This window comes from Sciurus carolinensis, unplaced genomic scaffold, assembly GCF_902686445.1.
Source record: "Sciurus carolinensis unplaced genomic scaffold, mSciCar1.2, whole genome shotgun sequence".
Lineage (NCBI taxonomy): Eukaryota > Metazoa > Chordata > Mammalia > Rodentia > Sciuridae > Sciurus > Sciurus carolinensis.
In genome coordinates, this window is record NW_025920246.1 from 160,610 (window position 1) to 232,698 (window position 72,089).

The following is a 72,089-nucleotide window of genomic DNA, read 5'->3' on the forward strand; positions in this document are numbered from 1 at the left end:
CCTAACCCTCACTCTAACCCTAGAACTAAAACCCTCCCATGCCCCATTATGTATCATCATCCACTTATCAGTGAGATCATTCTTCCTTTGGTTTTTTGAGATTGGTTTATCTCACTTAGCATGATATTCTCCAATTTCGTCCATTTGCTTGCAAATGCCATAATTTTATCATTCTTTATGGCTGAGTAATTTTCCATTGTATATATAAGCCACAGTTTCTTTATCCATTCATCAACTGAAGGGCATCTAGGTTGGTTACACAATCTGGCTATAGTGAATTGAGCAGTAATGAACATTGATGTGGCTGTATCTCTGTAGTATGCTGATTTTAAGTCCTTTGGGTATAGGCCAAGGAGTGGGATAGCTGGGTCAAATGGTAGTTCCATTGCCAGTTTTCGAAGGAATCTCCACAATGCCTTCCAGAGTGGCTGCACTAATTTGCAACCCCACCAGCAATGTATGAGTGTACCTTTTTCCCCACATCCTCGCCAACACCTGTTGTTGCTTGTATTCTTGATGATCACCATTCTGATTGGGGTGAGATGGAACCTTAGGGTGGTTTTGATTTGCATTTCTCTTATTACTAGAGATGTTGAACATTTTTTCATATGTTTGTTGATTGTAGGTCTTCTTCTGTGAAGTGTCTGTTCATTTCCTTAGACGATTTGTCGATTTCGTTATTTGTAGTCTTGGTGTTGAGTTTTTTTAGTTCTTTATAGATTCTGGAGATTAGTGCTCTATCTGAAGTATGATTGGAAAAGATTTTCTCCCACTCTGTAGGCTCTTTCATCACATTGCTGATAGTTTCCTTTACTGAGAGAAAGCTTTTTAGTTTGAATCTATCCCAGTTGTTGATTTTGCTTTTATTTCTTGTGCTATGTGAGTCCTGTTGAGTAAGTCTGGTCCTAGGCCAACATGTTGAGGATCTGGACCTACTTTTTCTTCTATAAGATGCAAGGTCTCTGGTCTGATTCTGAGGTCCTTAATCCATTTTGAGTTTAGTTTTGTGCACAGTGAGAAATATGGGTTTAGTTTCATTTTGTTGTATATGGATTTCCAATTTTCCCAGCACCATTTGTTGAAGAGGCTATCGTTTCTCCATTGCATATTTTTGGCACCTTTGTCTAGTATGAGGAAATTATATTTATTTGGGTTTGTGTCCATGTCCTCTATTCTGTACCATTGATCTACCTGTCTATTTTGGTACAAATTCCATGCCATTTTTGTTACTATTGCTTTGTAGTACAGTTGAAGTTCAGGTATTGCAATACCCCCTGCTTCATTTTTCCTGTGAAGGATTGCTTTAGCAATTCTGGGTTTCTTATTCTTCCAGATGAATTTCATGATTGCTTGTTCTACTTCAATTACAGTCCTTTTCAACTTGCACATTAGAGCACAGCAATAGAAATACATAAGGGGCTTGTCTAGAAAACCTGGAGGTAGAGTGCTCAGAGGTTGGGAGAAGAGTGGGAACGAGGAGAATAGAAAATACCCCGAGTTTCATGAAAATTCAGTCGTGCATTTTCTAAGAAAACGAAATTGTGTTGCTGCCTAACACTGCGTGCATAGGGAAAGCTCAATTCAAGGAAATCGAAAAAGTTTGTTATAACAGAAGCACTGTTCATGGTGGAACAACCACATCTGCGGAGCACAGTGGGAATGAGGAGAGGAGATGATAGGCAAAGTTTCATGAAATCCATTCGTGAAACTTTCTCAGAGAAGCAACTTCAATTTCAGCCCTTTTCTCCCTGTACGTTAGAGTACTGTGCCAGCAACACGTATGGGGCCTGTCTAGAAAACCTAAAGGTAGAGTGCTCAAGTATTGGGAGTAGAGTGGGAATGAGGAGACAAGAAAATACCCCGAGTTTCATGAAAATTGAGTGGTGCATTTGCTCAGAAAACGCAACTCAATTGCTGCCTAACACTGCATGCATAGGGAAAGCTCAATTGAGGAAAACAGAAACAGTTTGTTATAACAGAAGCACTGTGCATGGTAGAACCAACACATCTGCGGGACAACGTGGGAATGAGGAGGGGAGATGATAGGCTAAGTTTCATTGAAATCCATTCGTGAAACTTTCTCAGAAAAGCAACTTAATTTTCAGCCCTTTTAACCCTGCATGTTAGAGAACAGTAACAGCAATATATAAGGGATTTGTCTAGAAAACCAAAAGGTAGAGTGCTCAGATGTTGCGAGCATAGTGGGAATGAGGAGAAAAGAAAATACACCGAGTTTCATGAAAATTGAGTCGTGCATTTGCTGAGAAAACGCATTCAGTTGCTCCCCATCACTGCTTGCATAGGGAAAGATCAATTCAGGGAAATCAAAACAGTTTGATATAACAGAAGCACCATGCATATTGGAACCACCACATCTGCGGAGCAAGTGGGAAGGAGGAGGGGAGATGATAGGCAAGGATTCTTTGAAATCCATTCGTGAAACTTTCTCAGAAAAGCAACTTCCATTTCAGCTCTTTTCAACCTACACGTTAGAGTACTGCTTAGGAATTCATAAGGGGGTTGACTAGAAAACCTGGAGATAGGGTGCTCAGATGTAGGGATCAGAGTGGATACTAGGAAAAGAGAAAATTCCCTGAGTTTCATGAAAATACAGTCGTGCATTTGCTCAGAAGACGCAATTCAGTTGCAACCTAATACTTGGTGCTTAGGGAAACCTCAATTCATGGAAATCAAAATAGTTTTTATAACAGAAGTACCATGCATAGTGAAACCACCACATCTGCGGAGGAGAGCCGGAATGAGGAGGTGAGATGATAGGCTACGATTCATTGAAATCCATTTGTAAATCTTTCTCAGAAAAACAACTTCAATTTCAGCCCTTTTCAACCTGAATGTTACAGTACTGCAACAGAAATACATAAGGGGCTTGTATAGAAAACCTAAAGGTAGTGTGCTCAGATGTGAGAACAGAGTGGGAACAAGGAGAAGAGAAAATACCCCCAGTTTCATGAAAATTGAATAGTGCTTTTGCTCAGAAAACGCAATTCATTTGGTGCCTAACACTGCGTGCACAGGGAAAGCTCAATTTTGGGAAATCGAAAGAGATTGTTATAACAGATGCACCATGCAAGGTGGAACCACCACATCTGTGGAGCAAAATTGGAATGAGGAGGGGAGATGATAGGCAAAGTTTCATTGAACTCCATTGGTGAAACTTTCTCAGAAAAGCAACTTCAATTTCAGCCGTTTTCAACCTGCACGTCAGAGTACTGCAACAGCAATACATAAGGGCTCTCTCTAATAAACCTAGTGGTAGAGTGCTCAGATGTTCGGATCAGAGTGGAAACTAGGAAAAGAGAAAATACCCCGAGTTTCATGAAAATACAGTGGTGCATTTGCTCAGAAGATGCAATTCAGTTGCAGCCTAATACTTCGTGCATAGGGAAAGCTCAATTCATGGAAATCGAAATAGTTTTTAATAACAGAAGTACCGTGCATAGTGGAACCACATTATCTGCATAGGAAAGCAGGAATGTGGAGGGGAGATGAAAGGCAAAGTTTCATTGAAATCCATTCGTGAAACTTTCTCAGAAAAGCAACTTCATTTTCAGCCCTTTCTACCTGCACATTAGAGTACTGCAACAGCAATACATAAAGGGCTTGTCTAGAAAACCTGTAGGTACATTGCTTAGATGTAAGGAATAGAGTGGGAATGTGGAAAAGAGAAAATACCCAGAGTTTCATGAAAAGTGAGTTGTGCATTTGCTCAGAAAATGCAGTTCAGTTGCTCCCTAACACTGTGTGCATAGAGAAAGCTCAATTCAGGGAGATTGAAACAGTTTGTGGTAAAAGAAGCACCAGGCATTGTAGAAGTACCACATCTGCAGAGCAAAGTGGGAATGAAGAGGGGAGATGGTAGGAAGTTTCATTGAAATCCATTCGTGAAACTTTCTCAGAAAAGCAACTTCAATTTCAGCCCTTTTCTACCTGCACGTTAGCGTACCTCAACAGCAATACATAATGGGCTTGCTTGAAAACCTAGAGGTTGAGTGCTCTGATGTTGCAAGCAGAGTGGGAACGAGGCGAAGAGAAATACCTCGACTTTCATGAAAACTGAGTCGTGCATTTTTTCAGAAAACGCAATTCAGTTGGTGCCTAACACTGTATGTATAGGGAAAGCTCAATTCAGGGAAATCGAAACAGTTAGTTATAACAGAAGCATCGTGCAAGGTGGAACGACCTCATCTGCGGAGCATAGTGGGAATGAGGAGGGGAGATGATAGGCAAAGTTGCATTGAAATCCATTCATGAAACGTTCTCAGAAAAGCAACTTCAATTTCAGCCCTTTTCAACCCACATGTTAGAGTACTGCAACAGCAATACATAAGGGGCTTGTCTAGAAAACCTAAATGTTATGTGCTCAGATGTTGCGATCAGAGTGGGAATGAAGAAAAGAGAAAATACCCCGAGTTTCATGAATATTCAGTCGTGCATTTGCTCGGAAAACGTAATTTACTTGCTGCATAACCCTGAGTCCATAGGGAAAATTCAATTCATGGAAATCGAAACAGTTTGAAATAACAGAAGCACCATGCATGGTGGAACCACCACATCTGCCTAGCAAACTTGGAATGAGGAGGTGAGAAGATAGGCAACGTTTCACTTAAATCCATTCATGAATCTTTCTCAGAAAAGCAACTTCAATTTCAGCCCTTTAAAAAAAAGCACGTTATAGTACTGAAACAGCAATACATAAGGGGCTTTTCTAGAAAACCTCGAGGTACAGTGCTTAGAAGTAAGAAATAGAGTGGGAACGAGGAAAAGAGAAAATACCCCTAGTTTCATAAAAATTGAGTGATGCATTTGTTCAGAATACGCAATTCAGTAACTGCCTAAAACTGCGTGCAGAGGGAAAGCTCAATTCATGGAAATCAAAACAGTTTGTTATAACAGAAGCGCCATGCATGGTGGAACCACCATATCTGCGGAGCAAACTGGGAATGAGGAGGTGAGATGATAGGCAAAGTTTCATTCAAATCCATTCGTGAAACTTTCTTTGAAAAGCAACTTCAATTTCAGTCCTTCTCAACGTGCACGTTAGAGTACTGCAACAACAATACATAAGGGCTTGTCAAGAGAACCTGGAGGTAGCGTGCTCAGATGTGGGGAGAAGAGTGGGAATGAGGAAAAGAGAAAATACTCCGAGTTTCATGAAAATTCAGTGGTACACTTGCATAGAAAACGCAATTCAGTTGCTGCGTAACACTGCGTGCATAGGGAAAGCTCAATTCAGGGAAATCTAAACAATTTGTTATAACAGAAGCACCGTGCATGGTGGAACCACCACATCTGCGGGGCAAAGTGGGAATAAGGAGGGGAGATGAGAGGCAAAGTTTCATTGAAATCCATTTGTGAAACTTTCTCAGAAAATCAACTTCAATTTCAGCCCTTTTCAACCTGCATGTTAGAGTACTGCAACAGCAATACATAACAGGCTTGTCTATAAAACCTAAAGGTAGAGAGCTCAGATGCTGTGAGCAGAGTGGGAATGAGGAGAAGAGAAAATACCCCGAGTTTCATAAAAATTTATCCGTGCATTTGGTCAGAAACGCAATTCATTTGCTGCGTAGTACCACGTGCATAGGGAATGCTCAATTCATGGAAATCGAAATAGTTTGTTATAACAGAATAACCGTGCATGGTGGAAACACCACATCTGCCTAGCAAACTAGCTATGAGGAGGTGAGATGATAGGCAACGTTTTATTGAAATCCACAGGTGAAACATTCTCTGAAAAGCAACTTCCATTTCAATTCTTTTTCAACCTGCATGTTAGAGTACTGCAAAAGCAATATATAAGGGTTTTCTCTAGAAAACCTATACGTACAATGCTCAGATGTAAGGAGCTGAGCAGAAACTAGTTAAAGAGAAAGTACCCCGAGTTTCTTGAAAATATATTCTTGCATTTCCTCAGAAGACGTAATTCAGTTGCGGTCTAACACTTCGTGCATAGGGGAAGTTCAATTCATGAAATTGAAATAGTTTTTAATAACAGAAGTACGATGTATGGTGGAACCACCATTTCTGTGGAGGAAAGCGGGAATGTGGAGGTGAGATGACAGGCAAAGTTTCATTGAAATTCATTCGTGGAACTTTCTCAGAAAAGCAACTTCAATTTCAGCCCTTTTCAACTGCACATTAGAGTACTGCAACAGCAATACATAAAGGGCTTGTCTAGAAAACTTGGAGGTACAGTGCTTAGATGTAAGGAATAAAGTGGGAACAAGGAAAAGAGAAAATACTCCGAGTTTCATGAAAAGTGAGTCGTGCATTTGCTCAGAAAATGCAGTTCATTGCTCCCTAACACTGCGTGCATAGAGAAAGATCAATTCAGGGAAATCAAAACAGTTTGTTATAAAAGATGTAACACGCATTGTAGAACCACCACATCTGCAGAGGAAAGTGGGAATGAGGAAGGGAGATGATAGGCAAAGTTTCATTGAAATCCATTCATAAAACTTTCTCAGAAAAGCATCTTCAATTTCAAACCTATTCAACCTGCACGTTAGAGTAGTGCAACAGCAATACAAAAGATGCTAGACTAGAATACCTGGAAATAGAGTGCTCAGATGTTGGGAGCAGTGTGGGATTGAGGAAAAGAGAAAGTACCAAGTGTTTCATGGAAATACAGTAGTGCATTTGCCCAGAAAATGCTATTCAGTTGTTGCCTAACACTGTGCATAGGGAAAGCTCAATTCAAGGAAATCGAATCAGTTTGTTATAACAGAAGCCCCGAGCATTGTGGAACCACCACATATCCGTACCAAAGCGGGAATGAGGAGGGAACATGGTAGGAAAGTTTCATAGAAATTCATTGGTGTAACTTTCTCAGAAAAGCAACTTCAATTTCAGCCCTATTCATCTGCACATTAGACGAATGGAATAGCAATAGAAAAGTTGCTTGTCTAGAAAACCTGGAGGTAGAGTGCTCAGATGTAGGGAGCAGAGTGGGAATGAGGAAGAGAGAAAATTCTCTGACCTTCATGGAAATTGAGTCGTGCATGTGCTCAGAAAACACAATTCTGTTGCTTCGTATCACTGCGTGCATACGGAAAGGTCAATTCATGGATATCGAAACAGTTTGTTACAACAGATGCAGAGCTCTGTCATTGTGTAACCACCACTTTTGCAGAGAAATGTGGGATTGAGGAGGGAAGATGATAGGCAAAGTTTCATTGCAATCCATTCGTGAAACTTTCTCAGAAAAGCAATTTAAATTTCAGCCCTATTCAACCAGACATTAGAGTACTTCAACAGCAATACGAAACGTGCTTCTCTAGAATACCTGGAGGTAGAGAGCTCAGATGTTGTGAGGAGGGTGGGAACGAGGAAAAGAGAAAGTTCTCAGAGTTTCATGGAAATTCAGTCGTGCATTTGCTCAGAAAACTTTATTCATTTGCTGCCTGACACTGCGTGCATAGGGAAAGCTCAATTCATCAAAATCAAAACAGTTTGTTATAACAAAAGCACCATTCATGGAGGAACCATCTCATTTGTGGAGCAAAGTGGGAATGAGGAGGAGAGTTGAAAAGCAAAGTTTCATTGAAATCCATTCGTTAAACTTTCTCAGAAAATCATCTTCAATTTCACCCCTATTCATCCTGCCCGTAAGAGTACTGCAAGACCAACACAGACAGGGTTGTTTAGAAAACCTAGAGGTAGAATGCTCTGATGATGGCAGCAGAGTGTGAACGAGGAAAAGAGAAAATACCCAGAGTTGCAAGGAAATTCAGTCGTGCTTTTGCTCAGAAAAAGCAATTCAGTTGCATGCTCAAAACACTAGAAAAAATAGGGATAGTGGGAATGTTCCTTAGCATTGTAAAGGCCATCTACGCTAAGCTCATGGTGAATACCATTCTAAATGGTGAAAAACTGAAAGCATTCAGTCTAAAATCTGGAACAAGGCAGGGATGCCCTCTTTCACCACTTCTTTTCAATAACGTCCTTGAAACTCTAGCCAGAGCAATTAGACAGACCAAAGAAATTAAAGGGATACGAATTGGAAAAGAAGAACTCAAACTCTCCCTATTTGCTGATGATATGATTATATACTTAGAGGACCCAGGAATTTCCACCAGAAAACTCTTAGAACTCATAAGTGAATTTAGTAAAGTAGCGGAATATAAGATCAATGCTCATAAATCTAATGCACTTTTATACATAAGTAATGAATCTTCAGAAAGAGAAGTTAGGAAAACTACCCCATTCACAATAGCCTCGAAAAAGTAAAATACTTGGGAATCAATCTCACAAAAGAGATGAAAGAACTCTGCAATGTGAACTACAAAACACTAAAGAAAGAAATTAAAGAACACCTTAGAATATGGAAAGATCTCCCATATTCCTGGATAGGCAGAATTAATATTGTCAAAATGGCCATACTACCAAAAGTGCTATACAGATTCAATGGAATTCCAATTAAAATCCCAATGACGTACCTTACAGAAATAGAACAAGCAATCATGAAATTCATCTGGAAGAATAAGAAACCCAGAATAGCTAAAGCAATCCTTCGCAGAAAAAATGAAGCAGGGGTATTGCAATACAAGAACTTCAACTATACTACAAAGCAATAGTAACAAAAACGGCATGGTATTGGTACTAAAATAGACAGGTAGATCAATGGTACAGAATAGAGGACACGGACATAAACCCAAATAAATATAATTTTCTCATACTAGACAAATGTGCCAAAAATATGCAATGGAGAAAAGATAGCCTCTTCAACAAATGGTGCTGGGAGAATTGGAAATCCATATACAACAAAATGAAACTAAACCCATATCTCTCACCGTGCACAAAACTAAACTCAAAATGGATTAAGGACCTCAGAATCAGACCAGAGACCCTGCATCTCATAGAAGAAAAAGTAGGTCCAGATCTTCAACATGTCAGATTAGGACCAGACTTCCTCAACAGGACTCCCATAGCACAAGAAATAAAAGCAAGAATCAATAACTGGGATAGATTCAAACTAAAAAGCTTTCTCTCAGCAAAGGAACCTATCAGCAATGCAAAGAAAGAGCCTACAGAGTGGGAGAAAATCTTTGCCAATCATACTTCAGATAGAGCACTAATCTCCAGAATCTATAAAGAACTCAAAAAACTCAACACCAAGACTACAAATAACGAAATCGACAAATCATCTAAGGAAATGAACAGACACTTCACAGAAGAAGATATGCAAGCAATCAACAAACATTTGGAAAAATGTTCAACATCTCTAGTAATAAAAGGAATGCAAATCAAAAGCACGCTAAGATTCCATCTCACACCAATTAGAATGGTGATTATCAAGAATACAAGCAACAACAGGTGTTGGCGAGGATGTGGGGGAAAAGGTACACTCATACATTGCTGGTGGGATTGCAAATTAGTGCAGCCACTCTGGAAAGCAGTGTGGAGATTCCTTAGAAAACTTGCAATGGAACCACCATTTGACCCAGCTATCCCACTCCTTGACCTATACCCGAAGGACTTAAAATCAGCACACTACAGAGATGCAGTCACATCAATGTTCATTGCTGCTCAATTCACCATAGCCAGATTGTGGAACCAACCTAGATGCCCTTCAGTTGATGAATGGATAAAGAAACTGTGGCATATATATATATATATATATATATATATATATATATATATATACACACTGGAATATTACTCAGCCATGAAGAATTATAAAATTATGGATTTGCAGGAAAATGGATGAAATTGGATAATATCATGGTAAGTGAGATAAGCCAATCTCAAAAAGCAAGGGAAGAATATTGCTGATAAGTGGATGATGATACATAATGGGGCATGGGAGGGGTTAGATTTAGGGTTAGAGTTAGGGTTAGGGAGGGGGCAAGAATAGGGAAGGAAGAACTCTATAGAAGAAAATGATGAATGGGAGGGGTGGGGGGAAGGGAAAAAATAACAGAAGAAATCCACCAACATTACCCTATGTAAATTTATGATTACACAAATGGTATGCCTTTACTCTATGTACAAACAGAGAGACAACATGTATTCCATTTGTTTACAATAAAAAAAATTTGGCATGAGGATGGTGAGAGACAGTAAAAAGAGAGTTGATTAAAAAAAAAAAAGAAAAGAAAAGCAATTCAGTTGCTGCCTAACACTGCATGCATAGGGAAAGCTCAATTCATAGAAATCGAATCAGTTTGTTATAACAGAAGCACCGTGCATGGTGGAACCACCACATCTGTGGAGCAAAGTGGGAATGAGGAGAGGAGATTATAGGCAAAGTTTCATTTCAATCCATTGGTGAAGCTTTCTCAGAAAAGAAAGATCAATTACAGCCCGATTCATCCTGCACATTAGAGTACTGCAACAGAAATAAAAAACGTGCTTGTCTAGAAATCCTGGTAGTAGAGTGCTCAGATGTTGGGATCAGATTGGGAATAAGGAAAAGAGTTAATTTTCAGAGTTTCATGGAAATTCAGTCATGCATTTGCTCAGAAAACGCTATTCAGTTGCTGCCTTACACTGCGAGCATAGGGAAAACTCAATTCATGGAAATCAAAACAGTTTGTTATAGCAGAAGTACCTTGCATGGTGGAACCACCACATTTGCAGAGAAAAGTGGTAATGAGGAGAGCAGATGATAGGCAAACTTTCATTGAAATCCGCTCTTGAAACTTTCCCAGAAAAGAAACTTCAATTTCAGCCCTATTCAACCTGCACGTTGGAGTACTGCAACAGAAATACAAAAGGTGCTTGTCTAGAAAACCTGGAGGTACAGTGCTCAGATGTAGGGAGAAGAGTGGGAATGAGGAAAAGAGGAAATTCCCAGAGTTTCATGGAAATACAGTCGTGCAATTGCTCAGAAAATGCAATTCAGTTGCTGCCTAAACCTGCGAGAATAGGGAAATCTCAATTCATGGAAATCGAAACAGTTTGTTATAAAGAAGCACCGTGCATGGTGGAACCACCACATCTGTGGCACAATGTGGGAATGAGGAGGAGAGATGATCGAAAACGCTTCAGTGAAATCCATTCGTGACTTTTTCAGTAAAGCAACTTCAATTACAGCCCTATTCAACCTGCAAGTTAGAGTACTGCAACAGCAATAAAAAAGGTGCTTTTCTAGAAAACTTGAAAGTAGAGTTCTCAGATGTTGGAGCAGAATTGGAACGAGGAAAAGAGTTAAGTCTCAGAGTTTCATGGAAATTCAGTAGTGCATTAGCTCAGAAAATGCTATTCAGTTGCTGCCTTACCCTGGGAGAATAGGGAAAGCTCAATTCATGGTTATCGAAACAGTTTGTTATAACACAAGCACAGTGCATGGTGGAACCACCACAACTGCGGAGCAAAATGGGAATGAGGATGGGAGATGATAGACAAAGTTTCATTGAAATCCATTCGTGAAACTTTCTCAGAAAAGCAACTTCAATTTCATCCCTATTCAACCTGCACTTTAGAGTACTGCAACAGCAATACAAAAGGTGCTTGTCTACAAAACCTGGATGTAGAGTATTCCGATGTTGGGAGCAGAGTGGGAATGAGGAAAAGAGAAAATTCTCAGAGTTTCATGAAAATTTAGTTGTGCATTTGCTCAGAAAATGCTATTCAGTTGCTGCCTAACACTGCATGCATAGGGAAAGATCAATTCATGGAAATCGAAACAGTTTGTTATAACAGACGCACAGTGTATGGGGAACCACCACATCTGTGGAGTAAAGTGGAATGAGGAGCAGAGATAATAGCAAAGTTTCGTTGAAATTCATTCGTGAAACTTTCCCAGAAAAGCAACTTCAATTTCAGCCCTATTCAACCTACACGTTAGAGTACTGCAACAGCAATACAAAATGTGCTTTTTGTGTGGGCGTCCGGAATTCTATCCAGTGCTTGACAAAGATCCTCTGGAGGATGATTGCAAAGGCTCATCCTAAAAGGAATTGCCGGATGTTTTGCTCCGAAGCATGGTGTTTTCTCTGATAATACATTACTCATTTCAGTCTGAACGGATTGCTTAAGGGGATGAGGGGAATACAACAAAAATTCCAGAAAATATTACCTTCAATCTGAAAAACAATGGGTCTTTACCACTAACAAATTAGAAATAATTTTGCAACCATGCAATGAGTCCCTGAAAGCTTTTGCAGAAAATAGTTGTAGATCTGCCCTTGTCTCCAACAGGCTGGTTAAATTTTAACGATGGTTTTGTTCATGTGTGGTGGTGAGGTAAGAGAATAAGTTTTCACAACATTCCTTCCTTCCTACAAAGAATATGTCACCCCTATAATAAACATTGGTATACAATTACAATTGGGACCACTGCCCTACTGTAACCCTTAACTCAGCATTTAGATATTAACCAGATGGACCTAGTAGAGATGGTCACATGAGATTACTTGTCTATTGTTTTAACTGCAAGAATAATAAGAATAGTCTTAGGTCACATAGAGTTTAGATATTAAGGAAGTAAATATTTTATTAGCTCATCGACGTAGTTAGATATTCTTAAAACAATTGTGATTAGGTAAGGATAACCTGTTAGGTTACTGTTTTCTCATAATTTTTCTGTTCATTGTTAAAAACAATTTCTGCCTATGCTTTGGAAACTACTTTAATATTAACCCCAAGACTGCCATTATAGCTTGAAGAAAAATGTATATAAACCCAGCCTTCCCCAGAATAAAGTGGGATTGATGGCACCAGAACTAGAGTCTGTGTCTTTCATTCTCCATCCATCGCCGATGCTGTCTCCTCGCGCCCCGTTTACCGGTGTGGGACCCATAGACTCCTAGTAGGGCTGGACTCCAGCAACTTGTATAGAAAAAATGCAGAGTGCTCAGATGTTGGGAGCAGAATGGGAATGAGGAAGAAGTTAATTTTCAGAGTTTCATGGAAATTCAGTCTTGCATTTGCTCAGAAAACACTCTTCACTTGCTGCCTTACACTGCGAGCATAGGGAAAACTCAATTCATGGAAATTGAAACAGTTTGTTATAACAAAAGCACCATGCATGGTGAAACCACCATATCAGCAGAGAAAAGTGGAAATGAGGAGGGGAGATGATAGGCAAAGTTTCATTGAAATCCACTCGTGAAACTTTCCCAGAAAAACATCTTCAATTTCAACCCTTTTCAACCTTCACATTAGAGTACTACAACAGCAATACAAAAGGTGCTTGTCTAGAAAACCTGGAGGTAGAGGGCTCAGATATTGGGAGCTAGTGGGAATGAGGAAAAGAGTTAATTCTCAGAGTTTCTTGGAAATTCAGTCGTGCATTTGCTCTGAAAACGCTATTCAGTTGCTACCTAACACTGCACACATAGGGAAAGCTCAATTCATGGAAATCAAAACAGTTTGTTATAACAGAAGACCCATGCATGGTGGAACCACCACATCTGCAGAACAAAGTGGGAATGAGGAGCGGAGATGATAGGCGAGGTTTCATTGAAATTCATTCGTGAATCTTTCTCAGAAAAGCAATTCAATTTCGGTCCTATTCAACCTGCACCTTAGAGTACTGCAACAGCAATACAAAAGGTGCTTTTCTAGAAAACCTGGAGGTAGAGTGCTCAGAATTTGGGAGCAGAGTGGGAATGAGGAAAAGAGTTAATTATCAGAGTTTCATGGAAATTCTGTCATGCATTTGCTCAGAAAACGCTATTCACTTGCTACCTTACACTGGGAGAATAGGAAAAACTCAATTCATGGAAATCGAAACAGTTTGTTATAACAGAAGCACCATGCATGGCGGAACCACCACATCATCAGAGAAAAGTGGGATTGAGGATGGAAGATGATAGGCAAAGTTTCATTGAATTCCACTCGTGAAACTTTCCCAGGAAAACATCTTCAATTTCAACCCTATTCAACCTGCACCTTAGAGTACTGCAACAGCAATACAAAAGGTGCTTGTCTAGAAAACCTGGAGGTAGACTGCTCAGATGTTGGGAGCAGAGTGGCAACATGGAAAAGAGTTAACTCTCCGAGTTTCGTGGAAATAGAGTAGCGAATTTGCTCAGAAAAATCAATTCAGTTGCTTCCTAACACTGCGTGCATAGGGAAAGCTCATTTCATGGAAATCGAAACAGTTTGTTATAAACGAAGCTCCGTGCATGGTGGAACCACCACATCTGCGGAGCAAAGTGGGAATGAGGAAGGGAGATGATAGGCATAGTTTCATTGAACTCCATTAGTGAAACTTTCTCAGAAAATCTACTTGATATTCAGCCCTATACATCCTGCACGTTAGAGTACGGCAACAGCAATACATGCGAAGCTTGTCTAGAAAAACTGGAGTTAGAAAGTTCAAATGTTGGGGAAGAGACAACTAGAAAAAGAGAAAATACCCAGAAATCATTGAAATTCAATCGTGCCTTTGCTCAGAGGACGCATTCAGTTGCTGCCTAACACTTCATGCACAGGGAAAGCTCAATTCATGGAAATCGAAACAGTTTGTTATAACAGAAGCACCGTGCATGGTGGAACCACCACATCTGTGGAGAAAAGTGAGAAGCAGGACGGGAGATGGGAGGCAAAGTTTCAATGAAATCCATTCATGAAACTTTCTCAGAAAAGCAATTTCAATTTCAGCCCTATTCAACCTGCACGTTAGAGTACTGCAACAACAATACATAAGGAACTTGTCTAGAAAACCTGAAGATAGAATGCTCAGATGTTGGGAGCAGAGTGAGATCGAGGAAAAGAGAAAATACCCAGAATTTCATGGAAATTCAGTCGTGCATTTGCTCAGAAAATGTAATTAAGTTCCTGTCTAACACTGTGTGCCTAAGGAAAGCTCATCTCAAGGAAATCAAAATAGTTTGTTATAATAGAAGGACCCTGCATGGTGGAGCCACCACATCTGCAGAACAAAAGGGAATGAGGAGGGTAGATTATATGCAAAGTTTAATTGAAATACATTCTTGAAACTCTCAGAAAAGCAACTTCAATTTCAGCCTTATTCCTCCTGCATGTTAGAGTACTGGAAGAGCAGTACATAAAAGGCTTCTCAAGAAAACCTGAGCATATAAGTGCTCATGTGTTGGGGGAATAGTGGGAATGAGGAAAAGAAAAACACCCAGAGTTTCATGATATCCAATCTAGAACTTGCTCAGAAAAGGCAATTATGTTGCTGCCTACCACTGCGTGCAGAGGGAAAGCTCAATTCATGGAAATCAAAACAGTTCGTTTTAACAGAAGCACCATGGATTGTGGAAACATCAGACTGAAGAGCAAAAGAGAATGAGGAGGGTAGATGATAGGCAAAGTTTAATTGACATCCATTCGTGAAACTCTCTCAGAAAAGCAACTTCAATTTCAGGCCTATTCAACCTGCACATTAGATACTACAACAGCAATACATAAGTGGCTTGTCTAGAAAACGTAGAAGGAGAATACACAGATGTTGGGAGCAGAGTGGGAAGGAGTTAAAGAGAAAATATCCAGAATTTCATGGAAATTCGGTCATGTATTTGCACAAAAAATGCAATTCCGCTGCTGCCTAACACTGCGTGCATAGGTAACCTCAATTCATGGAAAATGAAACAGTTTGTTATAACAAAAGCACTGTGCATGGTGGAACCAACACATCTGTGGAGCAAAGTGGGAATGAGGAGGGGAGATGATAGGCAAAATTTCATTGAAATCCATTTGTGAAACTTTCTCAGAAAGCAAATTCTATTTCAGCCATTTTCATCCTGCTTGTAAGAGTATTGCAACAGCAATACATAAAGGGCTTGTCAAGAAAACCTGGTGGTAGAGTGCTCAGATGTTGGGGGCAGAGTTGTATTGCGAAAAGAAGAAAATTCCCTGTTTCACGGAAATCCAATCGTGCATTTGCTCAGAAAATGCAATTAAGTTGCTGCCTACCACTGCATGCATAAGGAAAGCTCAATTCATGGAAATCGAAAATTTTGTTACAACAGAAGCACCTTGCATGTTGGAACCACCACGACTGTGGGGCAAGTTAGATTGAGGAAGGGAGATTATAGGCAAAGTTTCATTGAAATCCATTTGTGAAACTTTCTCAGAAAAGCAACTTCAATTTCACCCCTATTCAACCTAGACGTTAGAGTACTGCAACAGCAATATATAAGGGGCTTGCCCAGAAAATGTGGAGGTACAGTGTTCAGTTCTTGGGGGCAGAGTGGTATTGAGTAAAAGAGAAAATTCCCACAGTTTCATGGAAATCCAGTCGTGCATTTGCTCAGAAAACACAATTAAGTTGCTGCCTAACATTGCATTCATAGGGAAAGCTCACTTCATGGAAATTGAAACAGTTGGTTATAACGGAAGCAACGTGCATGGTGGAACCACCACATCGCAGAGCAATGTGAAATTGAGGAAGGGAGGTGGTAGGCAACGTTTCATTGAAATCCATTCGTGAAACTTTCTCAGAAAAGCAACTTCAATTTCAGGCCTAATGAACCTGCACATTAGAGTACTGAAACAAAAATACATACTAGACTTGTCTAGATAACCTGGAAGTAGAGTGTGCAGATGTTGGGGGCAGAGTGGGAATGAAGCAAAGAGAAAATGCCCAAAGTTTCTTGGAAATTCAGTCGTGCATTTTCTCAGAAACGCAATTCATTTGCTGCATAAAACTGCGTGCATATGGAAAGCTCAATTCATGGAAATCAAAACAGTGTGTTAAACAGAAGCACCATGCATGGTGAAACCACCACATCTGCGGAGGAAAGTGAAAATGAGGAGGGGAGATGAAAGGCAAATTTTCATTGAAATCCATTTGTGAAACTTTCTCAGAAATGCAAGTTCATTTTCAGGCCGATTCAATCTACACCTTAGAGTATTGCAACAGTAATACATAACGTGCTCGCCTCGAAAACCAGTAGGTAGAGTGCTCAGATGTTGGGAGCATATTGAGAATGACGAAAAGAGAAAATTCCCAGAATTTCAAGGAAATTCAGTCGGGTATTTGCTCAGAAAACGCAATTCAGTTGCTGCCTAATACTGTGTGCATATGGAAAGTTGAATTCATGGAAATCGAAACAGTTTGTTATAACAGAATCACTGTGCATGGTGGAACCAAAACGTCTATGTAGCAAAGTGGGTATGAGGAGGGGAGATGATAGGCAAAGTTTCATTGAAATCCATTCGTGAAACTTTCTCAGAAAAGCAAGTTAAATTTCAGCCCTATTCAACCTGCAATTTGAGTACTGCAAGAGCAATACATAAGGGCCCTGTCTAGAAAACATGGAGGTACAGCGCTCAATTCTTGGGGGCAGAGTGGTACTGAGAAAAAGAGAAAATTCCCACAGTTTCATGGAAATCCAGTCGTGCATTTGCTCAGAAAACGCAATTAAGTTGCTGCCTAACACTGCGTTCGTAGGAAAGCTCCATTCATGAAAATTGAAACAGTTTGTTATAACAGAAGCACCGTAGATGGTTGAACCAACATGTCTGCATAGCAAAGTGGGAATGAGGAGGGGAGATGATAGGCAAGGTTTCATTGAAATCCATTCATGAAACCTTCTAAAAAGAGCAACTTCAATTTCAACCCTATTTAACCTGCACGTTATAGTACTGCGACAGAAATACATGAGGGGCTTGTCTAGAAAACCTGGAGGTAGAGTGCTCAGATACTGGGGGCAGAGTGGGAATGAGGAAAGTGAAAATACCCAGAATTTCATGGAAATTCAGTCGTGCATTTGCTCAGAAAATGCAATTCTATTTCTGCCTAACACTGTGTGCGTAGGGAAAGCTGAATTCATGGAAACAGAAACAGTTTTTTATAACAAAAGCCCCATACATGGTGAAACCACCACATCTGCGGAGCAAAGTAAGAATGAGGAGGGGAGATGATCTGCCAATTTTCAGTGAAATCCATTCGTGAAACCTTTTCAGAAAAGCAACTTCAATTTCAGTCCTATTCAACCTGCCCGTTAGAGTACTGCAACAGCATTACATAAGGGGTTTCTCCAGAAAAACTTGAGGTAGAGTGCTAAGATGTTGAGGGCAGAGTGGTATGAGTAAGAGAAAATTCCCAGAGTTTCATGGAAATCCAGTCGTGCATTTGCTCAGAAAACGCAATTCAGTTGCTGTCTAATACTACGTGCATAGGGAAAGATCATTTCATGGAAATTGAAACAGTTTGTTATAACAGAAGACCCGTGAATGGTGGAAACACCACATGTGCGGTGCATAGTGGGAATGAGGAGGTGAGATGATAGGCAAAGTTTCATTGAAATCCATTCGTGAAACTTTCTCAGAGAAGCAAATTGATTTTCAGCCCTATTTAACCTGCATGTCAGAGTACTGCAATAACAATACATGAGGATCTTGTCTAGAAATCCTGGAGGTAGAGTGCTGAGATGTTGGGAGCAGTGTGGGAACGAGGGAAAGAGAAAATACCCAGAACTTTATGGAATTTCCATCGTGCATTTGCTCATAAAACGCAATTCAGTTGCTGCCTAACACTGGGTGCATAAGGAAAGCTCCATACATGGAAATCGAAGCAGTTTGTTATAACAGAAGCACCATGCACGGTGGAACCACCACATCTGGGGAGCAAAGTGGAAATGAGGAGGGGAGATGATAGACAAAGTTTCATTGAAATCCATTAGTGAAACTTTCTCAGAAAATCAACTTAAATTTCAGCCCTTTTCAACCTGCACATTAGAGTTCTGCAACACAAATACATAAGGAGCTTGTCTAGAAAACCTGGAGGTAGAGTGCTAAGATGTTGGGGGCAGGGTGGGAACAAAGAAAAGAGAAAATATTCAGAGTTTTATTGAAATCCAATTGTTCTTTTGCACAAAAAAAGTAATTCCATTGCTGCCTAACACTGCGTGCATAAGTAACCTCAATTCATGGAAAATGAAACAGTTTGTTATAACAGAAGCACTGTGCATGGTGGAACCAACACATCTGCAGAGCAAAGTGGGAATGAGATGATAGGCAAAGTTTCATTGAAATCCATTTGTGAAACTTTCTCAAAAAGCAAATTCTATTTCAGCCATTTTCATCCTGCTTGTAAGAGTATTGCAACAGCTATCCATAAAGGGCTTGTCAAGAAAACCTGGAGGTAGAGTGGTCAGATATTCGGGGCAGAGTGTGAATGAGGGAAATAGAAAATACACAGAGTTTCATGGAAATCCACTCGTTCATTTCCTCAGAAATAGCTCTTCATGAAACTTTCTCAGAATGTGAACTTCAATTTCAGCCCTATTCAACCTGCATGTTAGAGTACTTCAACAGCAATACATAAGGGAATTGCCTAGAAAACCTGGAGGTAGAGTGCTCAGATCTTGTGGGCGGAGTGTGAATAAGGGAAAGAGAAAATACCCAGAGTTTCATGGAAATCCACTCATACATTTGCTCAGAAAATGCTCTTCATGAAACTTTCTCAGAAAGGCAACTTCAATTTCAGCTGTATTCAACCTGCATGTTAGAATACTTCATCAGAAATACATAAAGGAATTGCCTAGGAAACCTGGAGATAGAGTGCTCAGATGTTGGGAACAGTGGGAATGAGGAAAAGAGAAAATACCCAGAGTTTCATGAAAATCCAGTCGTGAATTTTCTCAGAAAATCTCTTCAGTTGCATCCTAAATCTGCATGCATAGGGAAAGCTCAATTCATGGAAACCGAAACAGTTTGTTACAACAGAAGCATCATGCGTGGTGAATCCACCACCTCTGTGGAGAAAAATGGGTATGAGGATGGCATATGATAGGCAAAGTTTCATTGAAATCCATTCGTGAAACTTTCTCAGAAAAGCATCTTCAGATGAGAGGCGGGGCGTGTGTGGGACAAAGTGACGCGAACCCGGAGCAATGGGCACTTTTTCGGCCCACGGTGTCTGTTTCATTCTTAAGGAACTGAGAACTTAATCTTCCAAAATGTCAAAAAGACCATCTGTTACCTCACCTCCCACCCCAGCTCCTGCAACACAAATTGTCAGCCCACCAGTGTTTGTGGGATACAATCCATACAGTCATCTCGCCTACAACAACTACCGGCTGGGAGTGAACTCGGGCATCTGCAGCCGGGTCAAGGTGTCCTCTGGTACTAGGATTCCAAAACCCCCTGTGCCACCAGATAAACCACTGATGCCCTACATGAGGTGTAGCAGAAAGTTCTGGGAACTAGTAGAGTCTTCCAACCCTGACCTCAAATTGTGGGAGTTGGCAAGATTATTGGTGGCATGTTGCGAGATCTCACTGATGAAGAAAAACAAGAATATTTGAATGAATATGAAGCAGAAAAGATAGAATACAATGTATCTATGAAGGCCTATCATAATTCCCCCGCATACTTTGCTTACATCAATGCAAAAATCGTGCAGAAGCTGCATTAGAGGAAGAAAGTCGACAGAGACACTCTCGCATGGAAAAAGGAGAACCTTACATGAGCATTCAGCCTGCTGAAGATCCTCATGATTATGATGATGGCTTTTCAATGAAGCATACAGCCACCACCCATTTCCAGAGAAACCATCACCTCATCAGTGAAATCCTTAGTGAGAGTGTGGTGCCAGATGTCCGGTCAATTGTCACAACAGCTAGAATGCAGGTCCTCAAGCGACAGGTCCAGTCCTTAATGGTTCACCAGCGAAAACTAGAAGGTGAACTTCTTCAAATAGAGGAACAGCACCAGGAAAAGAAGAGGAAATTCCTGGAAAGCACAGATTCATTTAACAATGAACTTAAAAGTTTGTGCAGTCTGAAGGTAGAAGTGGGCATGGAAAAGATTGCAGCTGAAATTGCACAGGCTGAGGAGCAGGCCCGCAAAAGGCAGGGGGAAAGGGAGAAGGAGGCAGCAGAGCAAGCTGAGCACAGTCAGAGTGGCATCCCTCCTGAGGAAGGACAAGTGGCAAACAAAACTGAGGAAAAGAAAGATGATGAGAGCATTCCAATGGAGACAGGAGGCACACCTTGAAGAAACGATGGAGAGCCAACAAATTGGTGAAGAAGGGACGTCCACTCCAGAAGGCAAGGAGAGTGGGCAGGAGGGCATGGACAGCATGGCAGAGGAGGGGACCAGTGATAGTAACACTGGCTCAGAGAGCAACAGTTTAACAGTGGAAGAGCCACCAACAGATCCCATGTCAGAAGATGAGAAGAAAGAATAATTGTTGCCTTGTTTTATGTGTCCTAAATACTTTTTTAAATGAAAAAAAAATGTTTTTTGGTTTTAATGGTGTTATGTGGTCTCTGTATTAATTTTTTCTTATCTGTCTCACACCACCAAAGGCTTTTGGACCATGAGTGTCATGAGCCCAGAGGCACAGTCAGTCACCTTTCTTAGTATTGTACAAATGGCTCCTTTCTTTGGATCTTGCTGCTAGCCCTCAACTGCTCAAAGCCTCAGAATTTAAATTAATTGGGAAAACACTCACCTCTTTAGAGAGTTATCCTTTGATGCTGCAGAATCTCCTCTTAAAATGCCTTCCTCCAGCTCACTTGGGTGCTTACCAAAGTGATAGCTTTAAACCTTTCCAGTCCCCATCAACAGCTTCCTGAGAGTCTCTCTATTGTGTACTTGTGCACAGAGTATATTCTTGAGAACACAATCATGTGTAGGTGTGTATTTTTTCACTTTCCCTTTTTATTTTAAATCAATGACAGATATCAAGAGTTGTGTTAAGGGGTACAGTGTAGCCTACAACTACCTACATTTGGATCACACTGATCCAGAGTAGCTCCATGGTTAGAGTAGTTACTAGCTTATGAAGTAGTCATTAAAGCAAACATAGCACATGTATGTTATCTATACTGCTTTTTGTTCTGATAAATACTGGGTGCAGTCTGGTAAATTCATCCTTTGTACTGGGGGAAATAAAACACTTTTTTACCAAGTTTCCAATGACAAAATAGATCACAAAGTTAAGGAATGGAATGTTCTTATAATAGACTAGATAACTTCAAAATGATTAGCCAATTCCAGAAGAAAAACAACTGGGAAATAAGTTCATCCACATGAAATTGTTTTACAATGTAAAAAACATTCAAAACCTCAAGGCTCCGGAACCCGTAGACCAGAGCCTACCTACCCTTTTGATAAACTTAATAAAGTCTTGGAGACTAGAAGAAAGATAGTTTGTGACATGTATGCTTCCTAAAAACTAGAATAGATTTTCACTGAAAAGTGGTATATCTGATGGTATATGTTTCTTAAAGGTTCCAAAAGTAATAAAAAAATGAAAAAAAAACCAACTTAATTGCAGCCATATTCAACGTGCATGTTAGAGTACTGCAACAGAAATACATAGGGGTCTGGCAAAAAAAAACATGGAGGTAGAGTGCTCTGATGTTGGAGGCAGAGTGGGAATGAGGAAAAGAGAAAATACCCAGAGTTTCATGGAAATTCAGTCGTGCATTTTCTCAGAAAAAGCTCTTCAGTTGCAGCTCAACTCTGCGTGGATAGGGAAGGCATAATTCATGGAAATTGAAAGAGTTTATTATAACAGAAGCACCGTGCAATCTGCAATGAACACATGCATGGAGCAAAGTGGGCATGAGGAGGGGAGATGATAGGCAAATTTTCATTGAAATTCATTTGTGAAACTTTCTCAGAAAAGCAACTTCAATTTCAGCCCTCTTCAACCTGCACATTAGAGTACTGAAAAAGAAATAGATAAGGGGCTTGCCTAGAAAACCTGTAGGTAGAGTGCTCAGATGTTGAGGGCAGAGTGGGTTTGAGGAAAAGGGAAAATACCCAGAGTTTCATGGAAATCCAATTGTGCATTTGCTCAGAAAACACACTTCATTAAACTTTCTCAGAAAAGCAACCTCAATTTCAGCCCTATTCAACCTGAACGTTAGAGTACTGAAACAGCAATTCATAAGGGAATTGCCTAGAAACCTGGAGATAGAGTGCTCAGATGTTGGAGGCAGACTGGTAATGAGGAAAAGAAAAAATACCCAGAGTTTCATGGAAATCCAGTCGGGAATTTTCTCAGAAAAAGCTCTTCAGTTGCATCCTAAATCTGCGTGCATAGGGAAAGCCCAACACATGCAAATCAAAACAGTTTTTTACAACAGAAACACCGTGCATGGTGTATACACAACAACTGTGGAGCGAAATGGGTATGAGGAGGGGATATGATAGGCAAAATTTCAATGAAATCCATTCTAAAACTTTCTCAGAATAGTAACTACAATTTCAGCCCTATTCGACCTGCAGGTTAGAGTACTGCAACAACAATATACAATGGGTTTGCTGAGAAAAACTGGAGATAGAGTGCTCAATCGTGGAGGCAGAGTGGGAATGAGGATGTCCAGAGTTTTATGGACATCCAGTGTGCATTATCTCAGAAAACGCTCTTCAGTTGCATCCTAGATCTGCATGCATATGGAAAGCTCAATTGTTGGAAATAGAAACAGTATGTAATAACAGAAACCCTGTGCATGGTGGAACCACCAAATCTGTGTAGTAAAGTGGTATGAGGAAAGGAGATGATAGTCAAAGTTTCATTGAAATCCATTCGTAAAACTTTCTCAGAAAAGCAACTTCAGTTTCAGCTCTATTCAACCTACACGTTAGAGAACTGCAACAGAAATACATAAGGGGCTTCCCTAGAAAACATGTATGTAGAGTGCTCAGATATTGGGGTCAGAGAGGGAATGAGGAAAAGAGAAAATACACAGAGATTCATGGAAATCCTCTCCTGCATTTTCTCAGAAGACACTCTTCAGTTGCAGCATATCTCTGCGTACATAGGGATAGCCCAATACATAGAAATGGAAACATTTTTTTAATACAGAAGCACCGTGAGTGGTGCAACTACTGAATCTGTGGAGCAAAGTGGGTATGAGGAGAGGAGATTATAGGCATGTTCCATTGAAATCCAGTAGTGAAACTTTCTCAGAAACACAACTTCAATTTCAGTCCTATTCTCACTGCACGTTAGAGTACTGCAACAGCAATACATAAGGGGCTTGTCTAGAAATTATGGATGTAGCATACTCAGAAGTTGGGAATAGAATGCAAATGAGGAAAAGAAAAAGTGAATATTCCCTGAGTTTCATGGAAATCTTGCTGTGCATTTGCTGACAAAACGCTCTTCATACGCAAACTAAAACTGTGTGCTTGGGGAAAGCTCCAATCATGGAAATTGAAACAGTTTGTTATAACAGAAGCACCGTACATGGTGCAACCATACATCTGTGGAGCAATGTGGGTATCAGGAGGGGAGAAGAAGGGCAAGTTTCATTAAAATCCATTCGTTAAACTTAGTCAGAAATGAAACTTCAATTTCAGCCCTATTCAACCTGCACGTTGGAGTACTGCAACAGTAATATATAAGGGGCTTGCCTACCAAACTTGGAGGTACAGTGTGATGATATTGGGGCCAGAATGAATTTGATGAAAAGGGAAAACACCCAGAGGTTCATGGAAATCCAGTCGTGCATTTGCTCAGAAAACACTCTTGGGTTGCATCCTAACACAGCTCACACGGAAAAAGCTCAATTCATGAAAATAGAAAGAGTTTGTTAAAACACAAGCACCATGCATGGTAGAACCACCACATCTGCGGATCAAAGCGTGTATGAGGATGGGAGATGATAGCAAAGTTTCATTGAAATCCATTCATGAATCTTTTTCACAAGAACAACTTTAATTACAGTCCTATTCAACCTGCAGGTTAGAGTAGTGCAACTGAAATTCATAAGGGTCTTGCGAAAAAAACCTGAAGGTACAGTGGTCAGAGAGTGAATGAAGAAAATAGAAAATACCCTGAGTTTTATTGAAAACCACACGTGCATTTTCTCACAAAATCTCTTCACTTGCATCCTAAATCTGGGTGCATAGGTAAAGCTCAATTCATGGAAATCAAAACAGTTGTAATACCAGAAAACCCATGCAAGGGGGAACCAACACATCTGCGGAGCAAAGAGGGTATGAGGAGGGAAGATAACAGGTAATGTCACATTGAAATCCATTCCTGATACTTTTTCAGAAAAGCAATTTAAATTTCTGCCCATTCAACCTACACGTTAGAGGACTGCAATAGAAATACTTAAGGGGCGTGCCTAGAAAACCAGGACGTAGAGTGCTCAGATGTTGCGGACAGAGTGGGAATGACAAAAAGAGAAAATATCCAGAGTTTCTTGGAAGTTCAGTAGTGAATTTTCGTAGAATACGCTCTGAGTTTGCATCCTAACTCTGCGTGCATAGGGAAAGCTCATTCATGGAAATCGAAACAGTTTGTTATAACAGAAGAACTGTGCATGGTGCAACCACCACGTCTGCGGAGCAAAGTTGGTATGATGAGGAGAGATGATAGGCAAATTTTCATTGAAATCAATTCGCAAAACTTTCTTTGAAAAGCAACTTCAAATTCAGTCTTATTAAACCTGCATGTTAGAGAACTGCAACAGCAATTCACAAGGGGCTTGACTAGAAAACCTGGAGGTAGAGTGCTCACACGTTGGAGGCAGAGTGGGAATGAGGAAAACAGAAAACACCCAGTGTTTAATGGAAATCCAGTCGTGCATTTTCTCAGGAAACGCTATTCATTTGCATCCTAATTCTGCGTGCATAGGGAAAGCACAGTTCATGGAAATCAAAACAGTTTGTAATACCAGAAAATCCGTGCATGGGGGAACTACCACATCTGCGGAGCAAAGAGGGTATGAAGAGGGGAGATAATAGGCAAAGTATCATTGAAATCCATTCGTGAAACTTTCTCAGAAAAGCAACTTCAATTTCATCCCTAATCAACCTGCACGTTAGAGTAATGCAACAGCAATACACAGGGGCATGCGTAGAAAATATGGAAGTAGTGTGTTCAGAAGTTTGGAAGAAAATGGCAATGAGCAAATGGAAAAAAGAAAATTCCCGCAGTTTCTTGGAGATCCTGCCGTGCATTTGCTCTGATAACACTCTTCAGTTGCAGCCTAACTCTGTATACATAGGGAAAGGAAATCGAAACAGTTTTTTATAACAGAAGCACCATGCATGGTGGAATCACCACGTATGTGGAGCAAAGAGGGTAGGAGGAGGAGAGATGATAGGCCAAGATTCATTAAAATCCATTTGTTGAACTTTCTCAGAAAAGCACCTTCAATTTCCACCCTATTCAACCTGCACATTAGAATACTCCAACAGCACTACAGAAGGGATTGCCTAGAAAACCTGGAGGTAGAGTACTCAGATGTTGGGGGCAGTGTGGGAATGAGGAAAAGAAAAAATACCTAGAGTTTCATGGAAAACCAGTCATACTATTTCTCAGAAATCGCTTATCAGTTGCATCCTAACTCTGTATGCATAGGAAAAGCTCAGTTCATGGGAATCCAATCAGTTTGTTACAATTGAAGCACCATGGCACCATGCATTGTGGAACCACCACATCTGCGGGGTAAAGTGGGTATGAGGACGAGAGATGATAGGCAAAGTTTCATTGAAATCCATTCCTGAAACTTTCTCAGAAAAGCAACTTCAATTTCATTCCTATTCAAACTGCACGATGGAGTACTGCAACAGAAATAGATAAGGGGCTTGTCTAGAAAATCTGGAGTAAGAGTGCTCATATGTTGGGGGAAAAATGAGAAAGAGGAAAAGAGAAAACACCCAGAGTTTCATGGAAATCTAGTAGTGCATTTGCTCAGCAAACGCTCTTCAGTTGGAACCATAATACTGCGTGCATAGAGAAAGCTCAATTCATGGAAATTGAAACACTTTGTTAAAACAGAAGCATTGTGCACGGTTCAAAACCACATCAGCGGAGCAAAGTGGATATGAGGAGAGGAGATGATAGGCAAATTTTCATTGAAATCCATTTGTGAAACTTTCTGAGAAAAGCAACTTCATTTTCAGTCCTTGTCCAAGTGCACGTTAGAGTACTCCAACAGCAATACATAAGGGTCTTGCCTAGAAAACCTGGAGGTAGAGTGCTCAGATGTGGGGGCACAGTGGGAATGAGGAGAAGAGAAAATACCCAGAGTTTCATGGAAATCCAGTCGTGCATTTTCTCAGAAAACGCTTTTCATTTGCATCCTTATTCTGCGTGCTTAGGGAAAGCTCAATTGATGGAAATCGAAACAGTTTTTAATCACAGATGCAACGTGCATGGTGGAACCACCACATCTGCGAGGCAAAGTGGGTAGGAGGACGGGAGATGATAGGGAAAGTTTCATTGAAATCCATTCATGAAACTTTTTCACAAAATCAACTTCAATTGCAACCCTATTAAACCTGCACATTAGAGTACTTCAACAGCAATACAGAATGGGCTTGCCTAGAAACACTGGAGGTAGAGTGCTCAGATGTTGGGGGAAGAGTGAGAATGAGGAAAAGAGAAAACACCCAGAGTTTCATGGAAATCCACTTATACATTTTCTCATAAAACGCTCTTCAGTTGAGCCTAATTCTGCGTATATAGGGAAAGCTCAATTCATGGAAATTGAAACACTTTGTTATAACAGAAACATTGCATGGTGGACCCACCACATCTGCCAATAAATGTAGGTAAGAGGAGGGGAGATGATAGGCAAAGTTTCTTTCAAATCCATTTGTGAAATTTTCTCAGAAAAGCAAATTCAATTGCAGTCATATTCAACCTGCACTTTAGAGTATTTCAACAGAAATACATAAGGGGATTACATAAAATACCTGGAGGTACAGGGCTCATATGTTGGGGGAAGTGTGGGAATGAGGAAAAGAGAAAATACCTAGAGTCTCTAGGAAGTCCAGTCGTGAATTTTCTCAGAAACACTCTTCAGTTGCATCCTAAATCTGCGTGCATAGGGGAAATTCAATTTATGGAAATTGAAACAGTTTTTTAATAGAAAAATACCGTGCATGGTGGGACCATCAAATCTGTGGACCAAAGTGTAGGAAGAGGGGAGATGATAGGCAATGTTTCATTGAAATCCACTGGTGAAACTTTCTCAGAAAAGCAACTTCAATTTCAGCCCTATTCAACCTGCACGTTAGAGTACTGTGACAGAAATACATAAGGGTCTTGCAAAGAGAACCTGGGGGTAGAGTGCTCAGATGTAGGGGCCAGAGTGGGAATGAGGAAAAGAAAAAATAGCCAGAGTTTCATGGAAATCCAGTCGGACAATTTCTCAGAAAATCTTTTCAGTTGCATCCTAATTCTGCGTGCATAGGGAAAGCTCAAATCATGGAAATCGAAAAAGCTTGTTGTAACAGAGCACCGTGCATCATGCAACCACCACAAATGCGGAACAAAGTGGGCATGTGGAGTGGAGATTATAGGCAATGTTTCATTGAAATCCATTTATGAAACTTTCTTAGAAAAGCAACTTCAATTTCACCCCTATCCAACCTGAAACTTAGAGTACTGCAACAACAATTCATAAGGGACTAACCCGGTAAACCTGGAGGCAGAGTGCTCAGATATTAGGAGCAGAGTGGGTTTCAAGAAAAGACAAAATACCCAGAAATTCATGGAAATTCAGTCGTTCATTTGCTCAGAAAACGCTATTGGGTTGCAGCCTAACACTGTGTGCATAAGGAAAGTTCAATTCATGGAAATTGAAACATTTTGCTATAACAGAAGCACCGTGCATGGTGGAACCACCACATCTGTGGACCAAAGTGGGAATGAGGGCGGGAGATGATAGGCAAATTTCATTGGAATCCATTCGTGCAACTTTCTCAGAAAAGCAACTTCAATCAGCTCTATTAAACCTGATGTTAGAGTACTGCAATAGCAATACAAAATGCGCTTCCCTAGAAAACCTGGAGGTAGAGTGCTCAGATGTTGGGGACAGTGTGAGAATGAGGAAAAGAGAAAACACCCAGAGTTTAATGGAAATCGACTCGTACATTTTCTCAGAAAATGCTCTTCAGTTGCATCCTAACTCTGTGTGCATAGTGAAAGCTCAATTCATGGAAATCGAAACAGTTTCTTATAACAGAAGCACCATGCATGGGGGCACCACCACATCTGCGGAGCAACGTGGGTATGAGGAGGATAGATGATAGGCAAATTTTCATTGAAATTCATTCGTGAAACTTTCTCAGAAAAGCAACTTCAATTTCAACCCTGTTCAACCTACACGCTAGAGCACTGCAACTGAAATAAATAAGGGTTTTGCCTAGAAAACCTGTACTAGAATGCACAGATGTTGGGGGCAATGTGGGAATGAAGAAAAGAGAAAATACTCACAGATTCATGGAAATCCACTCGTGCATTTACTCATAAAACGCTCTTTGGTTGCAGCATAATTCTGCATGCATACGGAAAGTTCAATTCATAGAAATTGAAACAGTTTTTTTAATAGAGAATCAACGTGCAAGTTGCAACCACCGAATCTGTGGAACAATGTGGGTATGAGCAGGAGAGTTGAGAGGCACTGTTTCATTGAAATCCACACGTAAAACTTTCTCAGGAAGCAACTTCAATTTCAGTTCTTTTCAATCTGCATGTTAGAGTACTGCAAAAGAAATACATAAGGTTCTTTCGAAGAGAACCTGAGGTAGAGTGTTCAGATGTAGTTATCTGATTGTGAATGAGGAAAGGAGAAAATACCCAGAGATTCATGGAAGTCCACTTGTGCATTTTCTCAGAAAAACTCTTCAGTTGCATCCTAAATGTGCATGCATAGGGAAAGCTCAATTCATGGAAATCAAAACAGTTTGTTATAACAGAAGCACCATGCATTATGGACCCACCACATCTGTGGAGCAAAGTGCATATGTGGAGGGGAGATGATAGGCAAAGTTTCATTGAAATCCATTCGTGAAACTTTCTCAGAAAAGCAACTTCACTTTCAGCCGTATTCAACCTGCACGTTAAAGTAGTGCAACAGCCATACATAAGAAGCTTGTGTAGAAAATATGGAGGTAGAGTGCTCAGATGTTGGGAACAGAGTTGCAATGCAGAAAAAAATATCCCAGAGTTTCATGGAAATTCTGTTGTGCATTTGCTCAGAAAACGCAATTCAGTTGCAGCCTATCACTGTGTGCAGAGGGAAAGTTCAATTCATGGAAATCGAAAAAGTTTGTTATAACAGAACCACCATGCATGCTTGAACCACCTCATCTGCGGATCAAAGTGCATGTGAGGAGGGGTGATGATAGACAAACTTTCATTGAAATCCATTCGTGAAACTTTCTCAGAAAACTAACTTCAATTTCAGCCCTATCCAACTTGCATGTTAGTGTACTTCAAGTGCAATACATAAGGGACTTCCCTTGAAATCCTGGAGGTAGAGTGCTCAGGTGTTGGGGCAGAGAGGGTTTGAGGAAAAGAGATAATGCCCTGAATTTCATGTAAATCCAGTCGTGCATTTGCTCAGAAAAAGCTCTTGGGCTGCAACCTAACACTGCGTACATAGGGAAAGCTCAATTCATGGAAATCGAAACAGTTTGTTTTAACAGAAGCACTGTGCTTGGTGGAACCACCACGTCTGCGGAGCATAGTGAGTATGATGACGGGAGATGGTAGAAAAGTTTCATTGAAATCCATTTGTGAAACTTTCTCAGAAAAGCAACTTCAATTTCAGCCCTAATCAACCTGCTCGTTAGAGTACTGCAACCCCAATTCTTAAGGAGTTTGCCTACAAAACCTGGAGGTAGAGTGCTCAGATGTTGTGGCAGAGTGGGAATGAGTAAAAGAGATAATTCCCAGTGTTTCATGGAAATACATTCGCGCATTTGCACAGAAATGCTCTTAGGTTGCAACCTAACTCTGCGTGCACAGACAAAGCTGAATTCATGGAAATCCAAACAGAATGTTATAACAGAAGAACTGTCTATGGTTGAACCACCACATCTTCGGTGCACATTCAGTATGAGGAGGAGGTATGATAGGCAATGTTTCATTGAAATATATTCTTGAAATTTTCTCAGAAAAGCAACTTCAATTTCAACCCTATTCAACTTTCATGTTACAGTACTGCAACAGCAATAAATAAGGGACTTGCCGTGAAAACCTGGAGGTATATTGTTCAGATCTTGGGGTCAGAGTGGAAAGAGGAACAGAGAAAATACCCAGAATTTCCTGGAAATCAATTCCTGTATTATCTCACAAAAATTTCGTAGGTTGCAGCCTACCTCTGCATGCATAGGGAAAGCTCATTTCATGGAAATCAAAAGAGATTGTTATAACAGAAGCATCTTGTATGTTGGAACCACCAGATCTTCCAATCAAAGTGAGTATCAAGAGCAGAGATGATAAGCAAAGTTTCATTGAAATCCATTTGAAATCCATTTGAAACTTTCTCAGAAAACAACTTCAATTTCAGCTGTATTGCACCTGTATGTTAGAGTACTGCAATAGCAGTACTAAAGTGCTTGTCTAGAAATGTTGAGGGCCATCTTGGTCAAGATGGCGCCTTTCAGTGAGCCGAAGGGCACTGGTTACCCATATATGGAAGTACCCCAAAAGGCTGCTTGCTTAGTTGTTCCTTGGAGACTTATGACATGTTAACGCCAGGTTCAAGGATTGGCTATATAATATGCCGCGTTTGGACAGCTCGTGATTTATAGTGTTATGCTGGCATTCCTCTGCATGCTCTCCTGTATGAGAGAAAACTTTGCTATAATTGGCTGATAATCTAGGAGCCTGGGGAGGAGAGAGGGAGATTGAATAAGAAGGAAGATAGGGAAGGATCAAAGGAGACAGAGAAACAGGGAGGATGCAATAAATCTCGTCAACTAAAGATTGGTGGTGTCTCCTTTTCCGTACAGCTTTCCCTGGATGGAACAAGTGGTGGCCCGTATGGGGAATTTCTTTCTCCTTCTGCTTCCTCCCAGGTAAGTAACTTAATGTAGAAAAACTATGTAACTTAAGGTAATCTATAGGAAAACTGTAGGATAACCCCGGTAAAGTGAGGCCACATAACCCCGGTAAAGGGAGGCCATATAACCCTGGTAAAGGGAGTCCACATAACTCTGGTAAAGGGAGACCACATAACCCTGGTAAAGGGAGTCCACATAATCCCAGTAAAGGGAGGCCACATAACCCCAGTAAAAGGAAACCACATAACCCTGGTAAAGGGAGTCTACCTAACCCCGGTAAAGGGAGGTCTCATAACTCCATAATGGGTTCACAAGTGTCAAAAAATCAAATGATAAGAATCATACAAGATGTACTTAAGGCTAATGGGACTGCCGTAAAATGATCTACCGTAACAGCATATGTAACCATGCTGGCCAAGGTTAGTCCTTGGTTTTGGGAAGAGGGAGTCCTAAATAATGGGAGCATCATAAAGAGAATCTTATCAAAGCAGAAAAGCAATCCCCATTACCTAGAGGTACTTTTCCCATGTGGCAGCTCATTAAAGAATGTCTAACATCTGAGAAAGGCAGAATAAAAACTTTAGTAGAAGAAGGAAATATGTGTCTGGAAGAGATAAAGGAACAACTATGTGTAACTTCTCATAAAGAGGAAGAAGAGGAGGAGGGGCTTACTGGGGAGGAATTAGAAAGAGCATCAGAGACACGGTAACCCCCATCAGTTATATCAGGAAGGAATACCAATCACTTCCTGGAGGCAGCAGCTCCCCCCCCCACAAGCAGCCTGCCCCCTGTATCCCTCAAAGTACCCTTGGGAGGAGTTAGCTCATGCTATAAATCAGGTGGGTTTTTCACTGTGGGGAGAAGAAACCTCCATTAAGGAAACCTCAGCAGTCCCACAATTCTTTCCTGTGCTAGAGGACCAAAATAGACAAAGATTCCACCAACCTCTGGTTTTCAAAACAGAAAAAAAAGTTAAGGAAGCAGTGGCTACGTACAGTCCACAGGCCCCATTTTTTGCCAGTCATTTACAATTAATATGTTGGAACCAGTATCAGGATTAAATCTAGTGCCAGAAGATTGGAAAATCCTATGTAAAGCTGTACCTAGTGAGGAAAACCACATGGCAGGAAGCCTCATTAGAAATGGCATGCTGTAATGCTGCCACAGGCTTTCCCCAAAGAAATGTAGAAATGCTAACAGGAGAAGGAAACTATGATGGTATTCAACAGCAGATTATTTATGATCCTGGGGTGTACACACAAATTGCTGCTGCTGCCACTAAAACCTGGAAATTAATTCAAGGGACAGGAGATTTACAGGGGAAGTTGTCCAAGGTGATTTAGGGAAGTAACAAACCATTTGCAGATTTTGATAGATTAATTCAAACTGCTGCTAGAGTATTTGGGGATTCAGAACAAGCAATGCCCTTAATAAAACAATTAGCTTATGAGCAAGCAAATAGATGGTGTAAAAAGCTATAAGACCATGGAAAAATAAAGATTTAAGTACCTATATAAATGTCTGCAGGGATGTCAATGATGCAGTCATTACAGGAAAAGTAATAGCTGCTGCTCTTCATGGGCCAAATCAGGGGCAATCAAGAGCTAAAGGAATAATATGTTTTAAGTGTGGGCGAGAAGGGCACTTCTGAACAGACTGCCCTGAAGGACCCATAGGATTAAAGCCCAGGGGAATACCTAAGACTGGAGAACCACAAGGGACAAATCAACCTGCCCCAGGGCTGAAAAGGAAGGCACTGGGCGAGGTTTTGTATATCAACATTTGACATAGAGAGAAATCCTATTCCTACCCAGTCAAAAAATGGCTAGGGGAGCCCAACCCAGGGCCCTCAAATATACGGGGCCTTTCAGAATCCCATAGTACAAATCCCCACTCACAATCCTTTCCAACTATCTCCTCATTGTCACAAGGAACATCAGGGAGCAGGAGATTGGACCTCTGTGCCTTCACCCGACTCATCTTAACCCCAGAAATGGGAGTACAAGTGGTCCCCACGGGCATACAAGGATCACTCCCTGAGAGCACAGTAGGATTATTGTTAGGGCAGAGTTCCACAACTCTGTCAGGATTACAAGAATTGCCAGGAGTCATTGATTCTGATTATACTGGGGAAATAAAGATTATGTTATCTTCCCCTCGAGGGGTATCTGTTGTTTCTCCAGGAGATAAAATAGCACAAATGTTGATATTGTCTAGCCATCATGGGGCCTTTCCCAGTTCACAGAAGACTGGAGGAAACAATGCATTGGGATCCACAGGATCAGGTGTCTTTTGGGCACAATCAACAAAAAATAGACCTATGCTTAAATTAAAAGTTAATGGTACTCCCATAGAGGGTCTAATAGACACAGGTGCTGACATCTCTATTATAAGACAGAAGGACTGGAACAAATAATGGCCTGTTACAGCATCCATCACTACCTTAAGGGAACTTGGATTTGCCCAAATGCCATTACAAAATTCAGCTGTATTATCTTGAGAGGAACCTGATGGAAAAAGGGGAACATTCCAACCTTATGTATTAACTCACCTGCCTGTCACTCTTTGGGGAAGAGACATTTTAGCACAGATTGAAGTTGTCATTTCTTCCTCAGTTGAACAAAATATTTCCTGTCTAAACCCAACTGTTTTGCCAGTCATGGTGAGACAAGGTTATATCCCTGGAAAAGGACTAGGCAAAAAATTTACAAGGTGTTACCTGCCCCATTCAAGCTGAAGGACAAACAGGGACTAAGGGGTTGGGTTTTCTGGAGGGGCCACTGAACCATTAAAGATAACATGGAAATCCAATAATCCTATCTGGGTCCCCCAGTGGCCCCCTACTAAAGAAAAAACAGAGGTGGCCCAGGAAGTAGTTAATCAACAATTAAAGGAAAACCACATCATTCCTTCCACTTCCCCTTGGAATACACCCATTTTTTGTCATAAAAAAGAAGTCTGGGAAATGGTGACTCTTGCAAGATCTGAGAGTCATAAATTCCAGTATGCAGATTATGGACCCGGTGCAACTGGGTCTCCCCTCATTAGCTGCTATTCCAAAACATTATCATATCATCTCTATAGACATAAAAGATTGTTTCTTTTCCATTCCTGTTCACCCCAAGGATAGCCCTCGATTTGTCTTTTCCATTCCTTCTTTAAATAATGAAGGACCAAATACTAGATAACAATGGGTAGTCCTTCCCCAGGGAATGGCAAATAGTCCCACTATTTGTCAAATATATGTTGGCCAAGCTATATCACAGATTAGACAGAATTGAAAAGAACCTTATTGTCTCCATTATATGGATGATATTCTTTTGGCTCATAGGGAAGAGGAGACTTTATTAGGGGTATTTGACAATATTATTGAAACCCTAGGAAAATAGGGATTACATGTGGCCCCAGAAAAGGTACAAACCCACAGCCCTCTTACCTTTCTAGGACCTTAAATATTAGATACCTGTGTTAGGCCACAAAAAATTCAATTAGCCATGGACAAGCTTAAGACTCTGAATAATTTCCAAAAATTATTAAGTGATATAAATTGGATAAGGCCAAATTTGGGAATCACCACTGGTCAACATAAGCCTCTGTTTGATATTCTCCAAGAAGATTCAGACCCTACATCCCCCAGAAATTTAATTCCTGAAGGTAGAAAAGCCTTGAGGTTAGTAGAACAAGCTTTAAAAAATGCTCATAGTGATAGAGTTGATCTATCCTTGCCTTTTAGTCTCATAGTGTTAGATTCTAAATATACTCCTACGGGTCTGTTGTGGCAAACTGAACCCCTGATATGGATCCATTTGCCAGTGTCCCCCCAAAATATTATTTCCCCATGTCCTGTGATGGTGGCAAATCTAGTTGCATTAGGACTTAAGACAGCCCTTCGAGTTTTTGGAGTTAATCCTCAGACAGTTATTGTCCCATACACAGCAAAACAGATTGAAATACTAGTTAACAATAATGAAGATTGGGCAATTGTCTATTGGTCCACCATGGCCACATTTGATAATCACTTGCCAAGTTCACCTATTGTCAGCTTCTTCAAAAGACATCCTGTTATTTTCCCTCAGGTTGTTAAGGCTCAACCTATCCCAGCAGCAAAAACAGTCTTTATAGATGGCTCCTCCTCCAGTACAGCTACAGTAGATTCTGATAAAGTACAGACTATTATTACTTCTCATAAGTCTGTTCAAAAACTGAACTAGAAGCAATAATAACTGCCTTACAAACATTTCCTGAGAAACCTTTAAATATTTATACTGACAGTCTCTATATTGCCCAGCTTGTGCCATGGCTTGAGACAGCTGAACCCATTAGTCCTCAATCTACCTTACAACAATGCTTTTATCAAGTACAAACTCTTCTGTGGGCTTGCAAAGAACCTTTATATATAGGCCATATCAGAGCACATTCAGGCTTACCTGGGCCTTTAGCTCAAGGAAATTCTACTGCAGACTCAGCTACTCGAGATACTCATATATTGTAAAAGAAGCAATTAATTTCCATAAAGATTTTCATTCATGTCAATGCTACTACTCTCAAAATAAAATATAACATTACAAAAGAACAAGCTAGAAACATAGTAAAACAGTGTCCTGCCTGTGTGCCTCATTTATCGGTTCCTCATTTTGGAGTCAATCCTAGAGGACTCCTTCCAAATCATCTATGGCAGATGGATGTCACCCATATCTCCAACTTTGGTACTTTAAGATTTGTACATGTAACTGTAGATACCTACTCAAGATACATATTTGCTACTGCCCATACAGGGGAAAAGAAAAAAGATGTAATCAGTCATTGCCTTCAAGCCTTTGCTACTATGGGAAGGTCAAAATCATTTAAACAGATAATGGGCCTGCATATACTTCTCCATTTCAACAGTTTTGCTCAAAGTTTAATATCTATCATTCTCCAGGATTGCCCTACAATCCACAAAGACAAGCTAATCAAACATTTGAAAGTCTGCTTAACTAAACAAAAAGGGGGAATAGCCCCCCCAAGATCAGACTTAACCTTGCTTTATTCACCCTCATTTTTTAAAATTTGGATGCTATGGGCCGTACTGCAGCTGATAGACATTTTAGTGTAAAGTCTGGTGGCCATCCACAAGCAATGTGTAACGATATCTTGACTGGGTCCTGGAAAGGACCTGACCCAGTATTAATTTGGGGGCGAGGATCTGTTTGTGTTTTTCCTCAGGACCAACAACAACTTATCTGGGTCCCGGAGCGCTTGGTAAGTACTATCCATGAGAGAGAATATGGCACTGAAACAAAAAATGATGGTGATGGTGGTAAACCTACTGCTGTTAACTCTTCCTAAAACTTTTGGGGATACATTCTGGGGACTGATATCCACATGGCCTATTCCCTTGCCTATCGCCCATGATGCACAAGTTTTTCCTCAATTATTTCCTAGTACAGAACTTCTAGGTATCCCTTACCTACCAGCTGATTCCACTGTAAAGCCACTTAATACTAGTCTAAACTTCAAGTTAAGGGGTAGTTTTTGCTTCCTCTGATTAGCCACCTTAAAAACCGCCAATGGTATCTTGCCCTGTGTGCAGCTTGCTTCCAATTGGAATCTTTCTTATGGGTATTATCAAGGAAAGGAATACTATGGCCTTGCTTTAAATATAACCAAGACCATTGGTAGTGTAAATTATACACAACAGCCTAGATGGAGTCCCACTTGTACACCAATTTCTTATGGCAATATTGGATCTATTAAATGGGATAGGTGTCAACGAGATGTTATGGCTTATAAGGTGATTCCTTACTTTTCCTTTGGGCTGCTTGCCATAGATTGGGAAACTGTTAATACAATATTAAAAAATACAAATGCATCATATAGTTATGCCACTGTAGATGCTGATTTTGCTACCAATGATTATTCTCCACTTTCCATGTGGTCTCTTTGTAGTGCATCTGCTTGTATGGACATTAGTCTGATTTGTATGATACAGGGAGGCAGTCTTTCTATCTCTTCACAAAGGTGCAGAATAATGCAAGCCTATATAAAGGGAGTTGATATCCCTGCTTATAGCTATACAAGGTGTGTGGTCAATTACTCTTCCTTTTATCAATCTTTCCCCCCTACTCCGGATGTGTCACGTCTCCATTCCTGTTCATTCTGTCTAACAGTTCCAAGTATAATATTAACATTACTAATAACAATGATAATGATACTGAGGTCCTTAACTGCACTAACCAAGAGTGTTTTGTATCTAGTTGTTGGGATGCTTCATTATTTCCTTTGGCTGTGATTGCCAGGAATCCTAAATCTATTCCAGTACCAGTGTTACCCCTATACCCTATTTTAATATTACTACTGCTGCAAATCTGTCCAAACAGCATGGAAGCATGCTTAATGGGACATGGATTAAGAGTTTACTAATTTTACTACCCTATTAAGAAATTCTATATTTGTGGTAAACAGTACTCAGGTCAAGGTACCGGGTATGCCAGAAGCCATTAGTTTATTACAGCAGAGTTACAGTTTGGTAAACAATGGATCGGAAGCTTTTCTATGAGGGAATTGTTCTTTCTGTTATTATTGCTGATCAGATATCTGTTGTCTCTAAGGAGTCATAAAAGATGGCAAGTCTTAGTGGTGTGGCAAGCCTTATGGCCAGGGACCAAGGCTCTGATTTGCATATTTGGCTCTCCCAATTACAGGACTGGTAGTCAAAGATGGGTAAGCACAGGTTGGACTTTATACCAACCTAAGACAGGGATCAAAGCATGCCAACAGTTCTTTGGCTCCCAATGAAGTGGTAAGGATAAAGTCTGACTCTGGCACATAAGACAGACACAGTCACTGTCCTTTTCTTTTAATAATAAAAAGGGGGAGACTGTTGAGGGCTATCTTGGACAAGACGGCACCTGGCAGTGAGCCAAAGGGCACTGGCTACCAAAATAAGGAAGTAACCAAAAGGCTGCTTGCTTACTAGTTTCTTGAAGAATTATGACGTGTTAACACCAAGCTCAAGGATAGGCTATATAATATCATGCCACACATGGACAGTTCGTGATTTATATAGTGTTATGCTGGCATTCCTCTGCAAGCTCACCTGTGTGAGAGAAAGCTTTGCTATAATTTATCGCGTTCCCCTGCCCACAGAGAAACACGAAACCGGATCGGGGCAAGTTCTTTATTTTCTGCAGTTTGCTTCTTCTGGCTGGCCGGCAGCGGCGGGCCGCTCTTGCAAGCGCCTTACATTACATACAACAACCAATCAGCTTATAGATCACGAGGGGAAAGCATGGACAGTAATGGAGCACAATAGTGTGGATATAGCAATCATGCAGTGTCCACGAGGACCCATGGCCAATCACATTAACTTCCTCAAATAATGCCACTTATTGGCAGAAAGTATTAGTCTGCTGGAGGTACCTGGTTTTGTTCTCAGCACTTCCTTGGCACCTTGCCAGGTGCCATCTTGGCCACGCCGAAGGGCTGGGGGCCTGCAGTACCCCGACAGCTCCCCCTTTTTTATTTATTAAAAGAATGCTGGCTTGGGATCGTGCCTGTCTTAGGCGGAGTGGTCAACCATCGTCCTTACCCGTCATCGGATAACTGCAGAGCATGCTACAGCTCCTGTCTTAGGTCGGTACGCGGTTACCTCCTTCCTTACCCGTCGTTGACTACCGATCCAGCATGCTCAGCCAGACTTGAGGAGAGCTGCCAGCCTCTAAGGCCATCATGGCTTGATGGAAAATGATGCGATCTCTGGCATGAACTTGGCGTATACGCATGATAAAGCGTGTGAGGAAGATAATTGCAATGATCATTAACACACACAATGCTCCCATTCCTGCCCATTGCTTTACAAAACTGAAGGAAGAAGATAACCAATTTTGCATTTCAGATATAGGGGCTACATTAACTCTAGTAGAATTAAGGCTAACAATTTGTGATCTAAGAATGGCAGTAAGATTATCAAATTTATAAGACCAATTGGCACGTAGCTGAGTAGATATGATTTTAGACAAATTTGCTGCATAACTAAGATTATGATAAGCTACAGGTGTAATGCACAGTCCCGGCAGATGATAAATACAACCCACGCTTAACAGTTCTTGTAAAAGGTCCATTTGTTCTTGAAGTAAGTCCACACGCTGGTTCACCAAAAGTAGTCCTGCTTTTAGGTGTTGATCCACTGTTTGTTGAGTAGACAGAGCAGTAGCTGTCTGCTGGACCACTTCATTAAGCTTAGTTGCTGACTGTACTGATGTCGTCAAGGCTACAGCTGCTGCGGCGACTGCTGCTGCTGATGCAACTATGGTGGTATTGACTGCTACGGTGATTCCAAAGTCCCTCTTATTTCTGGAAAGCAATACTGGCAATTCATCATCTGTAACAGAGACTGGGACTGGTAGGAAGGTAGGAACACACATTAAGTCTGCCAGCAGGAACCTAGAAGCATTTTAACATTGAGAGATAGCACAAATCTGAAGTACAATTGAGAGAAGCAGTTGTTTTGTTACATAGTTGAACTGTTCCTCCTAAGAGACTAAAAAGAGGTTGTAAGTTAGTTTATTCCGTGGAAACACACAAACTGAGCCGCAGCTCCAGTAAAGCACCGGGTTACCCTTATTACCCAGAGTTAAAAAAAAAAAAAACCAAACAAAGAGACAAAGAGAAAGTTTATCTTTAGGGGACCTGAAAGTCTCCTCTATTCCCCCTTTTTGTTTATCATGGATAGAATCTTATATCCATTTGTCTATCCTGCCTCGGTTATCAGTTTGCTTAATCATTTGGTACTGTTGAGTAAGGATCATAGTTTGGATTGTTTAAAGGGAATAATACAGACTTCTCCCGGCAGGGAGAAAGCTGATATTTTGAAAGTCCCGAGAAGTGAGCGCACCCTACATCCCCTATAGGCAGGTAAATTTGGTAATCAATGGGCTCCGGAGATCCTTGACATTTGTAAAGGCAGATGGCTTCATGGCTTCATTTCCTCGAATTGACCCGATTCCCTATTTCTACACTAACTACCTGTCCTTAATTCTGGCTTCATTCTCCGCTTTAGCTATAGGAACTCCCAACTGCTTCAAGGAAAAGGGGGCGTCGGTCGTTCTGGCTGCTTCGAAGCTGAAAGGGGGCAGTGAGGGGCAAGCAGTTTGGCGTTCCTTTTTTTAAAAATCGGGTCAATCGAGGGGTCCGAGGTAGAAGTCTGGTTGGGGAGGAGCAGGTTGAAGTCATCTGGGGGTGGGTGCTTCTATGATAGAAGAACAAAAAGACATGAGTACTGAAATGAAATTAGTACAAAGTAAATGTTGCAGCATCTGGAACATGCCACTGAGTATCATGAAAATGACAGAAGTCAATCTTTCACCAGGAGGTGGAAGAACTGAGAAATTGTTCCCATAACTAGACCTAGCAAAGGCTGGAAAGGACAAGGCCTTTATTTGGGAACTTTAACATAGTCCAGGTTATCAGGAATGTAAACACAACATTTAACTCTTAATGTCATAGATATCCCCAAAAATATAGTTAATCTACTTAAGTCATCTGATTGTGTAAAATATCCCTTTATTGGTATAACCTGTGTTTAGTAGAGAGCTCTATATTTCTGTTACTTAGGGCTAGGTAATCATACGAGCAAACATAGATTAAGTCTACCTGTGTAGCTTAGGAAGATCTGCAGGCCTTAAATTGACTAAAAACTTCTGACTCTGGCAGTTTCTCTTGATAGTTATCAGGCACATTTGCTGAAGAATCTTTCTTTTATTTGTAGCTTCTAGTCTTCATTCTAGTGGACTAACATAAGTGTACATCCTAAGTTACATTTAATTATTATTTCTCTTAAATGCCCAAGAATGGCTATATTTTGGTTTTTACTGTTTTGCTGGGTGTCTAGGACCAAGCTGGTCAAATTGACCTGGTTCCTGTCTTGTTAAAGAGTCAGCTGAGTTCCCACAGGGGCCACTTGTAGAGAACTGAAGAGCAGCTTCTTAGCTCCTCCAGTACCATTGGTTAGGCAGGGTCTCCTTGATGAGGTGACTTCCTTAGGAAGCATTAAGGGATGTCTCCCTTTTTTCATGACCCTCCTCTGCAGCAGATGCACTGAGCGATTCTTCATCCTCTAGTCTCAACAATCTCCTTGATCAGGAGGTTGTGTGACCCAGAGTTGCAGCACTCCTTAGAGAAGTCCTCTTATTCCCTGGGTTCAGGCTGACTGAGGGCAAAAGATCCAAATACTGGCCTATCTTGCCTTCTGTATTTAATTCCAATCTCTAAGTTTGATCTTAATCATCCAGCAAGCCAGTTTCACCAGTCATAAAGTGAGAGTACTGGGCTTTAACTTTAATGTTCATAACTTTACAGTTATTTACCCTTTTATCTAATTGGAGTCTGCATTAGTTCTGGAAGTTACCACTATCTGTTCTATAGGTGATGGCTTATTATCATAAGTTACCTAGGTTGCGTGTTTTTGAAGCAGCTACTTTTGTAAAACATTAACAGGTAACAGTTTTACAAAATGAAATTAGCAAGAGTAAAAATATATTCTGCTTGTATAATAGCTATCTTGAATTTTGACTGAGAACCACATTATATTTCCTATTTGAGATCATAGTAATTTTACAACAAGAACCAATCTTTTGATTATAACTTTAAATAAGCTGAAGTCTGACTTATTTTGGAGTCACTCTAACATGCAGTAAGGTGAGAGGGAGAGCCTTATCTCAGGTAAGGCGTGACTCTTTATAGATCTTAAGTGTTCTAATTCTGATGTTGATCTTTGCTTCTTCCTTAAATATCATTAAGTAGTTTACATATACTGTTTCCTGAGTCTATACAAACTTTATAATTAGCACAATTTAACATTGTATCTAAAACATGAATCAAAGAAAGGCTGAGAGAGCTTTTAACTTTCCTTTTGTGTGTCAAAGTGGCAAAATATTTTCATGTTTCACAAAATTAACCTTTAAACAAGTCAGGCTCTAATGTTTAGAAATACATTTACATTTGAAATTTTTTATCTCAATGTAAAATATAACCAATTTTACATATATCCTATTGATAACAGGTCCTCTAATAGAACACTAAATGATAGAAATTAATCCCCAATGAAATTTACTCTTTATAAGCTTAAAATTACCATTACAGACAAGTTTATCTGGAGAATAGCAGCTTGATAAATTTCCTGCTTTAAAACTTGTATACCTGAAAAATATGAACACATTTAATATACAACTAGAAACCATTTCACAATTACCTTGACACCCTTTTTCTTACCAAATTTAGTTTTTAAAGAAAAATTTAGACTCTGTAACACAGTACAATACTTTAACAGTTGTTTAACCATAATTGTATACACCCCAATTTTTAAGACTAATTGTTCTAAAGAATAAAACTTAAGAGACACAAAGTTAAGAGTAAATTAGTGTTTCTAAGAAATCCTTGCCATGTTACCATGTCATTTTACCATATAGATTAAACTTTGGCTTATATTAGAACATTAGTATTTTACCTTAGGAAAAACCTTAAATAGCTTTAGCTGTTTTACATACATACAACCAACTTAGTTATACACAGACTTGTTGAAACTGGCCCTTTACTTACACACAGACTTTCTTACCCAGAAACATTTTCTTCTTTTTTTTTATTTATTAAATATATTTTTAAACCCGGAACCTTTTATTTTTTCTTTCCTATCTGTTGACCCCTTTTTGTTCACATTCTGATACAACTCTTATGAAATTTTTGAATTTAGATAAATCACTCTATTTTAATAAGATTAAATATTTTGTTATTTATAGTACTCTTAATTGAAACACAGGTGAAACTTTTGGGACCCTTTATATATAGAATTCCACTTGTTAGGACATAACTTCTAATAACCTTGTTTTTAGTTTAGTGATGACACAAAGCAAGTTTAAACCCTTTTTATTTACCAACGTATGAAAACACCAATAATGTTTAAGTATGTTATCCCATGTAATTTAAGAAGTTAAAAGTACTTGATGTTATTTAACAATTAGCATTTTAACTTTGTAAATTAACCAGACGTATCTACAAACACATTTGAGTAATCCCATACATGTTAACTCCAATTTATTTATTTTATAAAAACCAAGATATCAGACAAGTGTCCTGAACAGGATCCGTTGCCTCTTTCCTGCTGAAGAAAAGTCCTAGAAGCAATTGATATTAGACATTGTTTAACATTAACATTTCATTAGTTTGACCACCTGGAGACTTGCAAGTTATTTTCAAAGATATTTTACTTTTATTAGTTTACCCAATTTAAATTGAACCTTTTTAAATCACGTGAATAAAAGTATTTGGATCCATTTTTAAATTTTAATTTTAAGAGCGCTCAGTTTTGACAAAACATGACATTAGACAGCACGACATACAGATAACATAAAATCAAAGGCCTTGTAACTTTATAGGTAAATGTTCATTGCAATGAAACAGATGTTTAAAAACTTCAGTTGAATAAAAAATAGAACTGATCAAAAAGAAAAAAAAAATCATTAACCTAGGTATGCAGGATCAAAATTATGAGCTCAAAAATACAGCATTAAAGAAAAACAAAACAAACAAAGAATCCTAGAAAATAAGTTAGTTAAGTTTAAAACGGACACCTTTTTTTTTTTTTTTTTTTTTTTTTTCTTCAGGTTACCCCTCCTCCTTCCCGCTGAGACTGCTGTAATTTATATTCCATTGTAGGCTTTGACAAGGCCAGGCAGGGGGGAGGGAGGATCACCCAGGACTTTTTAACCCTTTTTTACCTGGTTGAGAAATCAGATTAGGTTTGAATGCAGAAAATCATGAAACAATTATCTCCCAATACTTGTGGGGACTATGGCTACTATATTATGTTCCCACTCTTTCTGAAGTCTGAGAACATGATCGTTCCTCTTTAATTTCTTCTAAGATCTGACTTCCTTCTTCTAAAGGCCCCTTTAAATCCCTAAAAGGGTTTTTTGATTTACCTTGCTGCATCAAACAAGATTTAACAAGTGACCATATTGCCAGAGTTCCCATTGGCAAAGGCTCGCGTCTCTCCGCGTCGCGCAAATCCTCTCCTAGCTGTTCCCACTGAGGAAGATTTAATAATCCCTCGTCTAAAAACCACGGAGAGACTTTCTCTACAGTATCTAGGAACTTGAAGGCCGTGTTTGCCTTCAATGGTGTTCCGTGATTTTTTAAAAGTTCTCTAAGAGGCCGCTGCATTCTAATCTTAGACAGATCCGTTCCCATGACTACGAGGTAGTTTACTAGTTTAAACACACAAACAAAAGACAGGCGCGCGCACGCACACACGCTCACTCACACACGCACACAGTTTGGTACCACTTGACTCGTCCCTCCCACGGGGAACCTCTTGTGATGAATCGTCCCTCCTCTGGGGAACCTCTTGTGATGAATCGTCCCTCCTCTGGGGAACCTCTTGTGATGAATCGTCCCTCCTCTGGGGAACCTCTTGTGATGAATCGTCCCTCTTACGGGGATCCTTTTGTGATAAATTGTTGCAGCTCCGTGAACCTCGAGACGTCTCACCTTTTGAACTCTCAGACTAATTTTTCTTGATTTGAGAACTTATGTGAACTTACCCTTATATTTTTTCTCGTTCCCGGGTGTTTCAGCACCATCTATCGCGTTCCCCTGCCCACAGAGAAACACGAAACCGGATCGGGGCAAGTTCTTTATTTTCTGCAGTTTGCTTCTTCTGGCTGGCCGGCAGTGGCGGGCCGCTCTTGCAAGCGCCTTACATTACATACAACAACCAATCAGCTTATAGATCACGAGGGGAAAGCATGGACAGTAATGGAGCACAATAGTGTGGATATAGCAATCATGCAGTGTCCACGAGGACCCATGGCCAATCACATTAACTTCCTCAAATAACGCCACTTATTGGCAGAAAGTATTAGTCTGCTGGAGGTACCTGGTTTTGTTCTCAGCACTTCCTTGGCACCTTGCCAGGCGCCATCTTGGCCACGCCGAAGGGCTGGGGGCCTGCAGTACCCCGACAATAATTGGCTGATAAGCTAGAGCCTAGGGGAGGAGAGAGGGAGAGGGAAGAAGAAGGAAGATAGGAAAGTAACAAAGGAGACAGAGAAACAGGGAGGACAAAATAAATCTCATCAACTAAAGATTGGTGGTGTATCCATTCTCCGCCCTGGTTCTGCTTGATGGAACAAGAAAACCTCGAGGTAGAATGCTCAAATGTTGGAGGCAGAGTGGGATTGAGGAAAAGAGAAACTGCTCAGAGTTTCATGGAAATACAGTCGTGCGTTTGCTCAGAAACCGCTCTGAGGTTGCAGCCTCGATCTGCGTGCATAATGAAAGCTCAATTCATGGAAATAAAAACAGATTGTTATAACAGAAGCACTGTGCATGGTGGAACCACCATATCTTCAGAGCAAAGAGGGTATGAGGAGGAGAGATGATAGGCAAAATTTCATTGAAATCAATTCGTAAACTCCTCTTGAAAAAGCAACTTCAATTTCCCCCAATTCAACCTTCACTTTAGAGTACTGCAACAGAAATACATAAGGGGCTTGACTAAAAAACCTGAAGGTAGTGTGCTCAGATGTTGGGGGATGAGTGGGAATGAGGAAAAGAGAAAATACCCAGAGTTTCATGGAAATACATCATGCATTTGCTCAGAAAACGCTCGTAGGTTGCACCATAACTCTGCATGCCGAGGGAAAGCTCAATTCATGGAAATCGAAACAGATTGTTATAACAGAAGCACCGTGCATGGTGGAACCACCACATCTGTGGAGCAAAGTGAGTATGAGGAGGAGAGATGGTAGTTAATGTTTCATTGAAATTCATTCATGAAACTTTCTCAGAAAAGCAACTTCAATTTCAGCCGTATTCAACTTGCACATTAGAGTACTGCAACAGCAATACATAAGGGGCTTGCCTAGAAAACCTGGAGGTAGAGTGCTCAGATGTTGGGGGCAGAGTGGGAATGAGGAAAAGAGAAAATACCCAGAGTTTCGTGGAAATCCAATCGTGCATTTGCTCAGGAAACTCTCTTAGGTTGCAGCCTAACACTGTGTACATAGGGAAAGCTCAATTCATGGAAATCGAAACAGATTGTTATAACAGAAAAACCTTGCATGCTTGAAACACCACATCATCGAAGCAAAGTGGGTATGAGGAAGAGAGCTGACAGCCAAAATTTCAATGAAATCCATTGGTGAAATTTTCACAGAAAATCAATGTCAACTTCATTCAATTCAACCTGCACATTGGTGTACTGCAAGAGCAATCAATAAGGTGCTTGCCTAGAAAACCTACATGAAGAATTCTCAGATGTTGGGGGCTAAGTGGAAATGATGGAGAGAGAAAATACCCAGAATTTCATGAGAATTTATTCGTGCATATTCTCTGTAAACTGTATTAGGTGCAGCCTGACCCTGCGTGCATAGAGAGAACACAAATCATGGAAATAAAAACAATTTGTTATAATAGAAACACTGTGAATGTTGGAACCAGCACATCTTCAGAGCAAAGAGTGTATGAGTAGGAGAGATAATAGTCATAGTTTCATTACAATCCATTACAGAACCTTTCTCAGAAATGGAACTTCAATTTCGGGCCTATTGAAACTCTACATTACAGTACTATAAGAGCAATTCATAAGGAGCTTTCCAAGAACACCTGGAGGTAGATTGCTCAGATGTTGGGGAACAGTGGGAGTGATGCAAAGAGAAAATACCCAAAATTTCATAGAAATCCATTCTTGTGTTTTCTCAATAAATTCTATAAGTTTGTGGCCTGACACTGCATGCATAGGGAAAGATAAATTCATGGAAAGAGAAACAGATTGTCATAACAGACACACCATGAATGGTGTGACCATGACGTTTTCAGAGCTTAGTGGGTTGGAGGAGAAGAGATGATAGACAAAGTTTCGTTGAAATCCATTCGTGAAACTACCTCCTGACTACAACTTCAATTTCAGCCCTATTCAACCTTCACATTAGAGTACTGCAACAGAAATACATAAAAGGCTTGCCGAGAATATCTGGAGTTAGAATGCTCAGAAGTTCCAGAGACCTTGCATCTTATAGAAGAAAAAGTAGGTACAAATCTTCAACTTGTTGGCTTAGGATCAGACTTCCTTAACAGGACTCCCATAGCACAAGAAATAAAAGCAAGAATCAACAACTGGGATAGATTCAAACTAAAAAGCTTTCTCTCAGCAAAGGAAACTATCAGAAATGTGAAGAGAGAGCCTACAGAGTGGGAGAATATTTTTGCCAACCATACCTCAGATAGAGCGCTAATTTCCAGAATCTATAAAGAACTCAAAAAACTCTACACGAAGAATACAAATAATCCAATCAACAAATGGGCTAAGGAAATGAACAGACACTTCACAGAAGAAGATGTACAAGTAATCAACAGATATATGAAAAAATGTTCAACATCCCTAGTAATAAGAGAAATGCAAATCAAAACTACCCTAAGATTTCATCTCACCCCAATTAGAATGGCGATTATCAAGAACACAAGCAACAATAGGTGTTGGCGAGGATGTGGTGAAAAAGGAACACTCATACATTGCTGGTGGGGTTGCAAATTAGTGCAGCCACTCTGGAAAGCAGTGTGGAGATTCCTCAGAAAGCTTGGAATGGAAACACCATTTGACCCAGCTATCCCACTCCTTGGCCTATACCCAAAGGACTTAAAATCAGCATACTACAGAGATACAGCCACATCAATGTTCATTGCTGCTCAATTCACCATAGCCAGATTGTGGAACCAACCTAGATGCCCTTCAGTTGATGAATGGATAAAGAAACTGTGGCATATTTATACAATGGAATATTACTCCGCAATGAAGAATGATAAAATTATGGCATTTGTAGGCAAATGGTCGAAATTGGAGAATATCATGCTAAGTGAGATAAGCCAATCTCAAAAAACTAAAGGACGAATGATCTCGCTGATAAGCGGATGAGGACATATAATGGGGGTGGGAGGGGTTAGCATTAGGTTTAGGGTTAGGTTTAGAGTTAGGCTAAGGAGAGCGGTAAGAATGAAGGAAAGAAGGACTGTATAAAGAGAAAAGGGTGGGAGGGGTGGGGGGGAAGGGAAAAAAAAGAAACATCATTACCCTATGTAAACGTAAAAAAATAAATAAAAAAAAGAATGCTCAGAAGTTTAGTGCAGAGGGGGAATGATGAAGAGATAAAATAGTGAGAGTTACATGGAAAGCTATTAGTCCATTTTTTAAAAAATATCTTCTAGGTTGCAGCCTAATTCTGTTTCCATCGAATAAGCCAATTCATGGAATTAGAAACACATTGTTATAACAGAAGTACCATGAAAGGTGGAATGACCAAACCTTTGAAGCAAAGAAGGTATGAGGAGGAGAGATGATAGGCAAAGTTTCTTTGAAATCCATTCATGAAACATTCTCAGAAAAGCAAATTCATTTTCAATCCTATTCACCTTGCCCAATAGCATTCTGCAACAGCAATATATAAGTGGTTTGCCTAAAATATGTGGAGGTAGAATGCTCAGAGGTTGGGGGCAGTGTGAATTGGTTAAAGGGAAAAATCCCAGAGCTTCATCGAAATCCATCCGTGCATTTTCTCAAAATCTCTATTAGTTTGCAGCCTTACTCTGTGACCATAGTAAGGACAGCTCAATTCATTGAAATAGAAACAGATTGTTACAACAGAAGCACCATATATTCAGAACAATGTGGGTATGAAGAGGAGAGATGATAGCCAAGGTTTCAATGAAATCCATTAGTGAAACATACTCAGAGAAGCAACTTCAATTTTATCCCTCTCCAACCTGCAAGTTAGAGTAATAAAACACCAGTATATAAGGGGCTTGCCTAGAAAATCTGGAGGTAGAATGCTCAGATGTTGGAGGTAGAGTTGGAATGATAAGAGAGAAAATACTCAGTTTCATGTAAATACATTTGTGCATTTTATCAGAAAAATCTATTAGGTTACAGCATAACTCTGCATGCAATGGGAAATTTTAATTCCTGGAAACAGAAACAGATTGTTATAACAAAAGCACTGTGCATGGTGGAACCACCACATCATCGGAGCAAAGTGGGTAGGAGGAGGAGAGATGATAGTCAAAGTTTCATTGAAATCCATTCGTGAAACTATCTCAGAAAAGCAAATTCAAATTCAGCCCTATTCAACCAGCATGTTAGAGTATTGCAACAGAAATAGGAGGGGATTGTTTAAAAACAAGGAGGTAGTATCCTCAGATGTTGGGGCAGAGTGGAAATGATGAGAAAAGAAAAAACCCAGAGATTCATGGAAATCCTTTCCTGTATTTTCTCAGAAAATTCTATTAGGTTGCAGCCTAACTCTGCATGCATAGCAAAGAAAGCTCAACTCATGGAAATAGAAACATATTGTTATAAAAGAATCAACATGGGTGGTAGAAAAACCATATCTTCGGATCAAAGTGGGTATGAGGAGGAGAGATGATAGCTAAATTTCAATGAAATCCATTCGTGAAACTTTCTCAGAAAAGCAACTTCAAGTTCACCCCTGTTCAACCTCCATGTTAGAGAACTGCAAACAAATACATAATGGTATTGCCTATAATACCTGGAAGTAGAATGCTCAGATGTTGAGGCAGATGTGGATTGAAGAACAGAGAAAATACCCAGAGGTTCATGGAAATCCATTGTTGCAGTTTTTCAGAAAACACTGTTAGGTTGCAGCCTAAACCTGCATACATAGGGAAGACTCATTTCATGTAAACAGAAGTAGATTTTTATAACAGAAGCACCGTACATGGTGACCATCAAATCTTCAGAGAAAAGTGGGTAGGGTGAAGAGAGAAGATAGTGGTAGTTTCATTGAAATACATTCGTGAAACTTTCTCAGAAAAGCAATGTTAATATCAGCCCTATTCAACTTTCACCTTAGAGTACTGCAACAATAATATATATGTGGCTTGCCTAGAAACCTGGAGGTAGAATGTTCAGATGTTGGGGAGAGACTGTGAATAATGAAAAGATAAAATACCCAGAGTTTCATTAAAATCCATGAATGCATTTTCTCAGAAAACTCTTTTAGTTGCAGCCTAAATGTGCATGTGTAGGGAAAGTTCAATTCATGGAAATAGAAACAGAATTTTGTACCAGATGCTGAGTGAAATGTGGAACCTCCATATCTACGGAGCAAAGGTGGTATGAGGAGGACAGTTATTAGCCGAAGTTTCATTGAAGTACATTCATGAAACTTTCTCAGAAAATCAATGTTAATTTCAGCCTTATTCATCCTGCACCTTAGAGTACTACAACAGGAATACATAAAGGGCTTACCTAGATAACTGGAAGGTAGAATGCTCAGATGTTGAGGGCATACTGGGAATGAAGGAAAAAGAGAATACCCAGAGTTTCATGTTAGCCCATTCGTGCACTTTCTTAGAAAAATCTATTAGATTGCAGCCTAACTCTGTGAGCATAGAGAAAGCGCACTTTATGAAAATAGAAACAGTTTGTTATAACAGAAGCACCATGCATGGTGGAACCGCCTCATCTTGGGAGGAAAGTGGGTATGAGGAGGAGAGATGATAGCCAAAGTTTCATAGAAATATATTCGTCAAACTTTCTCAGAAAAACTGCAGCATTTTCAGCCCTATTCAACCTGCACATTAGTGTACTGCAAGGGCAATACATTTGGTACTTGCCTAGGAAATCTGGAGGTAGAATGCTCAGATGTTCAGGGCAGAGTGGGAATGATTGAGAGAGACAACACCAAGAGATTCAGGGAAATCCATTAGTGCATTGCTCAGAAAACTCTGTTTGATTGCAACCTAATTCTGCATGCATAGGAAGACCTCAATTCAAGGAAATAGAAACAGGTTGTTATCAGAGAAGCACCACGCATGGTGGATCCACCACATCTTTGGAGGAAAGTGGGTATGAGGAGGAGAGATGATAGCAAAATTTCATTGAAATCCATTCATGAAAATTTCTCAGTAAAGCAAATTCATTTTCAGCCCTATTCAACCTGAACGTTACAGTACTATAAGAGCAATACATAAGGGGCTTGTCAAGAATACCTGGATTTAGAAAGCTCACATACTGGGGTCAGAGTGGGAATGATAAAAAGAGACAACACCCAGAGTTTTTGGAAATGCATCATGCATTTTCTGAGCAATAAATAAGGGGCTTGCCTAGAAATCCTGGAGGTGGAAGGCACAGATTGGGGGCAGAGTTGGAATGATGGAGAGAGAAAATACCCTGATTTTCATAACAATCCATTAGTGCATCTTCTCAGAAAACTCTGTTAGTGTCCAGCCTAACTCTGCATGCTTAGGGAAAGCTCAATTCATGAAAAAAAAAAAAAAAAAACAGATGGGTATAACAGAATCACTGTGCATGGTGAAACCACCACATCTTCAGAGCAATGTGGATATGAGAAGGAAAGATGATAGTCAAAGTTTCATTGGAATCCATTCGTGAAAATTTCTCAGAAAAGCAAATTCAATTTCAGCTCATTTCAACCACGACGTTATAGTACTGCACTGAAATATGAGGGGATTACCTAAAAACCAGGAAGTAGAATGCTCAGATGTTGGGACAATTGGGAATGATGAAATAGAAAACCCTGCAGATTCACAGAAATCCGTTCGTGAATTTTCTCAGAAAACTCTGTTAATTTGCAGCCTAAATCTGTGTAGAAAGGAAAAGCAACCACCATGCCAAGGTTTGTCGCCATTATGGACCTAGCCAGAGGCTTATTTATAGGCTCTTCCAGGCATTTTGAATTACTCCCGAGGGTGTGGCCATCATCATTGGAAGGGAAATTCCCTTGCTGAGACACCTACAGGAGGCTTGAGGACCTTTGTCAAGACCCAGAAGCCAAAAGGTGTAGGTATTGTGAGACTCGGGACCAACTCAGAGCCACCAGTGATTATACCCCACCTGAAGTCCACCACATCTAGAAGGTCAGCCTCCAAGTGGAGCACCACATTATCAAGTTCCTCCAAGACTTCAGGCTACTAAAAGCTAAGAGTGATTTATTGGAAATCTACTGAGACAATATTAGTCAATAGAGGTAATCTGCAAATCCCAGAGTTTCACTATTAGAGGGGTAGATACCTGAACAATATGAGAAAACAAGGCAAAAAATGTCCCAAACAAACCTAGATGGTATAGCAATAAAATGCAAAGAGAACATGGCAGAAGAAATGTCAGATATGGAGTTCAGAATGTACATAATCAATATGATCAGGGAGGCAATTGAGATGAAAGAGCAAATGCAGGCATTGAAGGATGAGATGAACAGGCAAGTGCAGGCATTGAATGATCACACCAATCCACAGTTAAAAGAGCAAATACAGGAAGCAAAAGATCACTTCAATAAGAGTTACAGATATTTAGACAGGTAGATCAATGGAGCAGAATAGAGGACATGGACACAAACCCAAATAAATACAATTTTCTCATACTAGACAAAGTTGCCAAAAACATGCAATGGAGAAAGCCTCTTCAACAAATGGTGTTGGGAAAACTGGGAATCCATATGCAACAGAATGAAAATAAACCCCTATCTCTCACCCTGCACAAAAATCAACTCACAATGGATCAAGGACCTTGAAATCAGACCAGAGACCCTGCATCTTATAGAATGAAAAAGTAGGTCCAAATCTTCAACTTGTTGACTTAGGATCAGACTTCCTTAACAGGACACCCATAGCACAAGAAATAAAAGCAAGAATCAATAACTGGGATAGATTCAAACTAAATAGCTTTCTCTCAGCAAAGGAAACTATCAGCAATGAGAAGAGAGAGCCTACAGAGTGGGAGAAAATCTTTGCCACTCATGCTTCAGATAGAGCACTAATTTCCAGAATATATAAAGAACTCAAAAAACTTTACACAAACAATACAAATAACCCAATCAACAAATGGGCTAAGGATATGAACAGAAACTTCACAGAAGAAGATCTACAAGCAACCAACAAACATATGAAAAAAATGTTCACCATCTTTAGTAATAAGAGAAATGCAAATCAAAACTACCCTAAGATTCCATCTCACCCCAAGTGGAATGGCAATTATCAAGAACACAAGCAACAATAGGTGTTGGAGAGGATGTGGGGAAAAAGGTACACTCATACATTGCTGGTGGGGCTGCAAATTAGTGCAGCCACTCTGGAAAGCAGTGTGGAAATTCCTTAGAAAACTTGGAATGGTACCACCATTTTAACCAGCTATACCACTCCTCGGCCTATACCCAAAGGACTTAAAATCAGCATACTACAGAGATACAGCCACATCAATGTCATAGCTGCTCAATTAACAATAGCCAAACTGTGGAACCAACCTAGATGCCCTTCAATTGATGAATGAATAAAAAAACTGTGATATATATATATATATATATATATATATATATATATATATAGTGTGTGTGTGTATATGTATATATGCATATATATATATATATATATATATATATATATATATATACACACACACACAATGGAATATTACTCAGCTATAAAGAATAATAAAATTATGGCATTTGCAGGCAAATGGATGAAATTGGAGAATATCATGTTAAGTGAGATAAGCCAACCCAAAAATCCAAAAGACTAATGATCTCACTGATAAGCGGATGATGATACATAATGGGGGGTGGGAGGGGGGCAAGAAAGGGGGAAGGAGGGACTGAGAAGAGGGAAAAGAGAGGTGGGAGGGGTGGGGGGGAAGAAAAAAAATGGAATGTATCAAACATCATTACCCTATGCAAATGTATTATTATGCAAATGGTATGCTGTTATTCCAAATACAAACAGAAACAACATGTATCCCATTTGTTTACAATAAAAATAAATTTTAAAAAGAGTTACAGATATTTAAAAAAAAACAGAAAGCCTTGAAATGAAGGAAACAATAAACCAAATTTAAACTCCAAAGAAAGCATAACCAATAGTATAGAACACCTAGAAGACAGAACCTCAGATATTGAAGACCAAATGTACAATCTTTAAAACAAAGTTGACAAAACAGAGAAGATGGTAAGAAATCATGGACAGATTATACAAGAACTATGGGATATCATGAAAAGGCCAAATTTAAGAATTATTGGGATTGAGGAAGGCATAGAGAAACAAACCAACGGAATGAACAATCTATTCAATGAAATAATATCAGAAAATTTCCCAAATCTGAAGAACGAAATGGAAAATCAAGAACAGGAGGCTTATAGTACTACAAATAAACAAATTTATAATAGATCCACACCAAGGCACATTATAATGAAAATACCTAACATAAAAAATAAAGACAGAATTTTAAAAGCTGTGAGAGAAAGGAATCAAATTTCATTCAGGGGGAAACCAATACAGATATCAGCAGAATTTTCAATCCAGACCCTAACAGCTAAAAGGGCCTGGAACAACAGTTTTCAAGCTCCTAATGAAAATGGATGCCAACCAAGAATTCATACCCAGAAAAACTTAACTTCAGACTTGACGGTGAAATTAAATCCTTCCTTGATAAACAAAAGCTAAAGAAATTTAAAAAAGAAAGCCCACATTACCTACAATTCTCAGCAAAATATTCCTTGAGGAAGAGATAAAAAACAACAATGTAAATCAGCAAAGGTAGGAACTACCCTAAAGGAACAACCAAATCAAGGAGAAACAAAGTTATGTCAAAAAAAAAAAATGAGCCAAATGACCAGGAGTACAAATCATATCTCAATAGTAATCCTGAATGTTAATGACCTTAACTCATCAATCAAAAGATATAGACTGGCAATTGGATTAAAAAGAAAGATCCAACAATTTGCTGCCTGCAACAGACTCATCACATAGAAAGAGATACCCACAGACTAAAGGTGAAAGGACGGGGAAAAACATACCATGCACATGGAAAAGCAAAAAAGCCGGAGTATCCATCCTCATATCAGATAATGTGGACTTCAAGCCAAAGTTAGTCAGAAGGAATAAAGAAGGACATTTCATACTGCTTAAGGGAATCATAAATATCTATGCCCTGAACATAAACTGAATGAGGAGGACATACACAATTTAAATAGATCAATTCCAAGTAGTTATATAAAAGAAGGCACCAAAAGCCTACCAACAAAGAAAAGTCCAGGACCAGATGGTTTCTCAGTCAAGTTCTACAAAACCGTTAAAGAAGAGCTCATTCCAATACTTCTCAAAGTATGTCACGAAATAGAAGAGGAGCGAAGCCTCCCAAACTCATTCTATGAAGCCAATATCACCCTGATACCTAAACCAGACAGAGACACATTGAGGAAAGAAAATTTCAGACCAATATCCTGTATGAACATCGATGCAAAAATTCTCAACCAAATTATAGCAAATCACATACAAAAATAGGTTTAAAAGATAGTGCACCATGATCAAGTGGGTTTTATCCCAGGGATGCAAGGTGGATTCAACATCTGGAAATCAATAAATGTAATTCCCCATATCAATAGACTTAAAGTCAAGAATCACATGATTATTGTGATAGATGCAGAAAAAGCATTCGATAAAATACAGCATCCCTTCATGCTCAAAACATTAGAAAAAATAGGAATAGTGGGAACATTCCTCAACATTACAATGTTATCTATGCTAAGCTCATGGCCAATATCATTCTAAATGGTGAAAAACTGAAAGAAATGCCACTAAAAACTATAACAAGGCAGGGATGCTCTCTCTCACCACTTCTATTCAACATTGTTCTCAAAACCCTAACCAGAGCAATTAGACAGACCAAGGAAATTAAAGGGATACAAATAGGAAAAGAAGAACTCAAACTATCCCTATTTGCTGATGATATGATTATATCTTTAGAGGAACAGAAAATTCCACCAGAAAGCTTTTAGAACTCATAAGTGAATTCCATAAAGTAGCAGGATATAAGATTAATGCTCATAAATCCAATGCATTTTTATACATAAGTGATGAATCTTCAGAAAGAGAAGTTAGGAAAACTATCCCACTCACAATAACTTTTGAAAAAAATAAAATACTTGGGAATCAATCTAACAAAACTGACGAAAGACCTCTACAATGAGAACTACAGAACACTAAAGAAAGAAATTAAAGAAAACCTTAGATGATGGAACGATCTCCCATGTTCTTGAATACGCAGAATTAATATTGGCAAAATGACCATACTACCAAAAGTGCTATACAGATTCAATGCAAGTCCAATTAAAATCCCAATGATGTACCTTACAGAAATAGAGCAAGGAATTATGAAATTCATCTGGAAGAATAAGAAACTCAGAATAGCTAAAGCAATCCTTAGCAGGAAGAGTGAAGCAGGGGTATCACAATACCAGACCTTCAACTATACTGCAAAGCAATAGTAACAAAAACAGCATGGTATTGGCAACAAAATAGACAGGTAGATCACTGATACAGAATAGAGAACACAGACACAAACCCAAATAAATACAATTTTCTCATACTAGACAAAGGTTCCAAAAATATGCAATTGAGAAAAGATAGCCTCTTCAACAAATGGTGCTGGGAAAACTGGAAATCAATATGCAACAGAATGAAACTAAGAACCTTCGTCTCACCCTGCGTGAAAATCAACTCACAATGGATAAATGACCTTGAAATGAGACCAGAGTCCCTGCATCTTATAGAAGAAAAAGTAGGTCCAAATCTTCAACTTCTTGACCTAGGATCAGACTTCCTTAAGAGGACTCCCATACCACAAGAAATAAAAGCAAGAATCAATAACTTGGATAGATGCAAACTAAATGGTTTTCTCTCAGCAAAGGAAACTATCAGCAATGCGAAGAGAGAGCCTACAGAGTGGGAGAAAATCTTTGCCACTCATATTTCAGATACAATACTAATTTCCAGAATATAAAAAAAAATCTCTACAAGAAGAATACAAATAACCCAATCAACAAATGGGCTAAGGATATGAATCACAGAAGAAGATCTACAATCAATCAAGAAACATGAAAAAATGTTCACCATCTTTAGTAATAAGAGAAATGCAAATCAAAACTACCCTAAGATTCCATCTCACCCAATTAGAATGGAGATTATCAAGAATTAAGGAACAATAGGTGTTGGAGAGGTTGTGGGGGAAAAGGTAGATTCATACATTGCTGGTGCAGCTGCAAATTAAAGCAGTCACTCTAGAAAGCAGTGTGGAGATTCCTCAGAAAGTTGGAATGGAACCACCATCTGACCCAATTATCCCACTCCTCAGCCTATACCCAAAGGACTTAAAATCAGCATACTACAGAGATAAAGTCACACCAAAGTTCATAGCTGCTCAATTCACAATAGCCAGATTGTGGAACCAATCCAGAAGCCCTTCAATTAATGAAAGGATAAAGAAACCGTGATGTGTGTGTGTGTGTATATATATGGAAATACCATGGAATATTACTCAGCCATAAAGAATATTAAAATTATGGCATTTGAAGGCAATGGATGCAGTTGGAGAATATCATGCTAAGTGAGATAAGTCAATCTCAAATAAACAAAGGACGAATGATCTCGCTGATAAGCAGATGATGACACATATAGGGAGTGGGCAGGGGACAAGAATGGAGGAAGGAGGGACTCTATAGATGGATAAGACAGGAGGGAGGGGTGGGGCAGAGAAAAAAATAACAGAATGAATCAAAAACAATTACCCAAAATAAAGGTATGACTACATAAATGGTATGCTACTACTTCACGTACAGAGAAAGAAGATGTATCCCATTTGTTTACTCTAAAAGTGAATTAAAGAAAGAAAAAAATAAAACACAAAAGCAACTTTAGCCCTATTGAACCTGCACGTTAGAGAACTGCAACAGAAATACATATGGGGCTTGCATAAAAAACTTGGAGGTAGAAAGCTCAGATGTTCAGACAAAAGTGGAAAAGATGAAAAGAGAAAATACAGAGTTTCATGGATATCCATTCTTGAATTTTCTCAGAAAATTCTATTAGGTGCAGTCTAAATCTGCGAGCTTAGGTAAAGCTCAATTCATGGAAATAGAAACAAATGGTTATAACAGAATCACCGTGGATCGTGGAACCACCAGATCTTCGGAGCCAAGTGTATATGTAAATGAGAGATGATAGCCAAAGATACAGAGAAATCCATTCATGAAACTTTCTCATAAAAGTTACTTAAATTTCAGCCCTATTCAACCTGCATGTTTGATTACTGCAACAGAAATTCACAAGGGGCTTGCCCAGAAAACCTGGAGGTAGAATGCTCAGGTGTTCGAGAGAGTGGGAATTATTAAAAGAAAAAATACCCAAAGTTTCAAGGAATTCCTTTTGTGCATTTTCTCAGAAAACTCTATCAGGTTGCAGTTAACGCTGCATGCATAGGGAAAGATCAATTCATGGAAATAGAAACAGATTGTCATAGTAGAAAAACCATGCATGGTGGAGCCACCACATCTTCGGAGCAAAGTGGATATGAGGAGGAGAGATGAGAGCCAAATTTGCCGTGAAATCCATTTTTGAAACTTTTTCAGAAATCCAACTTTTATTTCAGCCCTATTCAACCTGCAAGTTAGAGTACAGCAACAGCAAAATGTAAGGGGCTTGCATAGAAAAACTGGAGGTAGAATGCTCTGATGTTTGGAGCCGAGTACGGTGATTCTGTTGTATCAATCTGCTTCTATTTCCATGAATTGAGCTTTCCCTATGCATGCAGAGTTAGGCTGCAACCTAATAGAATTTTCTGAGAAAATGCACGAATGAATTTCCATGAAACTCTGGGTACTATCTCTAATCATTACTGCCATCATGCATTGTGCTTCTGTTATAACAATGTGTCTCTCATTCCCTAAACTGAGCTTTCCCTAAGCAGGCAGATTAAAGCTGCAGCATAATACAGTGTTCTGAGAATATGCACTAATGGATTTCCGTGAATCTCTGGGTATTTTCTCTTTTCATCATACCCACTTGCCTACAATACATGAGCATTCTATCCTCAGGTTTTCTAGGCAAACCCCTTTATATTCCTCTTTCAGTACTCTAACGTGTAGTTTGAATAGGACTGAATTTGGGGCTCTTTTTTGAGAAATTTTCACGAATGTATTTCAATGCCACTTTGAGTATTATCTCTCTTACTCATGCCTTCATGACCTCAGAATTGTGTCACACCACCATTCGTGGTGCTTCTGTTATAACAATGTGTTTCTAATTCCCTGAACTGAGATTTCCTTTTGTACACAGAGAAAACCTGCAACCTAATAGAATTTTCTGAGAAAATGCATCAATGTATTTCCAAGAAACACTAGGTATTTTCTCTTTTCATCATGTGCACACTGCGCCCAACATCTGAGCACTCTACCTCTAGGTTTTCAAGACAAGCGTCTTATGTATTACTATTGCAGTACTCTAACATGCAGGTTGATTAGGGCTGAAATTGAAGTTGCTTTTCTGAGAAAGTTTCACTAATGGAGTTCATTGAAATGTTGGGTATTATCTCTCCTCCTTTTACCCACTCTACTGTGAAGATGTGGTGGTGCCACCACGCACGGTACTTCTTATATCACAATCTGTTTCTGATTAAATGTACTGGGCTTTCCCTATGCATGCAGAATAAGGCAGCTATCTAATATGTTTTTCTGAGAGAGTGCACAAGTTGAGTTCCATGAATCTCTGGGTATTTTCTCCTTTCATCATCCCCACTCTGCCCCCAACATCTGAGCATACTACCTCAAGGTTTTCTAGGCAAGCCCCTTATGTATTGCTGTTGCAGTACTCTAATGTGCAGGTTGAATAGGGTTGAAATTGAAGTTCTATTCTGAGAAAGTTTCAGCAATGGATTTCAATGAAACTTTGGGTATTATCTCTCCTCCACATACCCACTTTGCTGTGGATATGTGTTTGTGCCAACATTCATGGTGCTTCTGTTATATAAAAATCTCTTTCTAATTCCCCCAAATCAGCTTTCAATATGCACTTAGAGCAAAGCTCTAACCAAATATACTTTTCTGACAAAATGCATGAGTGTATTTCCATGAAAATCTGGGTATTTCCTCTTTTCATCATTCCCACTCTACCCTCAACATATGAGCATTCTATCTCCAGGTTTTCTAGGCAGGCCCCTTATGAGTTCCTGTTACAGTACTGTAATGTACAGGTTAAAGAGGTTTGAAATTTAACTTCCTTTACTCAGAAAGTTTCACGAATGGATTTCAATGAAACTTTGGGTATTATCTCTTCTCCCCTTACCCACATTACAGCAAAGATGTGGACCAATCACCACGCACAATGCTTCTGTTATAATAATCTGTTTCTATGTACCTGAAATGAGCTTTCCCAGTACGCACTAATCAATCTCAACCTAATACAGTTTTCTGAGAAAATGCAGGAATGGCATTTCATGAAACTCAGTTTATTTTTTCTTCTCATCATTCCCACTCTCCACAACTTCTGTGCATTCTACCTCTACGTGTTCTAAGGAAGTACCTTATGTATTTCTGTTATATTTCTCTAACGTGTCGGTTGAATAGGGTTGAAATTGAAATTCCCTTTCTGAGAAAGTTTCACTAATGGATTTCAAAGAAACTTTGGGTATTATCTGTCCTCCACATACCCATTTTGCTGCAAAGATATTTTTGTGCCAGCATGCACAGTACTTCTGTTATAACAATAACAATTTTTTTCTAAATCCCTGAACTGAGATTGCCCTATGCATGCAGAGAATAGCTGCAAACTAATACAGTTATCTGAGAAAATGCACAAATGGACTTCCATGAAACTCTGAGTATTTTCTCTTTTCATCATTTCCACTCTGCTCCCAAGTCCTGAGCATTCTAACTCCAGATTTTCCAGAGAAGCCCCATATATATTCATGTTGCAGTACTCTAAATTGCAGGTTGAATAGTGCTGATATTGAAGTTCCTTTTCTGACATGGTTTCACTAATAGACTTCAATGAAACTTTGTGTATCATCTATCCTCCTCGTACTCACTTTACTGAAAAGATATGGAGGTGCTACCATGAACAATCTGTCTGTTATAACAATCTGATTCTAATTCCCTAATCTGAGCTTTCAGTATGCATGCAGAGCAAAGCTGCAAACTAATACAGTTTTCTGAGAAAATGCACAAATGGATTTTTATTCCTTTTTCAGTGCTCTAACATGTAGTTTGAATAGGGCTGATTTTGAAGCTGTTTTTGAGAAAGTTTCACGAATGCATTTCAATGATACTTTGGGTATTATCTCTCCTCCTCATGCCTACTTGGCCTCAAAGATGTGGTCACACCACCATTCTCGGTGCTTCTGTTATAACAATGTGATTCTAATTCCCTGAACTGAGATTTCCTTTTGCATGCAGAACAAACCTGCAACTTAATAGAGTTTTCTGAGAAAATTTATGAATGTATTTCCAAGAAACTCTGGGTATTTTCCATTTCCACCACTTACACTCTATCCCCAACATCTGAGCATTCTTCCTTCCTGTTTTCTAGGGAAGCTCCTTATGTATTCCTGTTGCAGTACTTTAATGTGTAGATTAAATAGGGCTGATATTGAAGTTTCTTTTCTGAGAAATTTTCATGAATGGATTTCAATAAACCTTTGGGTATTATCTCTCTTCCTCATTCCAAGTTTAATGCTAAGATGTGGAGGTTCCACCACTTGCAATGTTTTTATTATAACAACCTGTTGCTAATTACTTGAACTGAGCTTTCCCTTTGCATGCACAGCAAACTACAAACTCGTACAAGTTTCTGTGAAAATGCACTAATTCAAGGAATTTTCTCCTTTCATCATTCCCACTTGGTCCCAAAGACCTGAGCATTCTCCCTGCAGGTTTTCTAGGCAAGGTCCTCAGGTATTCCTGTTGCAGTACTCTAATGTTCAGGTTCTGAGAAAGTTTCACTAATATATTTCAATGAAACTTTCGCTATAATCTCTCACCCTCATTCCCACTTTGCTTCAAAGATGTGGTGGTTCCATCAAGCATGGTGCTTCTGTTATAACAATCTGTTTCTATTTTCCTGAACTAAGATTTCCCAATGCATGCAGAGTAAAGCTACAACCTAATAGAGTTTTCTGAGAAAATGCACTAATGGATTTCCATGAAACTCTGGGAATTTTTTCTTTCATTATTCCCACTCTGTCCCCAACATCTGAGCTTTCTACCTCCAGGTATTCTAGGCAAGTCCTTATGTAATCCTATTGCAGTACTCTATCATGCAGGTTGAATAGGGCTAAAATTGAAGCTCCTTTTCTGAGAAAATTTCACTAGTGGATTTCAATGAAACTTTGGGTGTTACCTCTCCTCTTCATTCCTACATTGCTGAGAAGATATGGTGGTGTCAACAAGCACTGTTCTTCTCTTATAACAATCTCTTTCTAATTAACTTAACTGACCTTTCCCTGTGCACACAAAGCAAAGCTACAACCTAATACAGTTTTCTGAGAAAATTCACAAAGGTATTTCCATGAAACCTTGGATATTTTCTGATTTCATCATTCAAGCTCTGCCCCCTTTGTCTTAGCAATCCCTTTTCAAGTAGTCTAGGAAAACGCCTTATGTATTCCTGTTGCACTACTCTAATAGGCAAGTTGAATAGGGTTGAAATTGAAGTTCCTTTTCTGAGAAAGTTTCACAAATGGATTTCAATGAAACTTGGGTATAATTTCTCCTCCTCAACCCACTTTGCTCCAAAGATGGGTGGTGCCACCATGCACGGTGCTTCTGCTACAACAATATGTTTCTACTTCCCTGAACTGAGCACTCCCTAGGCACACAGAGCAAAGCTGCAACCTAATACAGGTTTCTGAGAAATTGTAGTAATGGATTTCCATGAAACTCTGGGTATTTTCTCTCTTCCAAATTTCCACTCTGCCACCAACATCTGAGAATTCTCCCTCCCAGTTTTCTGGGCAAGACCTTATGTATTCCTGTTGCAGTACTCTAACATGAAGATTCAATAGGGCTGAAATTGTAGTGCCTTTTCTAAGAAAGATTGCCTAATGAATTCCAATAAAACTTTGGGTATTATCTCCCCTCATCATACTCATTTTGTTGCAAAGATGTGGTGGTGCCACCATGCACGGAGTTTCTGTTATAACAATCTGTTTCCAATTCACTTATCAGAGTTTTCCCTATGCACACAGAGCAAAGCATATACCTAATACACATTTCTGAGAAAATGCATAAATGAATTTTCATGAAATTCTATGTATTTTTTCTTTTCATCATTTACACTCTGTCCCCAACATATGAGCATTCTACATTCAGGTAATCTAGGGAAGTCCACTATGTATTCCTTTTGCAGTATTCTAACGTGCAATTTAAATAGGGCTGAAATTGAAGTTCCTTTTCTGAAAACGATTCATGAATGGATTTCAATGAAACTTTGGGTCTTATTTCTCCTCCTCATAACCACTTTGCTGCCTCGATGTGGTGGAGCCACCATTCATGGTGCTTCTGTTATAACAATCTGTTACTAATTCCTTGAACTTAGCTTTCCCTATGTGCGCAGAAAAAAATTTCAAACTAATACAGTTTTCTGAGAAAATGAACAAATGAATTTCCAAGAAATTCTGGGTATTTTCTCATTTCATCATTCTAACTCTGCCCCCAAAATCTTAGCATTCTCCCTTCAGGTTTTCTAGGCAAGCCCTTTATGTATTTCTGTTGCAGTACTGTAACATGCAGGTTGAATATGGCTGAAAAATGTAGTACATTTTCTGAGAAAGCGTCAGAAATGGATTTCAATGAAACATTGGGTATTATCTCTCCTCCTCATACCCACTTTGCTGTGAAGATGTGGTGGTGTCACCATTCATGGTGTTTCTGTTATAACAATCTTTCTAATTCCCTGAATTGAGCATTCCCTATGCTCACAGAGCAAAGCTGCAACCTAATACATTTTTCTCAGAAAATGCACAAATGTATTTCCATGAAACTCTGGCTATTTTCTCTTTCCTCATTCCCACTCTGCCACCATCATCTGAGTATTCTATCATCAGGTTTTCTAGATAAGTCCCTTATGTATTCCTGTTGCAGAACTCTAAAGTGCAGGTTGAATAGAGCTCACACTGAAGGGACTTTACTTAGAAGTTTAACTAATAAATTTCAATGAAACTTTTGGCATTATCACTACTCCTCATTTCCCCTTTTCTCCAAACATGTAGTGGTGTCAACATGCATGGCTCTCCTGTTATAACAATCTGTTTCTAATTTGCTGAAATGTGCTTTCCATATGCACACAGAGCAAAACTGCAACTTAATACAGATTTCTGAGAAAAATAAAAAATTTATTTTTCATAAATCTCTGTGAATTGTCTCTTTTCATCTTTGGCACTGTGCCCAAAACATCTGAGCATTCTACCACCAGGTTCTGTAGCTAAGCCTCTTATATATTCCTGTTGCAGAATTCAAATGTGCATTTTGATTAGGGCTGAAATTGTTCAAATTCTAAGTTTCACAAATTGATTTCCATGAAAATTTGGGTATTATCTCTCCTCCACTAATGCACTTTACTGGGAAGATCTTGTGGTGCAACCATGCACAGTGCTTGTGTTAAAACAATCTGTTTCTAATTCACTGAACTGAGTTTTCCCTATGCATGCAGAGCAAAGATGCAACTTAGTAGAATTTTCTGAGAAAATGCACGAATGAATTTCCATGAAACTCTGGGCATTTTATCTTTTCATCATTCCCACTGTGACCCCAACCATCTGAGCATTCTACCTCCAAATTGTCTAGGAATTCCCCATATATATTCCTGTTATAGATGCCTAACTTGCAGGTTGAGTAGGGCTGAAATTGAAGTTCCTTTTTCTGAGAAAGTTTCACGAATAGATTTCAATGAAATTTTAGGTATTATCTCTCCTCCTCATACCCACTTTACTGCGAAGACATGGTGGTTCCACCATGCACGGTGCTTCTGTTATACAATCTCTTTCTAATTCCATGAAATGAGCTTTCCCTATGCAAGTGGATTAAAGCTGCAACCTAATAGTTTTCTGAAAACACGCAAAATGAATTTCCATGAAACTGGGTATTTTCTCTCTTCATCATTTGCTCTCTCCACCAAACAACTGAGCATTCTACTTCCAGGTTTTCCAGGCAAGCCCCTTATATATTCCTGTTGCAGTACACTAACGTGCAGGTTGATTCATGCTGAAATTTAAGTTGCTTTTCTGAGAAAATTTCACGATTGGATTTCAATGAAACTTTGGGTATTATCGCTCCTCCTCATATCCACTTTACTACGAAGATGTGGTGGAGCCAACATGCTTGGTTTCTCTGTTATAACCATCTGATTTTAATTCCCTGGATTGAGTTTTACCTAGGCAGGGAAATCAAAACTACAACCTAATATATTTTTCTGGGAAAACGTACTAATGGATTTCTGTGAACCTCTGTGAATATTCTCTTTTCATAATTCACTCTCTGTCACCAACATCTGAGCATTCTACCACTGGGTTTCCCCTTATATATTCCTGTTGAAGTACTCTAACGTGCAGGTTGAATAAGACTGAAATTGAAGTTCCATTTCTGAGAAAGTTTCAGTAATGGATTTCAATGAATCTTTGGGTATTATCTCTTCTCCTCATCCACATTTTGCTGCGAAGATGTGATGGTGCCTACATGCATGGTGCTTCTGTCATAACAATCTGTTTCTAATTCCCTGAACTAAGCTTTTCCTATATATGAAGAACAACGTTTCAACCTAATAGAGTTTTATTAGAAAATGCACATTGAATTTCCTAAATACTCTGTGAATTTTCTTTCATCATTCCCACACTACTGCCCACATTTGAACATTCTTCCTCCAAGTTCTTTTGGCAAGTCCCTTATGTATTAGGGTTGCAGAACTCTAATGTGCAGATTGAATAGGGCTGAAATTGAAGTTCCTTTTTTGAGAAAGATTCACGAATAAATTTCAGTCAATCTTTGGGTATTATCTCTCCTCCTCATACCCACTTTACTGTGAAGACGTGGTGGTGACCCCATGCACAGTGCTTCTTTTATAACTATCTGTTTCTAATTTCCTGAACTGAAATTTACATATGAATGCAGAGCAAACCTGCAACCTAATACAGTTTTTTGAGAAACTATGCAAATGGATTTCCATGAAACTCTGGGTATTTTCTCTTTTCATCATGCCTACTCAGCCCCGACATCTGAGCATTGTACCTCCAGTTTTTTAGGCAAGTCCCTTATGTATTCCTGTTGCAGAACTCTAACAGGCAGGTTGAAAAGGGCTGAAAATGAAGTTCTTTGTTTGACAATGTTTCACTAATGAATTTCAAAGAAACTTTTGTATCATCTCTCATCCTCATATCCACTTTTCTTCCAAGATGTATTGGTGGAAATGTGCACGGTGATTCTGGTATAACAACCTTTCTAATTCCCTGAATTGAGCTTTCCCTATGGATGCAGAGTAAAGCAACAACCTATTACAGTTTTCTGAGAAAAATGCACAAATGGATTGCCATGAAACTCTGGGTAGTATATCTTTTCATCCTTCTCACTCTGTCCCCAACATCTGAGCATTCTACCTCCATGTTTTCTAGACAAGCCCCTTATGTTTTCCTGTTGCAGAACTGTAGCATGCAGGTTGAATACACCTGAACTTGAAGTTCCTTTTCTGAGAAAGTTTCACTAATGGATTTCAAAGAAATTTGGGTATTATCTCTCCTCCTCATACACACTTTGCTCCCAAGATTTGGTGGTGTAAACATGGACACTTCTTCTGCTATGACAATAATGTCAAATTCCCTGAATTGAAATTTCCCTATACACGCAGAGTAGAGCTACACCTAATACAGTTTTCTGAGGATATACACGAATGGATGTCCATGAAAATTTGGGTATTTCTTCTTTTATCATTTTCACTCTGACCCAACTTCTTAGCATTCTACCACCAGGTTTTCAATGCAGCCCTTATGTTTTCCTGTTCCAGAACTCCAACTTGCAGGTTGAATATGACTGAAATTGAAGTAATTTTTCAGACATTTCACGAATAAATTTCAATGAAACTTTGGTTATTATCTCTCCTTGTCATTCCCACTTTGATCCCAAGATTTGGTGGTGCCAACATATACTCTGATTCTGCTAAAACAATATGTTCCTAATTCCCTGAATTGAACTTTCCCTATGCAAGCAGAATAAAGGTGCAGCCTAATAAAATTTTCTGAGAAAATGCACAAATGGGTTTCCATGAAACACTGTGTAGTATCTCTTTTCATTTTTCTGACTCTGCCCCGCACATCTGAGCATTCTACCTCCAGATTATCCAGGAAAGTACTTGTTATTATTTCCTGTTGCAGAATTGTAACATGCGGGTTGAATATAGATGAAACTGAAATTCCTTTACTGAGAACATTTCACGAATCAATTCCAATGCAACTTTGGGTATTATCTGTCCTCCTCATATCCACTATGCTCCCACGATTTGGTTGTGCCAACATGCATGATGCTTCTGACATAACAATATGTCTCTAATTCACTGAATTGAGCTTTGCTAATGCACACAGAGTAAAGTTGCAACCTAATACAGTTTTCTGGGAAAATGCCAAATGGCTTTTGATGAAACTTTGGGTGTTTTCTCCTTTCATCATTCCCACTCTTCCCCCAACATCTGAGTACTCTACAGGTTTTCTAGGCAAGCCCCTATGTATTGCTGTTACAGTACTCTAACGTGCAGGTTGAACAGGGCTGAAATTGAAGTTGCTTTTCTGAGAAAGTTTCACGAATGACTTTCAATGAGACTTTGGGTATTATTCCTCCTCCTATTACACAATTTCCTTCCACAATTTGGTGGTTCCAGCATTCACAGTGCTTGTACTCTAAACATATGTTTCTAACTCCATGAATTAAACTTTCCCTATACACACAGAGTAAAGATGAATATAATAAAGTTTTTCTGAGTGAATTGCATGAATGGATTTCCATGAAACTTTGTGTATTTTCTCTTTTCAATACTCCCACTCTGCCCTCAACATCCTAGCAATGTACCGCCACATTTTCTTGGCAAGTTCCTTATGTTTTCCTGTTCCAAGACTGTATTGTTCATGTTGAATAGAGCTTCCATTGAAGTTCCTTTTAAGAGAAAGTTTCACGAATGTATTTCAATGAGACTATAGGTATCATCTTTCCTCCTCATACCAACTTATTCCCAAGATTTGGTGGTGCCAACATGCACAGTGCTTCTGCTATAACAGTATGTTTCGATTTTGATGAATTGAGTTTTCCCTATGCATACAGAATAAAACTTCATATTATACAGATTTCTGAGGAAATTTCAAGAATGGATTTTCATGAAAATTTAAGTATTGTCTCTTTTCATCTTTCCCACTCTGCCCCCAACATCTGAGCATTCTACCTCCAGATTTTCTAGGCAAGCCCCTTATGTTTTCCTGTTGGAGGACTGTCACATGCAGGCTGAAAAAGGCTGAAATTGAAGTATATTTTCTGAATAAGTTTCACCAATGTATTTCAATAAAACTTTCAGTATTATCTCTTCTCCTCATACCCACTTTGCTCCCAACATTTGGTGGTGCAAACATGCACAGTTCTTCTGCTATAACAATATATTGTGAATTCCCTGAATTGTGCTTTCTTTATGCATGCAGTGTAAAGCTGCACCTAATACAGTTTTCTGAGGATATGACACAAATGGATTTCCATGAAACTTTGTGTATTTTCTCTTCTCAACATACCCACTCTGCCCAACACCTGAGCATTCTACCTCTAGGTTTTCTAGGCAAGACCCTTATGTTTTCCTGTTGCAGGACTGTAACATTCAGGTTGAATATTGCTGAAATAAAGTTCCTTTTCTGAGAAAGTTTCACAAATGGATTTCAATGATACTTTGGGTATTATCCCTCCCTGCTCCCATGATTAGGTGGTTCCAGAATTCACAGTGCTTCTGCTATAACAATATATTTCTAACTCCCTGTATTGAGCTTTCCCTATGCATTCAGAGTAAAGCTGCAACCTAATACAGTTTTCTGAGTGAATTGCATGAATGAATTTCCATGAAATTCTGGGTATTTTCTCTCTTCTACAATCCCATTCTGTCCCCATCATCCTACCATTCTACCACCAAGTTTTCTAGGCAAGCTCTTTAGGTTTTTCTGTTGCAGGACTGTAACGTGCTGGTTGAAAAAAGTGAAATTGAAATCTTTTTTTTTTTTCTGAGAAAGTTTCACCAATGGATTTCCATGAGACTTTGGGTATTATCTGTCCTCCTCATACCCACTTTGCTCCCAAGATTTGGTGGTGTCAATGTGCATGGTGCTGCTGCTATGACAATATATTTCAAATACCGTGAATTGAGCTTTCCCTATGCACACAGAGTGAAGCTGCACCTAATAGATATTTTTTGCCAGGGTCCAACCCTAGCAGGGGTCGTAGTGGTCTCAGGTGAGGGAGTAGGCATTGGTGTGGTGGAGAACAAAGCAACAAAGACTCAATGAATGGATGCTAAGTTCTAAATTTTATTTTTCTCAGCCAGCTTTTTATACATTAAAAGTTTGACAGTTACACATGTTTTTCCAGAACAGGAAAAGGTCACAAAAAAATATTTTGTATAATCATTACTAAACTAGACAATGAAGTATTCTAATTATTCTAGTAATTGTTTACTTGTGATAACCTAAAACTAAACAATAAGACATATTAATATTCAACTAATCATAAAGGTTAAAGTAAGTTCAACAGGATTTAGTAAATGTCAGTTGTGTGACTACTGCTGTGGTTAATAAATGCTAGACAGTTTAAGCTAACATAATGTGATATCTTCTTATACTGTATGAACTTATGATTGAACTTTTCTCAGGGAAATAGGTGGTCAATAATATTTACAACATTTAGTAAATCCTAATCTTTAAGAAATGGAATATCTTGCACTCTTGTATGTTTACCTTCAACCAGATTTTAACATGTCCTGATTTTATATCTAAATATCCTGTGGGAGATAAAGGAGGGTCTATATCCAGGGATTTAAGAGGCATCCCTCTGGGAGGATGTCATGGCTTTCCATTAATTAAATAAGCATTGCCATAAGGTGTTTTAACTATATGCACTCTATTTTCTTTATTTCTTCTGTTCCTGTTAATCATTCCTGATGGGGTTACAGTTATTTGCCTACATGCTTCAGGGCATCTGAGAATAGTCAACAGGGGATTGGCAGCTAAAATCTGTTTTTGTATTTTCTTATAGCATTCTTGGTTACTCAGAGTTTCATTACAAATGACTAAATTTGAATTCACTGTTCCATTAGAAGTCTGGTTTTTATGTTTTAACCCTGGTTCTGTTAAGACCCCTGTTTTCAGGGAAAACACATAAAATATTAATAGTAAACCTACACATATTAAGCAATCAAGGAAGGAAGCCCACAACCAAATTCCCAACGAGTTGAGACTTTGCAAACATCTTTATTACTCAGAGGAATCCTTGTCAAGCACTGAGGGGAATTGCAGGTAGCATAACAATTTCTGAGGATATTACACGAATGGTTATCCATGGAACTTTGGGGATTTTCCCTTTTCAACATTCCCACTCTGTCCCAACATCTGAGCATTGTACCACCAGACTTTGTAGGCAAGCCACTTATGTTTTCCTGTTGCAGGATTGTAATGTGCAGGTAGAATATAGCTGAAAATGAAGTTTCTTTTCTGAGAAAGTTTCACGAATGAATTTCAATGAGACTGGGTATTATCTCTCATCCTATTACACACATCGCTGCCACAATTTGGTGGTGCAAAAATTCCAGTGCTTCTGCTCTAACAATATGTTTCTAACTCCCTGAATTGAGCTTTCTCTATGCACGCAGAGTAAAGCTGCACCTAATACAGTTTTCTGAGTGAATTTCTCTAATGGATTTTCATGAAACTTTAGGTATTTTCCCTTTTCATCATTTTCATTCTGATCCAACTTCTGAACATTCTACCATCAGGTTTTCTATGCAGCCCCTTGTTTTCCTGTTTCAGAACTCTAATGTGCAGGTTGAATATGACTGAAATTGAAGTACTTTTTCTGACAACTTTTCACAAATGGATTTCAATGAAACTTTGAATATTATCTTTTTATGTAAAATTAGCTTTAGTTTTCTACATATTATCTTTCCTTACTGCAGGTCCCCATGAATCAAACTGAGAAGTTTGTCTGCTCACAGTTCAGCTACAAACCTTTTATTGCTTAAAAATTCAGGGGTAAATCTATATCTTATTACATCCCCCAAGACTTTGGGAGGTGACATGCAACTAATGTTTCTGGCTTGAATTGTTTTCAAATGTGAAATTAAAATTCACTAGAAAGTGCTTCGATTTCTGTTGGTATGGATTTCCTGCAAAAAATTTCACAGAGTGAGACCAGAAAAGGATCCCATCACCTGACATACTGATCCTCTTCAGATTATCCTTATCGCTCAATCTCAACATTTTCTTCTCTGTTAAATCAAGTGAAGAGAACATGATTGGAACAGTAGCAGTTTTAACTGGAAGTCAT

General features: G+C 39.3%; 1 pseudogene; it reads left to right on the forward strand.

Annotated features, from left to right (window-relative positions):
- The first annotated feature begins 19,844 nt into the window (after positions 1-19,844).
- LOC124975302 (SWI/SNF-related matrix-associated actin-dependent regulator of chromatin subfamily E member 1-like) lies at positions 19,845-21,173 on the forward strand (annotated as a pseudogene).
- Positions 21,174-72,089: the final 50,916 nt, after the last annotated feature.